We start from the raw sequence: 69,323 nt of genomic DNA, 5'->3' as shown, positions 1-69,323 counted from the left end.
GAACGATCTGGAAAACTGGACTTACAATGAAAGGCTGAAAGAACTGGAATATTTAGTCTGTAGAAGAGGGGCTTGTGGGAGGGGTTTGCTAATAGCCTTCAAATACCTGAAGGACGATTATAAGGAGTGCAGTGTTAGACTATGTGTGTAACACTTAACGCTTTAAATGCAGTTAAACATGAAGTGGACAGACGGATAAGCCTGTTACACCAGTTTAAAGTTGCCTGAAAGAGTTCAAAAGTGTTCTTAGAAAATCAAGTAGTACTGTGAACCAGGTCACTGCGAACCCATTGGGTGAGACCTGTGAACACCAAGAGTTTCATGACATGGGTCTGGTCAGTCCTCCAGATATCCCATGCTACATCATCCCTTTCCCCCTTACTCTTGCTATAACGGGCCACTCTAGCGCACTGCCAGAATTCTTCTGCTCTCCCGTTTCCCCTTGTGCTGGCACTTTGTACCACACAGCTCCCTTGCCCTGCCTGTTCAGCAGAGCCCATCTTTCTAGCAGCCAGCTGTGTCCTCACTCCCTACTTGACTGTGGCCCCACATCATGCCGCTCCAGCCCTTGACACCTCCCTAAAAATGAGTCCAAGCACTCCTGGGCGCTCCAAGTCAGGCAAGCATGCTGCAGATTTCAATCAAGTGCAGGCTACTGAATGGTACCAAGCTCATGTTTAGGAAAGAAGGGAAAGCAGAAAAGTCAAAATATCTCCAGTCATAGGTCGTCCACCCCCAGGACCCCCAAAATATGGGCACAAGGCCTCCCTTCAGCTTGCCCCCTGCAAGGCACACTGGGTTGGGTGCTTATTCATACCCCCTGGGTACCTCAATGCCTAAAAGGTACCTGCTCTACCTGGAACATTACAGCGCCGTATGTGTGGAAACCTGTGACCCACAACAATTGTGAACCAGTTCCTAATCAGTGGAAAGAGGCTGAGGCTGAGGCTGGCTTGCTAGCTGGCTTGCTGTGAGAAGTGGCAGGCAGCACAGCAGGGATGAGTGGGGGATAGCAGCAGTGTTGGGGGGTACATGGGGGTGGAGGTGTCCCCCCACCTCCAGGCAGGAACAGGCAGGGGAAAAAAAGTTTGGGGTCTGGGTGGATGCGGCTGAGGCGGATAAGGACAGCCAGAAGCAAGGTGTGTACAAAAAGGCGGAACATGTTTTTTTTGGAAATCTCATTTTTCATTAATCTAATATAAGCAATAACTCAGAAAAAAAAAATTGCAAGATTAGTACCTGGCATCCAGTTGAATCAGTGCAGGAGAAATTAGATGAACTTCCATGGATTTCTGTGGATTTACAAGTGAACGCAGGCAGTACCTGGTGGTGCCATAGTTGCAGAGCAGGGAAAATCACGTTTTCGGGCATAAGTCAGATCCATGTTACAAATGTAAAACGATAAGAATAACCCTCATGAAAGAAATTTAAGAGCTAAAAATAAAACATGTCTGAGGGGTTTTAAATTATTGCGAAGGAAAAAACCCAAAGCTGATAACGTGGATACACAGATGCGATTTAGGTAGCGTAATGGTGATTTTTCTCACGTGGATACAAGAAAAGTGTAACGTGGTAACAGGAGAGGTGTAACGTGGACAAATGCCCTTTGGGACAGTTCGATTGTTGCATGCGTTCACCCGCTCTTTGAGGCCACGAGGGCAGGACAAGAAATACCAGTTTTAAATTGCAGCCTGGGAAATTTCGGCTGGATATTAGGAAAGGCTGGATATTAGGAAGAACTTTCTCATCTGACAGTGGTTCAGCAGTGGGACAGATTCCCAGGGATTGGAGAATCTCCATCCTTGAAGTTTTTAAGAGCAGATTAGACATGCACTTGGTTAAGTCAGGGACAGTGGCAATGTGTAGGGGATGCATAGGGGTGCATGTGCACTCCCTGAAAGCGCTGGTGCACCCCCTTGACTGGCCGCACTCACCGCTTAGGCAATGAGCTGGGAGGGCAGGCAGGACTGCCGGTGCCCCACTGCCCTGCAAGCACTGGCCGATCGCTCTGATCGCTGCAGCTGCTGCAGTGATCAGCCGCAGGATTGCCCGTGGGGGACCCCCGTCCCCCCCGGTTGGTGGGTGCCCCCCTGACCAAGGCAGCATCAGTCGCCCATGGTCAGGGATAATCCTGCCTCCATCAGGGGGTTGGACTAGATGTGACCTCTGGAAGACCCCCTAATTCTTTGATGCTAAAAGAAACCGCAAACAAAGGAAAACTATACGCTGACCTAGCAAGATCAAGATCTAGATACCTACACCCCACATGAAGCTAGTCTAACTTTTACTTTTTTTTTTTAACTCTTTTGCAAAAAAAAGTACAGAAACCACCCCCAGAAACTCTGGGCAGCTAAGCGTGGGCCCAAGAAGGGAACAAGTGTGATAAACACTATCCTAGGGCCCTAGGTTTGCATGTGGGTAATACCCAGACTGTGACCTGATGGTTTGAGCCCAGTGCTAGGAAACAGCAGATGCAGGTTCAAGCCCGCTCTGGTTGAGGGGAGCTAAAAGACAGATGTCCTGCTCTAATGGGATAAAACAGGGGAGGACTCTCTCCCTCCACCATTTCACCCCCAGGAGGTAGGAGTGCTGAGGTTTTCTGCATCACTGCAGGGGAAAGCAGACTCTGAGGCTTTGCATAAGGGCTGGAAACTTGCTAACCAACCTCTTTCTTTCCAGTTTTAGACCATGGGCTGGCAGGTGGGCAGATGCTCTCTCTTCCTGTTTCTTTTTAACATGCCTAACTAGAGCCAGCCCCTCCTCAGCAAGGGTTCTGCAAAGGCTACTTTGCTGTGCTTTGCCATCCGCTCACTTCCTAAAACTTCAGCAGGAAGGGTTGATTTTAGATCAGGGGCTCAGCTGCCTTGACCACCAAGCTCAGCTGCTGGTCAGACCTCACCTGTGGGGCCTTCTGAACGGTTTCCAGGTACAGAGGACCCGATGCCTGAGCTTGTTCTGGGGTTGAATGGTTTTGGTGCTGGCCGCCTCTGCAGGTGCAACTATTTCCTTGTTCCCAGCCCCAGTTCATGCAGGACACCATGGGTTGTTTTTTTTTTCTGAGGGCCAAGAGATCCAGCTGGCTGTCATCCTCCTCAGGGTTGTCCTGCCAGGGGCCATCCCCAGGATCACAGTAAGGGACACAGATTCCCTTCTTCATCATGGGGTAGGGTGGGAAATATTCCCCTGGCCATGGAAGCAATTTGACCTTGCTGGGCCTAGACCTGGGCTTGCCATTTCACTGCAGTCCCTGTACTGCACCCATGGGAGGCCGGCCTTTTCTAGCCCAGTTTTTTTTGCATTATTGCCTGAAGGGCAACTCAGGGACCCTCCCACTCCTCTCCTCCTGCACCCAGGGTTTTCCCTGTTCTGACACGGTGCAAAAAGCGCTTCCTCCTTGCTGGATGCTGTTCCAGTGCCCTGAGGAGGAAAGTTGGCAGCGGGTGCTGTCAGCAGGCCCTGTTCCATCACTCCTCAAGGACTGCAGACAAAAGTGATCATTTTTGCCCGATCTAGCCACAGAAAGCAGTTTATAGCTGTGACCAAACGCAAGTGCACAACTGCAGACAGCTGCAAAAACGGCCAATTGGCTGAAAATCTGACTTCTACTTGCAAGAGGTATGAGATGAAGATGTTTCAAAATGTAGCATCTTCTGTAACCTGTGTCTGGGGAGCTCCCAGCCTGTCCCTATTATCAGAATGGGAGCGGGGAAAGGAAGGGGGGAGTTCAATCTGGGGGTTTTCCAGCCCTGTCTGAAGCGTGGGGGTGCGCATTGGAGAGCCCCAAAGGTAAGAGAACTCCAATTCACCACCACACCCTTCCCCAGCTGGGGAGCCCCAAAAACAAGCTCCCTCTGCTGCCTTTCCTGCGTCCCATTCTGGAAGCAGAGAGCGCTGGCACAGGGACGACTTGCGGGGGGAACCTACCTACAGGCTCCCAGCCCGCAGGTAGATTCCCCTGCCCCCGGGAGCCAGCAGTGAATGTCTGTGTGGTTGGGGTAACGCTGTAACTCAGAGCACTTTGCAGAAAACGTTACAGCCGGGAGCTGCACTTGTGTCTGCACCCAGGGTTGCTGCTAGCCTTATGTTTGCCCTTGGGCTGCCTGGGCTGCTTGGAGCCCGTCACTTCCCAGCAGCCAGGGAGCAATGCCCTTTCAAAGGCAGCCTCCCCACTTTGGTGGCCACGTTCATGGATTACATGGGCCCAAGGACTGATGAAACCCTCTGCAAGGGGAGATGTTGTCTTGCACTCGTACTCATCCCCCTCCCGATCTCTCTGTAGGGCACTGACTCCATGAGCAGCCTTCCTCACAGAGGAAAAGGAAAAGCTTTTTGCCTCCTCAAGTTCAAGGCATAGCCTAGACTCAGAGCATTGTATTCCCTCAAAATGGCAAATATCCCCAGCCTTCATGTGGGGGATACAATTGATACAACCCTCACCACCTCTGGCAAAGGTTGGGAAATTGAGGAGACCTCAACAGGTCACTTGATCGGTTATTATTAGAAAGTAGGCCCGTGCAAGTCGGCAGCAATCTGATCCGGCTTCAGATCCGGCCGCTTCGGATGGCTGTGATCCAATCCGGACCGGGTTTCCTCCTGTTTCAAGAATTTGAGGTACAGTTGCCCCCAAACCCCTGCACCGATCTTCTTGAAACGTGGCAGGATTTGTGGCCTCTGTAAGAGCTACCACCCCTGTGGGTTTCACCCCACTGTGTTGTAACACCTAGACGTGACGTGAGTTTTGCTTTCAAGAATTTGAGGTGCTGTTCCCCCCTAACTCCTATGCCGATCTTGAAACTTGGCAGACTTTATCCTCTCTGCAGACTCTACCACTCCTGAAAATGTCATCCAAATCAGAGAAAAAATAACAAAGTTATAGATATTTTATTGTTTCCCCATGATACCCCATGGCCGGATCTCCAAGGAGGCTCCACACCACTTCAGGAAGCTGAACAAGGCAGCGCTGCCACCCAGACGTGCCGCTTTGGATCCTGAAGCGTCCAAAGCTTCTCCGGATCTGAAGCTCTGTCCGAAGCCTCTCACAGCCCTATTAGAAAGCACAATGATTCATGCAGTTAAACAATAAATCACCAGGCTACTGAGGGCAATAAGAGAAGTGACCGACCTTACCATCTGCTTAGAGGCCTCTGAGGGTACTGCTCAGATGTCTATCGATCCTTTAGTCCACTGGTGCTGACGTCTCCCAGAACCACTGTAAAATTCCATTTTCAACTCTATTCATACCTGTGCATGGATTAACCAACCATAGATCTCATCGATTTCATAGACATCAGGGCTGGAAGGGACCTCGGGAGATCATCGAGTCCAGCCCCCTGCCCAAAGGGCAGGAAGTCAGCTGGGGTCATAGGATCCCGGCAAGATAAGCATCCAATTTACTCTTGAAGGTGTTCAATGTAGGTGCTTGAACCACCTCCGCTGGCAGACTGTTCCAGACCTTGGGAGCTCGGACAGTAAAGAAATTCTTCCTTATGTCCAGCCTGAAACGGTCTTGCAGGAGTTTGTGACCATTCGACCTCGTCATCCCTTGGGGCGCTCTGGTGAACAGACGTTCCCCCAGATCCTGGTGGTCACCCCTGATAAACTTATAGGTGGCCATCAGATCACCCCTGAGCCTGCGCTTTTCCAGGCTAAAGAGTCCCATGGCTCTCAGCCTGTCGTCGTAAGATCTGTTTTCCTGACCTCTGATCATGCACGTGCCTCTCCTCTGGACTCTCGCAAGCTTCTCCACATCCTTTTTGAATTGTGGAGCCCAAAACTGGACACAGTACTCCAGCTGCGGCCTCACCAAGGCCGAGTACAAGGGGAGAATGACGTCCCGGGATTCGCTCGAGAAGCGTCTATGGATGCAAGCCAGCGTTTTGGTCGCTTTACTATCTGCAGCATCACATTGCAGGCTCATGTTCATCTTGTGGTCAATGATGACCCCCAAGTCCCTTTCTTCTGTAGCGCTAAGCCAGCGTAGCGCTGCCGAGCGTATAAGGATGCTGCAGGTTTTTCCTCCCAAGATGGAGAACTTTGCATTTTTCAGTGTTAAACACCATCAGGTTCTCGTCCGTCCATTTGCTGAACTTGTCCAGGTCAGCCTGGATCACCCTCCTGTCTTCAGGCGTGGACACTTTACCCCAAAGTTTGGAGTCATTGGCAAACTTGGCCAGTCCACTCCTGACTCCAATGACCACATCATTAATGAAGACGTTGAACAATATGGGTCCAAGGACAGAGCCTTGGGGGGCCCCACTGGTCACAGCCATGATGCACATTTCCATCTTACTGTATTTCACTAACAAAAACAGATTATTATTCCAATGAGATTGCACAGTTAGATTTTTTCCTATCAAAAGAAATAGTTGCTGCAACTCTTGCTTCTAAGTGTGCCTGGTGCTTCCCAAAGCACTGATCAACCCTTGCCCCAGCTCAACTCCAGAAACCTTGAGCAGCACTGCTGTAATGCTGAAATGGCAAAAGTGGCTTTTGTGGGAACTCTTATCAAATGTAGCTGGAACAGGGGCTTCAGACTCCTCACCTCATCAAAATGCTGCAGACCTCAGTGACAGATGGCCCTCCCAGGAGGAAGCAGACCTGATAAGGAACAGCCAGAAGGCTTGTCAGCAGGGCATGCTAAGAGCTGACACAAGTCAAGCTAGGACAGGTCTTTCAAAGGAAATGACACCAAAGAGCAGAAAACACTTCAGCCACACAAGCAACAGAAGTGGGGCTGTGATGCAGTGAGGATGGGTAGAAATGAGAGGATCTAGGGAAGACCCAAGAGCTGAGTAAGCACTTTCATAGTTTCATAGTTTCATAGTAGCTAGAGTCGGAAGGGACCTAGGTAGATCATCTAGTCCGACCCCCTGCCTTAGCAGGAAAGAGCACCGGGGTCAGATGACCCCGGCAAGGTGCTCATCTAACTTCCTTTTAAAAATCCCCAGGCTCGGAGCCTGCACCACTTCCCCTGGAAGCTGGTTCCAGGCCCTAGCCACCCTGACTGTGAAGTAGCGCCTCCTAATATCTAATCTAAACTTACCCTCCGCCAGTTTGTGACCGTTATTCCTGGTCACTCCTGGCAGCGCACGGGGGAACAGGGACTCCCCCAATACCTGCTGATCCCCCCTGACCAGTTTGTAGCAGGCCACAAGGTCCCCCCTTAGCCTTCTCTTGTGGAGGCTAAACAGGTTCAGGTCCCGTAGCCTATCCTCATAAGGCCTGCCCTGCTGACCCCTGATCATACGAGTGGCCCTCCTCTGAACTCTTTCCATATTGTCCACGTCCCTCTTGAAGTGTGGCGCCCAGAACTGGACGCAGTACTCCAGCTGCGGCCTGACCAGTGCCGCATAGAGGGGGAGGATCACCTCCCTGGACCTGCTCGAGATGCATCTGTGGATGCATGATAGGGTACGATTGGCCTTCTTGACTGCCTCCCCACACTGCCGGCCCATGTTCATCGTGGAGTCAATGACGACTCCAAGATCCTTTTCCGTCTCCGTGCTGGCAAGAGGAGAGTTCCCCAACCTGTAAGTGTGGTGCCGGTTCTTCCTCCCCATGTGCAACACCTTGCACTTATCAGTGTTAAACCCCATCCTATTCTCATCCGCCCACCGTTGCAACCTGTCAAGGTCAGCTTGTAGCCTATTGCACCCTTCTAGTGCACCCACATCCCCCCACATCTTAGTGTCATCAGCAAACTTGAACAGGGTGCTTTCTACCCCCTCATCCAAGTCACTGATGAAGATGTTGAACAGTGCAGGCCCGAGGACCGAGCCCTGCGGAACCCCACTGCCCACATCCTTCCAGGTCGAGAAGAACCCATCCACTACCACCCTCTGGGTGCGGCCCTCCAACCAGTTGGCGACCCATTTGACCGTGTGGGCATCGACACCACAGTCTCTCAGCTTTTTGATGAGGACAGGGTGAGAGACAGTGTCGAAAGCCTTCCGGAAGTCCAAAAAGACTACATCCACAGCAACCCCTACGTCTAATGATTTGGTGACCTGATCGTAAAAGGCCACCAGGTTGGTCTGACAAGACCTGCCACTGATAAACCCATGTTGGTTGCCCCTGAGCATGCATTCCCCCGCAAGGCCCTCCTGGATGTGTGCCAGGATAATTTTTTCAAAGAGCTTACCCGGGATTGAGGTCAGACTAACTGGCCTGTAATTTCCCGGGTCCTCTTTTTTTCCCTTTTTGAAGATAGGGACCACATTGGCCCTCTTCCAGTCCTCCGGCACCTCGCCAGAGCACCACGAGTGCTCATAGAGCCGTGCCAGGGGTCCCGCAATGACCTCAGCCAGTTCCTGTAGAACCCTAGGGTGAAGATCGTCCGGACCAGCGGACTTGAACACGTCCAGCTTCTCCAGAAGTACCCTAACTAACTCCTCGCTAACCCTTGGCCCAGGCGTGTCTCTCTCGGGGCCCGAGGGGGGCCCAGCAGGGAGGTGGCTGAACTGGTCCCTACTTAGGAAGACAGAGGCAAAGAAATCGTTAAATATGTTAGCTTTGTCATCTGGCGTGATGACTAAGTTGCCCATCGTGTCCTGCAGGGGCCCCACATTACCCGGGACCCTCTTTTTACCCCCTATGTATTTGAAGAAGGACTTCTTATTGTCCTTAATCCGGGAAGCTAGTCCTATCTCCAACTCTGCCTTGGCCCTCCTGACTGCCCCCCTACATCCTCGGGCGACTATAACATAGTCCTTCTTGGCGATGACCCCATCTCTCCATTGGGTATATGCCTCCCTTTTAGCAAGGAGACATTCCCGGATGCTCTTAGTGAGCCATGGGGGTTTATGTGCCCTCCTGCTCCCTTTGACCCTTGTTGGGATTACCTCCCTTTGGGCATGGAGGATCGTCTCCTTAAGGAGCAACCACTCACCTTCGACATCTGATTCCCTTCCCCTCTGGGTCCTCAGCGCTTCCCCAACTATCCTCCTTAGCTTGTTGAAGTCAGCCCTCCTAAAGTCTAGGGCTGTTGCCTTGCTGCAGCCCTTTGCCACCTTACGCTGGATGGTGAATTCCAGCAAGCGATGATCACTGTCTCCCAGGTGGCCCATCACCCGCAGCCCCCTCACCAGGTCATCACCCGTGGCCAGCACTAGGTCCAACAAGGCGTCTCCCCTGGTGGGGCTGTGCACCTCCTGGGTTAGATGGAGGTCCTGCAGTCTGGCTAAGAACCGACGTGAGCGATCAGACTTGGCTGACTGCTCCTCCCAGCAGATGTCTGGGAAGTTTAGGTCCCCCATGATGACCACATCCTTAGCCCTCACTGCCTCTGTAAGCTGACCTAAGAATTCCAGGTCGAGCTCTTCTCCCTGGTTGGGAGGTCTATAGTAGACTCCCACCGTTAAGTCTCTCTCCCCTGGACTGCCTTTTACTCTAACCCAGAGCACCTCAGAGTGCCCCCCCTCTACCCCCATGCTAATTAACGAGGAAGTATATTCCTCCTTGATGTAGAGTGCTACTCCTCCACCTTTCCTTCCTATCCTGTCCTTCCTGTATAGCCTATAGCCCTTGACACTCACCGCCCAGTCATGCGATGAGTCCCACCACGTTTCTGTGATCCCTACTATGTCAGGGCTGGTGACAGCTAGGAGGAGGGCGAGTTCCTCCTGCTTCTTCCCCATACTTCGAGCATTCGTGTAGAGGCATTTGAGGCCTTCAGCGGTTGTGCCCACTGACCCCCTAGTCTCAGCAATGCCCCGTCCCCTATCGCTTACTTTGCCTCTGTGTACAATGGTAATCCTGATGTGGATGCTGGAGGCAAATGTAGGATGGGCAACAAGGATGAGGGCTCGGATGTGAAAACAGCCAGAACCAAAAAGAGACAAAATTCACAGCACTTGATGCTGCCCTGTTGGAGGATTGATGATCTCCATCTCCAGGCCTGCTGCAGCCCAGAAATGTAAAAGAGCTGGCACAGGCCTCGCAGGCTCTGGGGTGCCCGTCTGGCCCCTGGGATGTGCCCAGCAGTGGGGGGCAGGATGGCAGTAGTGATATACCTGACAGGGATGCTCAGATAGTAGAGAGGTGCTGCAGGCTGGTGTCCAACAGCTGTGACATACATGGAGCTGACCCTGCAGCACTGGGGGTCCTTGTGTGCTAGGTCAGCCTAGGAGGTGCAGAGGGGAGGGCAGCTCCTGTAGGCAAGAGCTCTGTCCTGAGCCCAGCAGGGGCTCTGGGGAAGTCCTACCCTGCGTGTGCTGGGCTGACAGCTCTAACCCTCTCTTGGCAGGTCGTGGGGCCAGAGTCTGCTCCTAGAGCGCAAGGCCAGAAGAGACCCCCTGTGGGCAGCCACTCTGACCTCCTGGAGGGAACAGACCTGTGGGGTTACTTGGGCAGCCTCAGGGTGCTGTCAGCACTGAAGGAGAAACGGGGTTCACCTGCACCCATGTTGTGTCTTGTTATCTTTGCAGCTCACGCCTTTGGCCTAGCTGGTGAGTCCTCTCATCTTTGATCTTCCTGGCATAAATTTCAAGTTCCCGAGCTCCTGGAGCTTGGCAGTCCCTGGGCACTGGGGGAGGGGGTGTACTGGGTGATGCTGAGAGACAGTTGTACTGCCCCTGGTGCTGGACAGGACTCGTTCCCTGGAAGGGGTACTGCTGTTATACATCCCCAGCGTTGCCTGCAGCAGGACAGTACCCAGGCCCCAGGGGTACTGCTATGGCCTTGCCCCACTGTGCCCCTGCACAAGGCAATAGATGACACTTGGCTGGACCCCAACTTCTCTGAGCTCTTTTGAAATCCCAGCCTAGATGTGTAACCCCAGGCAGTACCCTGGATCTGACTCCTGCATGTAGCACTCAGGCTCATCTCCTCCCAGTCACCTGTGCACTGAATTCTCCTTTTCCTCCTCCCTCCCTCCCAATCTGCCTGGCCCCAGGAGCTGTACAGACGGCCATGCTAACCCTGGACCCTCCCTGGAGCACCGTGTTTGTGGGGGACAACGTCACTCTGATGTGCAAGGGGCCCCGCTCTTCTGGAAGCACCCGCACCTCTTGGTATTTGGAGGGACATTCCTTGAACTCAACAAAAACAAACATCCTGCATATTAAAGCTGCAGAAGTGAAAGACACAGGCAAATACCAGTGCCAGACCACTGGCTTCACACTCAGTGACCCCGTCCAGCTGACTGTCTCTGAAGGTGAGTGCTTTCAGGTGGGCTCCATCCTGCTCCGCACTAGCTGCTGGGACCTACAGGCTCTGGGGCAGTCAGTGGGGCAGATGAGGCCTCCTGCAGTGGCACTCAGATGACAAGACTGTGGTTTTCCTCCCAGCTGACAGTTTCCAATGGCAAGTCCAGGGCCCCCAGGTGGGCTCTATTCTGCCCTGCTCAGACCATGGAACTCATGGGCTCTGGGGCAGGACACCAAGGCAAATGCAATGTCCAGCTGTGACAATCAGAGGGTCATTCTGTGGTTTCCCTCCCACAGCTCCCTAAGGACTCTGCAAGCTCTAGCAGAAAGGTTCAGGGATGCCTGTCACATCTTGCTAGAGCTGGAGCAGGAATGGGGCAGGTGCCTCCTTGTCCTGCAGAGTCAGATGGGGCTGGGTGAGGAGGAGGGGAGAGCTGAACTGTGTAGGGGACCAGTTCCTAGGACCTTAAGCAGTGTCTCAAACCCTGGAGCTAGACAACCCCTAAGAACATGAGGAAAGCTCTCACTTTTTTCTGATACAAGAGAAGTCTCTGGGTCACTGACAGGTAGGTCCCAGGCACCTTTCTGAGTGCCTGCCCCTCTCCCACCTCACTGTCTTGTACACTGGTCTCCAGCGCTACTGTTCTGCATATCTCTCTTTCAGACCCGCTGATTCTCCAGATTCCTTATGCAGTGTTTGAAGGGGACCAGCTAGTTCTGAGATGCCGTGGGAGGAAAGATACTACAGTGTCTAATGTCAGATACTACAGAAACGGAACTGACATTGTGCCAATTCGTACATCTTTTAATTATATTATTCAACAAGCAAAGACCAGTGACAGTGGCAGATATCACTGCACAGGATCAGTGGTAATTTCTTGGTCTACAATAACGTCTCCTGTGGTGCCAATTTCTGTCCAAGGTAAGGAGCTGCCTTGAGCATTGGGCTGGAGAAATGGGACAGTCACAGCACACGGGACAGGAGGCCACTGATTCCCTTTGAAGGGAAAAGTTCCCTTAGGCTGACAGCATCAAGGGGGTGTAATTCACTCAAGTGTCTCTAGTCTGCTTCCAGTTTGCCCCTGGTTTCATGGTGGTGCAAGTTCACTGGCTGAAGTGGAGCTAGAATTCATGTCAGTGGAGGGGGAGAGACCAGAATTGGGACTTTTATCTTTAGCTGTCAGACCATGAACCTCACAGTGCTGGAGGCAGGGATGGGCAAAGCGAAAGAAATGGATAATAGCAGGAGATGCATAATGCAGATAAGAGCAGGAACGATTGTCCAGTGCCACCATCTGCTCACAGAGCAAAACAGGCAGTTAAATGCCAATAAGATTCATTATACGGTGCATAAATAGCAGAGCAAGCCCTGGAGCACTGCCTTCCCCAGACAAAACCAACCAGTCCCACACATCACATACAGCCTTCCAGGAACCCAGAGCCCTGGCCCTGCCTCCTTTTGTCCCAGCTGGGAAACCATCCTGTAGCAGGACATGGCCCTAATGGTGGCCATGCCACCTCTTGGTGCCAAGCTACTCCTGCCCCACTCCAGCAACTCAGGATTGCCTTCCTTTTCCACCTTTCCTGCCATGCCTGGATGAGTAGTACAGTGTTAGGGAGGCTGCCCCTAGCTCCTACTGTATGCCTCAGTTCACTCCACACAGCTTCTTGTCCCCATCTGGCACCAATCCTGCCCCTCAGGCACTAAATCATGGTCCTTCTGGCTCTGTCTGTGCCTTATGACATAAGTTGCCGTAGGAGTGATAATCGTGAACTCCTGCTGCCACCACAGCCATGCCCTGAGGCCTGGAAGATTTTATTCAGTACCAATTTGGAGGGGGATCCCTGGCCCTGACCCCCACACTTGGCTCCACAGGCCTCAGCCTCAGTCTGGGCTTCAGTCTTCCTGGCTTTGGCCCTTTTTCTATGGCTGTTCCCCTCAGCCCAGGTCCACTGCCTCCTGGGCTTCAGCCCTGTCTCTCTCTCATGCTCCAGGGCCCCGGCCCTGTCTCCTCTATTCCAGACTGCTGGCTTCCCAACCTACACAAGGCTGCTACCTGTCTATGCTGAGGTACCCTCAGGCACGTCTCTGGCCTCCTTACCACTCCCATAGCCACAAACTCCACTAAAACTTAAACATAACATAAATAGAAGCAACCACTTCCTAACTAAAATTCACCTCCACTCTGGGTCACTGTCACACCACAAGCTATCTGTCCCCCATTAGCACTCGCAGGTGGCACTCTCGGGTATGCCTGTATCCTGCAGCCCCTCTCCCCCAGGAGTTCCTCTCCCTGCAGCATGCCAGGCCAAACTGTCTACTTTGCTTCAGGCACTGGGCTTATATGCCCCAAAGCACCATTCTTCAGGCCATGTGGCTTTTCAGCCACACACAGGGATTACCCCTTTGCTTAAGGGCCAGCCTGCCCTCCTCTGCTGCTGCCTGACCCAGCTGCCTGCCCATGCAGCAAGCCCAGCCTACTGCAGATTCCTTCATGAATGACACATGTCCCCAGTGGCTGGGGGGGGCACGGCGGCGCTGGCAGTGGTGGGAGTGCGGCAGTGGCGGCGGGAGCATGGTGGCAGTGAGTAGGGAACTGGAGAGTGGGGTGGTGAGTGCCGACCTTTGAAGGGGGTGCACTGCCATGCTCAGGGGGTGCATGTGCACCCGTGTGCACCCCGTACATCTCTTCACTGGATTCCTTGTTACACAGGAGGGACATGTTTCACCTCATGGGTACAAAAGCTCACTGTGCTGCAAGGGGCTTTTGCAAAAGAGATTTGGGATGGAGAGAACAGAAGTCTGTGACTCTCCTGAGCCTGTCCATGAGCTCTGAGCCTGAACACTGTGGGGTGACCCAATCTGATGTCTTTTTAGAGCTGTTTTCAACACCAGAGCTGAGGGTGGCCAGTTCAGCTGAAACCAGTGAAGGAAGCCCACTGACCCTGCAGTGTGTCACACAGCTTAACCCCCAGAAATCAGACCTATGGCTTCAATATACCTTCTACAAGAATGGAAGGATGTTGAAAACACCAACGAGCAACCCTGTGTACCAGATCACCAAAGCTGGGCTGACAAACTCAGGATTGTACTCTTGTGCGGTGCGGAGGATGACCTCGAGCTTACGGAAACAGAGCCCTAAGCTAAACGTCAAAGTTAAACGTGAGTGCCCGTGGCATGGATTGTGGGGCAGGCTCTGAGGACTCCCAGAGGTGTGAGGTAGACAGAAAGCCACAGAGGGCTGTGAAGAGCCTCTACTGGGCTCTGAATCTGCCAGGGCTTGTTTGTCCCTGGCACAGCCCACCTGCACTTGCTGGCTGGAGTGAAGAGGAATGGGGAAGTCTGATAAATTACAAGTGATGCAAACTAGGGGTCCAGAACTTGGGGAGGTATGTGTGGCTTCTGTGATTGAACCAGTTCTGCTTACATAAGGCCTGTTTCACAAACTAGCTGAGCAAGTCAGGGGCATGATGCCCTGCTGAGCTGATGGGGAATCTGGCTATATGGGTCACAATCAGAGTGACTGGAGGCTGGGCACATTTGAGAATCTGGCCCCTGTGGGCACTGGATTTATGACCCAGATGCCTTGTTCCAGGGGGACCCAAAACCCTCAGACTGGCCACAACTTTTCTATCTGTAGGCAAATTTATTGCTATACCAGGATAACAACAATGAATAATACAACCAGTTCTATAGCTAGCAATCCCAGTGCGGCCATCAGAGTCAAGATACGCCTGGCCAGGATGCAAGCTTCACTCTGACATTCTCTCTTGAATGTCAGCAGCCTGGAGGTCAGAGGTCGGAGGTCAATCCCCGCCCCCCCGGCCCGTGGGGTAAATGAGATGGGCTAGTGGTATGCCCTCTATCCATGTGCCTCGGGTTCCCCTCTTAGGGATCACTCTCAGGGCACAGGGACACTTCGTTGCTCTAAAGTCCTTTCTTTTGTATTTTTGTCCCCTCCTGACAATGCTTCATCCATGAGCATCACTGATTGGTCTTTCTGTGGTAGTCATGCTGTCCATGTTCTGTCCTGTCAGCATAGTCCTTTGTTTCACAAGCCCATCACATGCACCCAACCTAATTTGAGCTTTCCCTGTCTTTTCCTAATTTAGTCTGACCCCCCAAAACCATCTCTCAGGCCCCACCCGTGGGCCTTGTGAGCTGGTGCCACCTTATCTCATGCTATGGAATAGTGTGGTATAAACCCACAATTTCACAGGCTGTGTGTCTGTCTGTTGGCCTTTTGTGTTAGATACCCCATCTGCCTGGAAGGCTACGAAGTTGTGTGAGAACCAGGCCTTTAGAAATCAGTTAACTCTCATATTGTCCTGGACTATTATTCTAATACATGTATATATTTACCTACAAATCAGTTCCCAAAAGCAAACCTCTAAATACTATTGTCTAGCCACCTGCCCCAACTGGCTGCAATGAAACCCTGGCAGGGAATGTGCTGCTAAAGCAGAGGCCCAGAGCCTCAGGCACAGGGGTCAGCTGAGGCCCTGCCTGATCTGAATTTTGTTTGAGAACATGTCATGAAAGAGTCAAATGGGGAAAAAGGATCATTTTCTTTTGACTTGTATATTAAAACTAAATATATTGACCAGAAAGCAGGTGTGCTCAGGAGAAGCCGCTAGTCTTACTCCAGCACGAGAGGAGTCTGTGGCTTGTTTTCAGCCAGGGCTCATGGCACCTTTCAAGGTGGACAATACCATGACAATGACAACAGCAGAATGAGTGATTGTCCAGAGGCTTCACACAGCAGAGCACACAGTAAAATGCCAGTAAGGTTCCTGATGGGATAGCTTGGGCTCATACATAGTCATCCCTGAAACACTGCCCTCTCCACACAAAACCAACCTGGCCCCAGCTCCACACATCATACACACAGCTGATAAGCAGGCAGAACTGCCTGGCCAGCTCTGGGAAGCTCTGCCCGTCCAGCCATGCGGAGTCCTGGCCCTGCCTCCCCTTGTCCCCGCTTTGTTGGACCATCTACAGGGGAAACATTTCACTTTGAGCACAGAGGCTCGCTGGGCTGAGAGGGGCTTTTGGAGCAAAGGTCTGGAGTGAGAGGGCAGGCTCTTCTTAGAGAACTGTGAGTCTCCCGAGCCTGCCCATGGTTTTTGGGGCTTTCTGATGTGGGGTGACCCAGTCTGATGTCTTTCTAGAGCTGTTTTCAACACCCGAGCTGAAGGTGGCTGGCTTAGCTAAAGCCATAGAAGGAAACCCATTGACCCTGCAGTGTGTCATGCAGTTCAACCCTTGGACATCAGACCAGTGGCTTCAGTACTCCTTCTACAAGAACAGCACAATCATCAGAGGACCAGCGAGCTCCCCCGAGTACCAGATCCCAGTGGCAGGGCTGGCCGACTCAGGACCCTACTCTTGTGCGGTGCAGACGGCGACCTCAAGTGTCCAGAAACGGAGCCCCGAGATAGTCATCGAGGTTAAACGTGAGTGTCTGATGGGGATTGTGGGGCAGGGTCGGAGGATTCCCCCTCCTCTCTTCCCCCCCACCAATCCCCGCTCCCATAACTCAATTAATTTTCTGTTGGTCACCATCCACTTCCCATAACAATAAACAGCAATACAGCAATAACTATGATCCACCACTAGCTGCAGGAGGTGAGGCTTCTTCTGCTCCAGGAAAAATGGACTCCTTTAATCCATCCGGGCAACACAGCAAAACAGGCTCTGAAGAGCAGCTGCAAGCAATAGGCTCCTTTTTGTTGCCCTCTGGAAATGTACTTCCTGCAAATATTAGTGGTTAGAGGTCCCCTCTCAAACCCATGCTGGTTTGTGTTCTCTCAACCCACTCCCCTTCTGGGCTGTATCCCCCTCCCAGTACATCCACTCCCAGGCAGAGGTTTCACTCTGCAGGTCTCTGCCCCTGCAGCTCGAGCCTTCCCAGCTCACACAGGGGTTTCCCTCTGCAGGTCCTTGACCCTGCAGCTTCTCCCAGCTCCAGCAAGCCGACCAACTTTGCTTCCCAACCCCTCCCCACTCTTCCCCTGGCACCTGTGTCCCCGGTTGCACAGCGCCAAACCCCATGGGGAATCATAGATTTCACAGATTTCATAAACATTAGGGCTGAAAGGGACTTTGTGAGATCATCAGGTCCAGCCCCCTGCCCAAAGGGCAGGAACTCAGCTAGGGTCGAAGGATCCCAGCAAGATAAACATCCCAATGTTTCTTAAAAATGCCCAGAGTAGGTGCTTGCACCATCTCTGGTGGAAGTCTATTCCAGGCCTTTGGGGTTTGGACAGTAAAGAAGTATTTCCTTATGTCCAGCCTAAAATGGTCTTGCAGGATATTGTGACCATTAGACCTTGTCATCCCTTGAGGTGCTCTGGTGAACAGGCAGATGCACATCCTTGTGTAATTATAGGCTGCCACCAAGTCACTCCTTGCAAGCCTATCAAGGTCAGCCTGGATCACCAGCCTATCCTCATGTGTGGCTACTCTTCCCCAAAGTCCGCTTCTGATACCAGAGTTCAGATCGTTTATAAAGATATTGGAGAGTACAGGTCTGAGAACAGAGCCTTGGGGGACACCACTGGTCAGTGAGTGCCATGTTGATTTGGTTCCATCAACTACCACTCTCTGGTTCTGACCTCGGATCCAGTTCCCCGGCCATCAGCTTCTCATGGGATGACACAGGCTCTCCCCTGACCTGATGCCTGCTCCCTGCTCCCTGCTCCCTGGGTAAGTTTGCTCAGTTTTCCCTGCTCCAGGGGAGTCTCTATCCCCTCTCTCCAGGCCTGGATTTGGCTTCTCCCCAGCTTCTTTATGGCTCAGTAGCAACCAATTAGCACCCCCAGTTTGCAATGTGGGCTCTGGACACAATTCAAATGCCCCAATAAAAAGCATGCACTGCGTGCACTGCATACTCTCTTGTTGGGTAAAGCTTATGCACCCTTTGAAAAGTTGGTGCCATTTTCTTGCAGAGCTCTTAAGCATTGCTCACCTACTCAGCTTGGAGCCAGGTGAGCTTTGCAGCTGTTACGTCATAAAAACAGTCAAATGGAGAAAAATAATCATTTTCTGTTGAGTTATATATTACAGCTAAATATATTGACCAGAAAGCAGGTGTGCTCAGAAGCCATGGGCCTTACTCCAACACGAAAGGAGTCTGTGCCTTGTCCCCCAGGGCACCTTTCAAGGTGGACAATAACGTGACAACAACAACAGCAGCAGAATGAGTGATCATTCAGAGGCTTCACAGGGCAGAGCACACAGTAAAATGCCAGCAAGGTTCCTAATGGGATGGCTTGGGCTCATACATAAATATCACCGTCAGCCCTAGAACAGTGCCCTCCCCATACAAAACCAACTTGGCCCCAGCCCCACACATCACACACAGCTGATAAGCATTCAGAGCTACCTGGGAAGCTCTGCCCGTCCAGCCATGCAGAGTCCTGGCCCTGCCTCCCCTTGTCCCCGCTTTGTTGGACCATCTACAGGGGAAACAAATTTCACTTTGAGCACAGAAGCTCGCTGGGCTGAGAGGGGCTTTTGGAGCAAAGGTCTGGAGTGAGAGGGCAGGCTCTTCTTAGAGAACTGTGAGTCTCCTGAGTCTGCCCATGGCTTTTGAGGCTAAACATTGTGGGGTGACCCAGTCTATTGTCTTTTTAGAGCTGTTTTCAACACCGGAGCTGAGGATGACTGACTCAGCTGAAGTGAGGGAAGGAAACCCATTGACCCTGCAGTGTGTCACACTGCCCAACCCTTGGAAATCAGACCTACAGCTTCAGTACTTCTTCTACAAGACTGGAAGGACTGTGAAAGGGCCAATGAGTTCCCCTGTGTACCAGATCGCCAAGGTGGGGCTGACAGACTCAGGACTGTACTCTTGCATGGTGCAGGCGGTGACCTCAAGTATATGGAAACAGAGCCCCGAGCTAAACATCGAGGTTAAACGTGAGTACTCATGCCAGGGACTGTGGGGCAGGCTCTGAGGACTCCCAGAGGTGTGAGGTAGACAGAAAGTCACAGGGAACTGTGAAGAGCCTCTACTAGGCTCTGAGTCTGCAGGGGCTAGTTTGTCCCTGGCACAGCCCACCTGCACTTGTTGGCTGGAATGAGAGGGGTGGGGAAGCCAGGTGATGCAAAATAGGGCTCCAGAGATTGGGGAGGTATATGTGGATGAACCAGCTCTGCTCATTAAGGCCTCTGTCACAAAAGAGCTGAGCAAGTCAGGGGAATAAAGCCAATGGGGAACCTCTCCATATGGGTCACAACTGGAGTGACTGAAGGCTGGGCACATTTGAGAATCTGGCCCCAACTGGTTATAGTGAAACCCCGATAGAGGATGTGCTGCTAAAGCAAAGACCCAGTACATCAGGCATAGGGGTTAGTTGAGAGCCTGATCTGAATTTGGTTTGAGATCATGTCACTGTAACCTGTGCTGGCACACTAGGACCATGTGATGCACTGGATTTTGGGTCCTTAGGGTGCCAGTAGCCCTGGGAGCCCCTCAGGCAGATCTACTGACTAAGGTGTCCCATGGAGAGGTGTGTCCCTCCCCCTCACTGCCCAGGAATTCACTCCGAACCCAATGAACACATTAGTCTTTATTATACAAAACCAATTCATATACAGGAAAAATAAATAAACAAAAATGTAATAACAATGGCTAATAACAAAATTAAAAATTTAGATAAAATTAACAACTACAACATTAGATGGATAATTCCAGCACGTGGGTGGTCCCATGTGTGTTAAACAACCTCAATAACTAAATTCACCTTGTTAACCATTTAAAACAGCCCTCCTCCCCTCTTCCCCACCCCCGCATCCCCGCTCCCATAACTCAATTAATTTTCTGTTGGTCACCATCCACTTCCCATAACAATAAACAGCAATACAGCAATAACTATGATCCACCACTAGCTGCAGGAGGTGAGGCTTCTTCTGCTCCAGGAAAAATGGACTCCTTTAATCCATCCGGGCAACACAGCAAAACAGGCTCTGAAGAGCAGCTGCAAGCAATAGGCTCCTTTTTGTTGCCCTCTGGAAATGTACTTCCTGCAAATATTAGTGGTTAGAGGTCCCCTCACAAACCCATGCTGGTTTGTGTTCTCTCAACCCACTCCCCTTCTGGGCTGTATCCCCCTCCCAGTACATCCACTCCCAGGCAGAGGTTTCACTCTGCAGGTCTCTGCCCCTGCAGCTCGAGCCTTCCCAGCTCACACAGGGGTTTCCCTCTGCAGGTCCTTGACCCTGCAGCTTCTCCCAGCTCCAGCAAGCCGACCAACTTTGCTTCCCAACCCCTCCCCACTCTTCCCCTGGCACCTGTGTCCCCGGTTGCACAGCGCCAAACCCCATGGGGAATCATAGATTTCACAGATTTCATAAACATTAGGGCTGAAAGGGACTTTGTGAGATCATCAGGTCCAGCCCCCTGCCCAAAGGGCAGGAACTCAGCTAGGGTCGAAGGATCCCAGCAAGATAAACATCCCAATGTTTCTTAAAAATGCCCAGAGTAGGTGCTTGCACCATCTCTGGTGGAAGTCTATTCCAGGCCTTTGGGGTTTGGACAGTAAAGAAGTACTTCCTTATGTCCAGCCTAAAATGGTCTTGCAGGATATTGTGACCATTAGACCTTGTCATCCCTTGAGGTGCTCTGGTGAACAGGCAGATGCACATCCTTGTGTAATTACAGGCTGCCACCAAGTCACTCCTTGCAAGCCTATCAAGGTCAGCCTGGATCACCAGCCTATCCTCATGTGTGGCTACTCTTCCCCAAAGTCCGCTTCTGATACCAGAGTTCAGATCGTTTATAAAGATATTGGAGAGTACAGGTCTGAGAACAGAGCCTTGGGGGACACCACTGGTCAGTGAGTGCCATGTTGATTTGGTTCCATCAACTACCACTCTCTGGTTCTGACCTCGGATCCAGTTCCCCGGCCTTCACAGGGCAGAGCACACAGTAAAATGCCAGCAAGGTTCCTAATGGGATGGCTTGGGCTCATACATAAATATCACCGTCAGCCCTAGAACAGTGCCCTCCCCATACAAAACCAACTTGGCCTCAGCCCCACACATCACACACAGCTGACAAGCATGCAGAGCTACCTGGGAAGCTCTGCCCATCCAGCCATGCGGAGTCCTGGCCCTGCCTCCCCTTGTCCCCGCTTTGTTGGACCATCTACAGGGGAAACAAATTTCACTTTGAGCACAGAGGCTCGCTGGGCTGAGAGGGGCTTTTGGAGCAGAGGTCTGGAGTGAGAGGGCAGGCTCTTCTTAGAGAACTGTGAGTCTCCCGAGCCTGCCCATGGTTTTTGGGGCTTTCTGATGTGGGGTGACCCAGTCTGATGTCTTTCTAGAGCTGTTTTCAACACCCGAGCTGAAGGTGGCTGGCTTAGCTAAAGCCATAGAAGGAAACCCATTGACCCTGCAGTGTGTCATGCAATTCAACCCTTGGACATCAGACCAGTGGCTTCAGTACTCCTTCTACAAGAACAGCATGATCATGAGAGGACCAGCGAGCTCCCCCGAGTACCAGATCCCAGCGGCAGGGCTGGCAGACTCGGGACCCTACTCTTGTGTGGTGCAGACGGTGACCTCAAGTATCCAGAAACGGAGCCCCGAGATAGTCATCGAGGTTAAACGTGAGTGTCTGACGGGGTTTGTGGGGCAGGGTCTGAGGATTCCCCCAATACCTGATGTGGAAAGAAAGGCCCAAGCGATCTGTGCTGAGCTCTAAGCCCATGAGACCCTGCTGAGCTGGTGTAGACAGGCTGTGTGTCATAATGGTGACTGTAGGTTGGGTATGTTTGTGAATCTGGCCAATGGTGCTTACAGTGAAACCCTGGCAGGGAAGGGTGTCCAGCCAAGGCTTGGAGGTCCTGCAATGAAGAGCCAGGTCCCAGGAAATTGTGTTTCATGAACTTGGCAGTGGCAGGAGGGGAATAGGTAGGGCCTGAAACAAACAGAACAAGATGGGCAGAAACATGTCCCAGTGTTGCCTCCATTGTGCTTTGTTTTGTAAAATCCCATTTTGAATGTTTAGTCTTTAAATTATCGCAACAACTTTTAAACCAGAAAGAAAATATTTGCTTTTTCTATTGCATTATTATTAAAATGGCACACGGATTGGTATCTCAGCCAGTACCAGCAAGGCCTCAGCTTAGGGGAACTGTGTGTGCAGGAGGAAGATAGCGGGGAGGGACGGGACAAGGCTGAAGAGGTGCACAGCACTGTGAGTCCAGCAGGTGTGACCTTGTCCTTCTGTGAGGTGTGCACTCACGCCTGCTCTGAGCCTCCTGCTGGGCACAGCCAGGCCCCAATGCCCAGCACAGCCCCTGGCTTCATCCTGGGATGTGCCTAGCATGATGCGCTGCCTGCTGGGTAGTGCCGGGCTTTCTGCCCCATAGTGTGGGGCCGAGCCAGTCCCATGCCCTGTAGGCAGACACAGACCCATCTCCTGTTGTGTCCCCTGCCCCCAACCGCACTGCCTGCTGTGCTGGGGGCATTTGGGCCTCTGCCCCATGGTGCTGTGGGCCAGACCCTGCATCTTGTGGTGTCTCCAGGAGACCCTCCACCTCCCCTAAATGACCTGTGGTGTGGCCCCGTGGTGCTGTGTGTCAGGCCATGCGTTCTATGGTGTCCCTCTGACCTGCACATAGGACGCGTGGTCCTGACTGGGGCAGAGGCTGAGCCCCCCGGACGTCCCTGCACCCGGGGCTGGGTCAGTGCAGCGGGTCCCACTCCTCTCTTGGTCTCCCTGTAGGAGTCCCCGTCTCCGGAGTCACCCTGGGGGTGCAGCCCCCCAATGGGCAGGTGGTGGCAGGGGAGCAGCTGGTGCTGAGCTGCTCCGTGGCTGCGGGCACAGGGCCTCTCGCCTACTCCTGGCACCGGGAGGGCTCTCGCCTGGCTCTGAGAAGAGAGCCTCCACACACATGGAGGGTGGACTACAAGATCCCTGCTGCCAGGGAGAGCGATGCCGGGGAGTATCACTGTGCTGCCTCGAATGGCCACAACCTGGTCCTGAGCCCACGGGTGATGGTCACAGTGTTAGGTGAGTGGGTCCCAGCTGATGAGGATGAGCCGTGTCCCTGCCTTGGCAGGGTGGGGAGGGGGGGTGAGGAGCTCCCAGCAGCCCCAGGCCCCGTGGGGCGGGTGCTGGTGGATAAGGTGCTGGGGCCCAGGCTGCTGGGAGGGGAGGCGGGAGGCTGCTCCACGCAGGCAGCGCCACGAAGAAGGCAGCCATGGCAGCAGGAGGCCGTGGGCATTGGGGCATCCCTGCAGGGTGCGGGGAGGCAGCACCCACTTGTCACTGCTCTGCTACCATGGGGGCTCCTGGCAGCCAGTTCTGGGGCCATGTTTCATTTCCCTTGAATCCCTACATTTTTTTTAGGACAAATGTTTTAACAAATTGAGAAATATTTTTGGAAAAAATCCACATTCGGCTTTTTTTGCCCTCAGCTTCTACCCTTCTCCTCTTTTTGCTTCTGCAGAAATAAGGAAAAGTAATAAGCAAGTCCAAGTAACAGCATCGTAGTATTTTGGTTTACAGTTGGGAGACATTAGACAAGCTTTGGAGAACAAAACTTCCCCTCCTCAGGTATCAAAAGGGCCTCAGATAAATAACATTTTGAACAAATGCTGTGGACAAGGCTGTACCAGCCTGCATGCCCTGTCCACGTGGGCCTGGCACCGAATGGGAGGCACCATGGCTAGGTGCGGGTACCATGCAGGTCCCATGAGATGTTCAGTAGTTATGATGCTGCCTGCTCCTAGCTGTGCCCAGGGCATCTTCTTGCCTCAGTGACAGGACATGGAGCAAAGGGGATGAAGCTCTCCTTTGTGGAGGTGCCCACCGCAGGCCTGGCTCCCAGTGCAGTGAGGACTCTGCGAGCACACGTGAACAAGCTGGCACCTGCTCCCCAAAGCTCACAACTGTAGAGACTCAAAACACCTCCTACCCTTCCCCTCCCCAGCTCCCTGGGGCAGACAGAGCTGTGACATGCCCTGGTCTCTCTCTCAGTCCCAGTGTCCTCGCCTGTCCTGACCCTCAGTGCAGCTGGCTCCTGGGCCGCTATCGGGGATGCAGTGGAGATCCAGTGTGAGTCGCACCACGGCTCGGTTCCTGTGCTCTATCGGTTTTATCATGAGGGAGCCCTGCTGGGGACCAGGACAGTCAGTGCCCATGGCCCAGGGTCCATCACCATCAACCTGGCATCGGAGAGCGACTCTGGAGCCTACTCCTGTGAGGCTGACAATGGTGTGGGCAGTGGCCCCCAGTGCAGCGCCCTGTCCCACCTCACCGTGCTAGGTAGGTCAGGGGCTGATCGTGTAACCCAGGGGAGGTATCCTGGGGTGGCAGAAAACAAATAGCACCTGTTGATTTGTAAAGTAAGATGCTGTCTGCCAGGACCTGCACAGTCAATCACATCCATGGGAGCAATTTCCACATGCTGACACAAGTCACTAAGCAATCCCTGTTCAGTCCAGACAGCTGTTCCCTTCTTCTCTGAGGTCCAGGTCTCCTCTGTCATGCAGCTGGTCTCTTCCAAGGGCTGAGCTCAAACCCTTTCCTCTCAGCTAATGGACCAAGTAGAACATCACGTGGATAGTCCTACCCCAAGGTGACTGCGTGGGTAGCAGCCTGGTTGTGTAAAACATCCAGTCCCAACCCTCTCTTTGGTTCAAGGTGCATTGCTCACATCCACTCTGATCTCAGGAAACAGTCAGAGAGCACAGGGGTTATTCTGCTTTAAACCAGCTCATCACGAATGGCCGTGGAGGGGCTCCCATGCTGAGACTGAGCCATCAGTTTGGAGCCCTCCAGACTCTGTCAGGTAGGAAGGCTCCAGGGCAGCTCACTATATTGGATGTGAAGGACTTCTCCTCCCTTGCCATCCCCACGACCCCTCACATTAAGGACCCCACCCCTGAGATAGAAGATTTGGGCACTGCCGCCTCTGGAGCCCACAAAGCTGCTTTGCAAGCAGCATGGCAGGGGGTGCTGGTTAGCAGCACAAAGGCCCCCTCCACAGCACTCCTTTGCCCACCCTGCTAGCCCCCCTGGGTTCAATTGCTTTGTCAGGTAGGTCCCCAGGACAGGCCTGCTCCCTACAGCAGTGGTTTTCAACCTTTTTATCCTCAATGCCCTTTCCATAATGTTTCTCAATTTTGCAACACCCCAGCTGAGAAGCACAGAGCTAAAATCTTGCTGGGATCCTATGACCCCTACTGACTTCCTGCCCCTGGGGCAGGGGGCTGGACTCGATGATCTTCCGAGGTCGCTTCCAGCCCAAATGTCTATGAAATCTATGAACATATAAATTCAGAAGAGACAGAGAGGGAGCCTTGAGGCTAAGGACCACTGATCTAGCTGGTAAAAGCAGCGGGAGCAGGACCTAACCCTGCCATGTCCTGCTCTTGCCGCTGTCTGCTCCCTCTCCCAGTCAGTACCTGAGGGGGCAAGGGCAGCCCCTGCTCTGGCACTGATCCTACAAGGTCTCATACACCAGCAACCACACTCGTGCCACTTCCTGCCAGCCCCGGGAGCACGGGAGGAGTGGAGGGGACGAGCCAGGCTGCAAAGCATAGCTCTGGCCACACACCTGCCTGCCCATCTGACCACAGCTGAGCACATGGTTTAGAAGCATAAGTGCAGCTGGTACAATGGGGGCTGGGGAGAGCAATGGCAGCAGCAATCATCAGAGGAGCCATGGGTGCCACTGTGCTCATTTGGGCAGGTGCAGGGCCCTAGATGAGAAGAGGAGAGTGCTTTGCTCTTCATGTAGGGGTGGGGGGTGCCATACCCTTAGAGACTTCCTGCTATAGTTCTTGTGGCACCCCAGGATGCTACACGACTCTGGTTGAGAATCTGCCCTATGGCCTGTTCTCTGTTGTCGGCTTTGCAGAATCATAAGGCATTTTTACATGTGCTCCAGGAATGGGGCGGAGGGGGCAGCACTTGAATTAAAGCAGCTCCGAGAGCCCCTCTAATTAAAGCTCCCCAGTGTCTCATGTATCCGTATCCCTGCACTCAAAATGGAGCCCGGGGTGCTTGATCTAAAGCTTGTTTGACAAGCTGTAGTTCAAGCACCCCCGCCACCATTTTGAAGCATGGGAACACTGATACACGAGATGCAGGAAGCTGCTGGAGTGTGGTGATTACCATGCTCCAGCAGACTCAATTAATTGTAATTGAGCACTGTAATTACAGTGGGTCAGAACAGCCTCCACGCTTGTGTACAGGCGCCCATCAAGCAGTGGGCCTGGAAGGGACCTCCAGAGGTCACATCTGGTCCAACCCCCGCCCGGGGCAGGATCAGTCCTGCCTAAACCAGCCCATCAAAACTCTACAAAAGACTACCATCAACCCTGACCCAACACAGACCTAACCCCCTAACCTGCCATGGCAGCCAGCGTGCTACTTCTATAACACGATGTCAGTATACGCTCAGGAATCATAGGCAAAGGCCACGCACCTGCACTACTGAGGAAAGCAACCCCTCCAGCCTGTACCAAACTGACCATGGGGTAGAGTTCCTCTCTAACCCCAAATATGGCATCAGTCTGATCCTGAGCAGAGGGGCAGGACCCTCTAGCCAGGAACCTCCAGCTTTGGTCCCAGCAGGACCATTGGCACAGCCGAGTCCAAGTCCCCAGTCACGACTGCAGCCAACACCCAGTGCCTCTGGGCAGGCTTAAAAACACCCTGACGTGTAGCAGAAAAGGATGGGGGGAGGGTGGCAGGAAGGGGGACAGGAGCAGCCAGCAAAGCCCAGAACCTGGGAAATCCGCGCAGTAGAACAAAGGCATCGTTGCACCTGGATCATCCTGCGCCAGTGGCTGTCCAGCCTCTTGTCTCCAGAACAAGCCTCTTCTTGTGAACCGGAGCTGTGGACAGGATCCCTCCTCACTGGGCTCCTGCTCCCTCTCGCCTCTGCTCTGCACTCATGCCCTCTCCCTTGTGCTTGCAGTGCCCGTGGCTGGGGCCGCCATCACCACCGATCGGGCAGAGCCAGTGCTTACGGTGGGAGAAAGCCTGAATCTCAGCTGCTCGGTGCAGGCGGGGACAGACCCAGTGTTCAGGTGGCTTCACAATGCCCAAGAGTTGGATGCAGCTTCGGGGCTGGGCCTGCTGAGTCCTGTGGGGCACGTCCTGTATGTGGAGTCAGTGCAGCTGGGCCACGCGGGGAATTACCAGTGCATCGCCACCAACCGGCTCAGCCTGGAGAGAGCCTTCCAGGCCCCCAGCAAGATTCTGGCCGTCACCGTGAGAGGTAAGGCCTGGGGCTGGCTGAGGGACAGGCCAGGGTGGAGCTGGGGCAGGACCTAGACCTGGGTCAGGTTTATCTCCAAATGCAGAATCAGATTCAAGACCCCATCAAGGCTTTCCACCCAGCCTGGATTTCATGGTAAGATCCATGGGCTCATGGGTGCTACATGTTCCCATCCCTTCGTGATTAGAGGGGGTGAGTCTTTCATCACCTCTCCCCTTCCACCACTGTCCCCAGAAGCCTGAATGCAGGCTGTCAGCACTCTTGCCCTCAGCTTGGGACATTTCTCATCTAATCCCTACTGTTTTGCCCAAGATAGCTGCTGTCATGGCCCCACAACTGTTCACTATGTGCACTTCTGGTCACGGGGAGGTAGAGGTGTCACCAGATCAGCTGTTCCCATGAGAGGTTCACCAGCTGGGGACCAAGCCAAGAGAAGAGGCTATTCTGGGTTTGAACTTGAACCACAGCCAAAGCCACAGAAACATTTTGGAGACGCAGAATGAACAGCTAGCCCTGCTAATAGGATAAAAAAATCCCCAGTCCCTGCTGAGTGCATGGTTAACCCAATCCAGTCTGTAGATGTTTTATTGTCCTGCTGTTTCATCTTCTAGATGTTTTTTCAAGTTTCTTGCTTAAGGACAGCTGCTTTGGGGGCAGTGGTAGACTGTCCAGGGAAATTAAAGTGTTCTGCTACAGGCCTGTGTGTATTTCTAGAACAGATGGTGAGCTGGTGGCCATTCATTCTTCTACATAGGGATTGCTCCATCTGCCCAGTGTAGGCAGCAGAGGGGCACTGTAAGCAAGTGATGGCAAATGTGGCATTGGGGAAGGAGCAGGGGAATAAACCTGGATGCTATAATTTGCACTGCAGTGATGATGTGGTCTGTGTTGAATTCATGGGCATTGATTCAACATTAGTTCCTGGGTCTGAAGGGCAGTGGGGATGGGCCTGGCGGGGATGGTGCTGCTGGGACAGCTGGGATGTGATGCCTGCAAATGGCAGCAGGGACCAGGACCTGCAGGATTTCAAGTCCTTGGGGAAGCTGAGGCAGCCTGGCCATGTCCATGGCACAACTGCAGTGCCCCAACCGCCTAGTGTTGAACACAGTCTAGCATCAGGGGAAGCTGCACCTCACAGTCCCTAGTACTCAGGCTGTATGTAACCCCATCGCAACCCAGGGACAGGTGTTACAGGTATAAAGGTATAAAGAGCATCCAGAGGGGCAGCGACAGTGGGTTGTTTTACAGGGAAGCATGAGGCTGGAGGAAGGTTGCCAGAGGAGTTTCCCTAGGACTGACATTAAGGTTTCTCCGAATGTCCTTAGCGCAGGAGGAGGATGGTGCCAGTAATACAGCACAGGGGCACTGTCGAGAGAGGAGGGTCAGGGCATTATACAGCAGGGCCCCATGGGGACGGGACAAGATTCAGTCACATAGAGTGAAGGGTCATGCACTTGGGGGAGCTCCCAGACAGGAGCTATTTGAATGGGAAAGACTGAGGAGGAGGATCCCAGGGTGCATCAGTCTTTCACAGAATGGCCGAGCCACCAGTGCAGGCAGCTGTGGAGAGTCAGAGCGATGTACCAGGATGTCTTGGGTGGGCGCTGCCACTGGAGACAGGGAAGGATTAATGCCGTGGCCCCAGGCCCTGGTGGCCCCTTGCCTAGGGATGTGTGCACAGCCCTGGTCACTGTGGGGGGGCAGAATGCAGACTGGGAGCACAGGGGAGGGCTGGCGCAGCACCCAGGGAGAGGAGCGCCTGTCGGGAACAGCTTGGCTGGGTCGGGTAGGGAAGAATGTGCTGAGCATGGGCCTCACGCTCCCTGTGCTCTTCTCCAGACAAACACCAGGGAGGGACAAGATCTGCTGAAGGGAAAAGCCAGTGCTGGCACAAGGCCAGATGGGAATAAAGCAGCAGGAGTTGCGGTGGCTATGTATCAAATGGCAGCTCCTGGTCCTCAGAGGTGTGGGGCTCTGGAGCTGCCACCCAGTGCCGTGGGGCAGGAGACTCTGCCTCCAGGTCCACTCCTGGAAGATCGTGGGACCAGATGCAGCAGCAGAGACCAGACGCACAAAACAATCCCATGCACTGGTGCAGGCTGGGGACCAACTGGCTGGGCAGCAGCTCTGCAGAAAAGGACCCAGGGGTGACTGGACAATAAGCTGAATATGAGCCAGCAGTGTGCCCTTGTTGCCAAGAAGGCGAACGGCATCCTGGGCTGCGTTGGTAGGCGTCCTGGGCTGCATTGCCAGCAGATCAAGGGAAGTGATTCTTTCCCTCTATTCAGCACTGGTGAGGCCACATCTGGTGTCCTGTGTTCAGTTTTGGGCCCCCCACTACAGAAAGGACATGGACAAATTGGAGAGAGTTCAGTGAAGGGCAGTGAAGATGATTCAAGGGCTGGGGCACTTGACTTGTGAGAAGAGGCTGAGAGAACTGGTCTTATTTAGGCTGGAGAAGAGATGACTGAGGGGGATTTAATAGCAGCCTTCAGCTCCCTGCAGGGTGTTTCCAAAGAGGATGGAGCTGGGCTGTTCTCAGTGGGGGCAGATGACAGAACAAGGAGCGAGAGGCGTTTTTACACATGCTCTGGGAGTTGTGGGGGTCTCACTTTAATTAGAGCGGCTCTGAGAGCGTCTCATGTATCATTGTCCCTGCACTTCAAAACAGCTTTAAATAAAGTGCCCCCACCCCCATTTTGAAGTGCAGGGATGCTGATACATGAGATGTGGAGGCTAGCTAAAGCACAGTAATTATATCTCTCCAGCAGACTCAGTTAATCATCGGAGCAGCCTCCGTGCTCATGTAAAGGCAGCCAATGGTCTCAAGTTGCAACACAGGAAGTTGAGGTTAGATACTAGGAAAAACTTTCTCGCAAGAAGGGTAGTAAAGCACTGGAAGAGGTTACCCAGAGAGGTGGTGGAGTCTCCATCCTTGGAGGTTGTTAAGACCTGGCTAGACAAAGCTTTGGCTGGGCTGAGATAGTTGGGGCTGATCCTGCTTTGAGCAGGGGATTGGACTAGATGTGACCTCCTGAGGTCTCTTTCCACCCCATTTTCTGTGATTCTGTGATTCAGCAGTCAGCTGCTTGTTGCTCCTGAGTGTGTTTCCTTTGTCTCCCCAGGGGACATGAGGGCCCGGGTGGCTGTGGGTGTGACTGTCCCCATCCTGTTCCTGGTTGCTGCCGCTGTAGCTGCCGTGTTCTGCATCAGGCACTGGCAGAAAGCAGGTAGGTGTCTCCCTTTGTCCCCACTCCTGCAGTGCAGGTTTCACCATGCAGGATGCTCCCTGAAATGTGCAGGGATTGCTGGTCACGTGTGAGGACCGTGCCCCTCCAAGCGCTCCCCGAGAAAGCAAGTGGGATAGCACGGAAGTGAGGCCCACAGTGCTGCTCTGGGTGCTGACAGCCAGTTCCTGATGTCTGCTGCGGTCTCAGACTGTCTCCTGCCACCACAGAAGAGGAGGCAGGCACAGGAGGACCCTGGATTCTCACTGCTCCTTGCCCATGAGCCGCTCCGGGAGCTGGTGCTGGAAGGAGGAGGAGTTCAGATTAGTGGTTGGGAGCCTGGGGTGGGAGCAGCTCTTCCTCTTTTAAGTCTGGGCAGCTGCCCTGTTCTCAGCCCTCCAGGCTTTGCAGTGTGGGGCTGACCCCCCTGCCAGTGCCGGGTCCTTGTCTTCAACAAACCCCCTACCCAGCCCCTCTACCTCATGCTTTTGCCCAGGGGAGGGGACCCAGTGCTGAGAACCATGGCCAGGGTGTTGGGGCTGGCAAATTTAACTCTGATTTTCTCTCTTGCTTTGCAGAAGAGACATTTTTCTCTGCCCGGAGGAGGTGAGTGCAGCTTGGGTAGCAAGCAGGCTCTTGGTGGCACGGGAGAGGGCAGGGGCAAGTCCAGCGCCATCTGGTTTAGAGGACACTAGGTTACTCCATGCTTGGTGCCAGGGTCAGTGGACCTCTCAGCTCTGGCTGCTGCCCCTTCCCCTGGGATGGATTGGAGCCAGCTGTCATTGCTGCAGCCACCTAAGGCTCTGGGGCCTGACTCCCTGTCACCCTGCACCTTATGCTGCTGTTTCTCTGAGGGCAAGATGAGGACAAGACATGGCCCTGTCAGAGTAGGAGCATTTGACAGCCCCTCAGCAGTGATGGAAGTAGAGGCATATTGTGTCTCAGAGGGAAGCAGGGAGCTAGCTCCTCCATCCTTTTCCTCCCCTCCATCATCAGTCTCCACCTTGGCTGAGGCCAGGGCAGGGCAGGGGGGTCCCTAGGAAAGTTTCTTCAGGCTGATCCCTGCAAACAGGCACCAGGACAGCCTGTCACCGTGCAGCAGCTGCCACTGCCTTGGGGCAGGCACGAGAGGAGCATCCCTGATGCTCAGGGGTCAGCAGGCCTGGTACCACATGGGCAGCAGGGTGCTCAGGACAAGTAGGCAGATGGAGTCAGACTGTACTCCAGCCCAGCCCAGGCTCTGGCCTTTCTTATGACATGGCCAAAGGCAGCACAGCTTTTGGGACACTTGGTCGTAGTGCCCAGCTTGAGCCGGCTAAAGGCCAAAGGGAGAAACTGGTGTCAGGCACTGGTGGTAACATCCAGGCTGCCTATTTGGAAACAGTCAGTGCTCACTTGCCCTGCTGGGTCACCAGGTGAAACGGGCCTGGGGATTATCTGGGCTCTCCCTTGCTCTCAGCTGGCCTGCAGCAGCCCCTTTTGGGTGGGGGAAGAGCACCCCATGGGCAGAGAGGTTACACAGGGGACTTGAGCAGTGGGCCCCATGTGGGTGACAGCTGACCTGCACCCCCATGCTGCCCCTGTGACCTGCTTGTCTAGCTGAGCAGCGGCTGCTGCCAGTGAGTTATGACTGCCTCTGTCCATCCCAGCAGCCCCTGGAGCCCAAAGGAGTCCTGTCCCTGAGGAGGGAACAGGGGAGTCCCAGGCAGGTCCGGGGGCAGAGACTGCAGCAGGACTTTACTGAGGATGGTGTTGGGCAGAGGGGAGGTGGCTCGAAGGGCTGGAGCAGGTCCAGAAAAACCAAATGCAGAGACAGTCGTGTTGTTAGAGCAGGGGCAGGACTGAGAACCACAACCCTCCAGCGCAGGGATGGCTGGGGCTCGATTCTCCCTGACACCAAGGCCCATTCCCTTCAGGCCACAAAGGGGCCCTTGACATGAATGTTAACCTGGCCCTCAGCATGTAGGTGCCTTCTCCAGCTGTCCGTCCTTTTGTCCGTCTCCCCATGCCATGCTCTGCGAGTGTCCATGCCATTCCCTTGCTCTCACTTCATCTTCTCCACAGGAGCATGCTGGACCCAGAGCAGCAGAAGCCCCCGCCCCAGGGGCTGCCTCCTCCGGCTGCTATGGGCTCCTCCAAGCTGGATTCAACATACGAAAATGGTAAGTCCCCTCCTGCATGGAGGAGGGACATGGGGCCCTCTGTCCTGACTCCCTGCTCACGGTGCTCGGTCCACACAATGCTTGGTGCAGAGGGGGCAGTTGCTGACCAGACCGGGCTGGGCTGAGCTCAGGTGCTGGTGACCAGGATGGGAGGAGCTGCCCCAGGCCAGAGCTGTCATGGGGATGTTCTGCTCTGGTCCTGCAGAGCTCACATGGCACAGCTAAGCTCTGCTCAGACCCAGAGGCTCTGACCCTGCCTGTCATTCGGGAGGTGATGAATGTCAGCACGAGGCAGGGTCTTCCCAGTCTTGTCTACAGGGGAGTGCGGCTCTTCCAGCTCTCAGTGCCCCATGGCACCGTGGTAAAGCACTGCTGGACTATTTCAGCTCATCAGTTTCCACGTCGACCCTGAGCTTTTGGGGCTGGAAGGATCTGACTTGATCAGAGCTCAGCCCAGATGGCCTTGGCCAGCCTGCCGCTGCCTGGGGGCTGTGTGTGGGCTGCCTGGGTGGGACTTCAGCACCAGGGAGCAGGGGATGCACAGCACAGTCATTGCCTCTAAAGTCAACAAGGCCTAAGTGAAACCTGGCTTTTCCTTCCAGTGTATCCCCAGGAGCAAGGGAGTGGAGATGTGGTCTATTCTGTTGTCAGCATCAAGAAAGGAGGAAGGGGTGAGTGGCACAGAGTTGTGTCTCGTTGGAGAGGGAAGCGGGGTTTAGCACAGCGGTGGGTGAGGCCATGCACAGGCACAGCTGGGTTTCCAGAGCAGGCGTTTGGTTCCAATGCTTTGTGACTTTCTCACCCAATTAAGTGCCGAGAGCCTGCAGAGGTAGCAGGGAGGCACCAGGCTGCTGGGGAGACGCGTCCTTTTGCAAGGAGCTGCCTCAGCACATGGTCCTCGTACTGCACGAGCTCCACCAAGAGACGCAGGGTGCATCTCGCCCCCACAGTCACTTCCTCACCAGCACCCAGATGCAACCACTGCTGGGTGAGCCAGCTGTGGGGCAGGACAGACAGGAAACAGGGATGCCCTATGTGCAGGTCCCCCCACCCACTGTCAGCTTGAATGCTTCAGAGTTCCTATTATAAACGCTCTGTTCTGGGGAAAATCTCACATCAGGGTAATTCAGTTTAAATCACAAATGTCCAGCTTCTTAGCAGTCAGGGGCTGCATGCCATGTGGGCCACAGACCACGGGGACACACAATGCTTAGGCCACTTGCCCTTCAGGTAACCTCCCCTCTGCCATGCAAGCAGCCCAGCTTCCCCCGCCACAGATTCATAGATTCATAGATTCATAGATGCTAGGGTTGGAGCGGACCTCAACAGATCATCGAGACTGACCCCCTGCTTGGGCAGCAAAGAGTGCTGGGGTCAGATGACCCCAGCCAGATGCCTGTCCAGCCTTCTCTTAAAGACCTCCAAGGTAGGGGACAGCACCACCTCCCTTGGGAGCCCATTCCAAATTTTGGCCACCCTTACCGTGAAGAAGTTTTTCCCTGATATCTAGCCTAAATCTGCTCTCTGTTGGTTTGTGACCATTGTTCTTTGTTACCACAAGAGGCACCCTGGTGAACAGAGCATCTCCGACCCCTTGCTGCATCCCCCTAATGAATTTGTAGGTGGCCAAAAGATCACCTCGCAGCCTTCTCTTGCAGAGGCTGAAGAGGTCCAGGTCCCTCAGTCTCTCCTCGTAGGGCTTGTCCCGTAAGCCTCTAACCATACAAGTGACCTCCTCTGGACCCTCTCGAGTCTATCAACATCCTTCTTGACTCCCAGTCTCACCCTGCTCCCAGCCACGTCACATGGTCAGCTCCCCCTGCCACATGCACAGCACACACAGCCTTAATGGCAGAAGCCAGGGTGGGAGTGAGAGACCAGAGCTCCCACCTGCCACTCCTTCAAAAGCAACGAGGGGAGCCGTGGCCAGGCAAGTGTCCATGGGCCACATGTTAGCATGGGCGACTGGTGCTACCTTATTCGGGGGGGGAGGGGGCATGTACCCCACCCCCAGCAAACAGTCAGCAACTGGGGAGGGGGTCAATCTCGGCCAATCTCGCTGACCGGGGGGGCAGTCCCCCCCCAGCCACCTCCCCCCCAGCCACAGCCATTTCCAGCGCTCCCTGGCCGGCACTCGCAGGGGGGACACCAGTGCTCCTGCCTGCCCCCCCACCCATTGCCTAAGCAGCAAGCGTGGCCAGTCAGGGGATGCACCAGCACTCTCAGGGGGTGCACCCCCGTATACCCTCTACGTGTCACCACTGCAGGTTAGCCCAGGGGAGGGCAATTATTTTGGGCCAAGGACTGCTTACCAAATTTTGGCACGTCATCAAGGGCCACATGGGTAGCCCCACCCCTTAACAGGTGCCCTGCCCCCGGTTACCATCTTGGGACTAAAGGTCCTGCCCCTAACCCCTGACCTTTGCCACCAGAAGTCCCTCCCATTGCCCCCTTGAAATACTCCTTTCAGTAAGGGGTTTTGCCAGCTCTGAACCATAAAAATACCAAACTATATTCTAAAAATCAGACATGTACTACAACATTCATTCATTTCAAAAAATATTTTTGTCCTGATTTACATGTGTTTGTGTAGTATACACAGAGGGGATTGCACAATAACTTAAAATGAGTTCTTAATCTGGTATATTGTGGGGGGGGTGTGGGAGGGTGGGTATAGGTTTGTAGGGTGTGGGGTGTGGGGTGTGGGGGAGGGTGTGTGTGTATGCATGGGATTGGTGGGGGGTGGATAGGTATGGGGAGTTGGGTGTGTATGGGTGGGTATGAGTTTTGTTGGGGGCTGTGAGTATGTGGGGGGAGGAAAGCTGGGGTGGGTCATGGCTTGTGAAGGGGGAGGGCTTGCCCACAGCCTGCATTCTCCCACCTCCCACAGCAGGTAGAGCCTCTGCAATGCTTCTGCAAGCCTGGGCTCTGCACTCCTCGCCCCAAGACATGGGCACAGCCCTGTGCTGCTGCTCAGTACCACTTACCCCCCGTCTGCCACTGCTGCCCTTCTCCTACTGCTTCCTTGACCCCCTCCCCCCTGCTGCTCCAGCACCAGTTCCAGCTGTTCCTGCAGTCCCAGCAGTGCAGCTGGGAACCACATGGTGGTGGCCAGGCAGGCGGAGAAATGGCTGCAGCAGGTTGGGGGAAAGGGGCAGCGAAGGGGTGTGTGGGGCACAGCAATAGCCAGGAGGGCGTGCGGGGCCTGCGCCAGTGCCCTGGGACCGGGGCCGTGGCTGGGGCCAGCACCAGTGGGGCCCAGAGCAGGACAGCAGGAGCACAGGGCCAGGCTGCCAGGCGATCTACGGAGCCAGACTGCACTGCTCAAACAGGGAGAAGAGGGAGCCAGCCCAGCTCCATAGAGCCCCTGCCAGCCCAGGCCCCACGCTCCTGCCACCCTGCTCTGGGCCCCACCGGTGCTGGCCCCGGTGCACTGGCGCAGGCCCTGCACTGCTGCCTGGCTGTCACTGTGCCGCATGCACCCTCTCACTGCCTCTCCCCCACACCTGCTACAGCCATTTCCCTGCTCCCATCCCTCACCCACCAGCCCCCAGCACCGCATGGTTCCTGGCTGCAGCGCCAGGACTGCAGATCTGGCCAGCCAGCCCTGAGGACTGGGGCAATTGCCCACAGTCCTCCCCTGCTTCCCCACCTCCTTATCTGTATTTTCCTTGGTGCGGGGACGCAGGAACAGCCCCAGGACAAAAGCCTCCAAAAGCCCCTGCTAGGCAGAGGCTTCCCACTGGGGCTGGGGTTGGGGCTGGATTTGCTGTTCCTGCTGCTTAATCCTGCTGGCGGCTCCCCCTGGGTCCTACTGTGCCTGGGTCTTGTCATCTTTGACAGGCAGCCGGGGCAGATAAATATTAATTTTCTAAATTTTTTAGGGACCCCACAGGCCAGATAGAATGGCAGGGTGGGCTGGATCCAGCCTGAGGGCTGTATTTTGCCCACCCCTGTGTTAGCCCCTTGCAGGCTGCACACATCCCACAGGCCACCAGTTGGACAGCCCAGGTTTCAATTAACATTGCTTTCCTGCTCCCCAGCTGCCATTAATGCAGGGTCTCCTCTGCTAGGGATTTTCATCCCTGCTCAAGAAAGCTGTGAACCTGATCGTGCACAAAGTGCTGCCAGTGCCCAGACCTGATCCCTTTGTGTTTCTCTTACAGACAGGCCCATGGGAACCCCACTGAGGAAGAAGGTAAGTGTAACCTGCTGCAGCCATGCTGCTCCCTGCTTGATGCTGTCACAGAGCTCTGTCCATCTCCACCCACCCCACTCACAGCCCCTGTGCTCTCTCCAGCAGGAATACCTTGTCACCTATGCTGTGCTCCCCTTCTCCAAGCTCCCCCGGGATTCACCCACCAGAACAAGGGCGTCAGAAGAGAGAGAACAGCCCACGAGTGACATTTATGAGAACATTTTCCTCCCGTACCTGCACTGACCCCAGCATGGCCCCTTGAAGCCTGGGACGGCCTGGGATGCTCATTAATACTCCACTGCTCATTTGGCCTGCAGCACAGGGCGTGAGGCCTGGGACCACAGGAGCCAGTGTCCAGCCTGGTGCCTTCTGAGCTGTGACTGAGGACAGGGCACTGAGTGAGACTGAAGCTCTGTTTGGGGCCAGGTGACTGCAGCTGACTTGCTGAGCCAGGCAGCTGGCTGAGTTGGGGCTCCCTGACCAGGGTGGAGATGTAAAGGCAGAAGCCTTGATCTTGCATAATCCCTATAATGGGGCCTGTAACTCTCCGGACATGGGCAGACAAAGCATTTGTAGTGCTCCAAGTGCCATGAAAGCACTCCAGAAAATGAAAGGAGAGACATGACTTGCCAATGAAGTGCTAATATTTGGACTGTTCTGCCTCAGGATGGAACAGAAGTACTTGAATGTGCTTCACTGCTATATTTGCATATCAGAGCAGAGTTTGGCAGGCTGTAATCAACCCACCAGCTTCCCAGAGTGCTCCTCAGGCTTTGTTTGAGGTGTTTCTGTTGTGACTTTGAACTCCACTGCTTGGGGTTATAATACAATGGCATGCTGCACCCATCACTTGATGACGGGCCCCCACGGGCACCAGTGTGGTGCAGTCTCACAGACCCCCTCAGCACCTCACCAGAGGCCAATACCCAGAATATCCAAGTGGTCCATGAACTGGGGGTTAATGGAGGTCATGAACCTCCTTGCCATCACAGCCAGGCCACTTACGAATGGGTGGCAGCTGAGATACTGGCTTATGAGCACAACCATGACTAGCATTGCACACTACAACAGTGGTACTCACAGTTTCATAATCGGTAGGGTTGGAAGGGACCTGAGCAGATCATCAAGTCTGACCCCCTGCCATGGCAGGAAGAAAGTTGGTGTCAGACGACCCCAGCTAGGTGTCTATCTAGCCTCATTTTGAAGACCCCCAGGATAGGGGTGAGCACCACCTCCTTTGGAAGTTGGTTCCAGCTCCTGGCCACCCTGACTGTGAAGTAGTGCTTCCTGATGTCTAGCTTGAATTTATTGTCCATCAACTTGTGGCCGTTATTCCTTGTTACTCCTGGTAGTGCTCGGGGGAACAGGGACTCTCCTATTGCCTGCTGATCCTCCTTGGCCAGTTTATAGATGGCCACCAGACCCCCCTCAGCCTTCTCTTGTCGATGCTGAACAGGTTTAGGTCCCGCAGCCTCTCCTTGTAGGCCTCCACTGCTGCCCCTGATCATGCAAGTGGCCCTCCTCCAGACCCTCTCAATGTTGTCCACATCCCTTCTGAAGTGCAGCTCCCAGAACTGGACGCAGTACTCCAGCTGCAGCCTGACCAATGTTGCATAGTGCCATTCTCATGGTACTATGCCTTGGGAGCCCAGACGGTGACATGCCCATCTCATGAGGAGTTTGCGCATACGTAGCCAGTGATGAGTCCACAGCAGCTAGCTTCATGGCTGACTCCAGGGGGAACCTGGAGCCCCAACAATAGCAGTGAGGTAGAGGCCAAGGACTGCAAGGAGCCATCAGACCCAGGATGGAGGACAGAAGGATACCATGGAGTCCCTCCAGTTTGGGATCCTGGAGCAGGAAATACACCAGCCACTGAAACACAACAGCTTGGACTCCACCAACATCGAGGTGCTGGAGTCACCTGCCGGCCCATCCTACAATCATCCCAACTCACCCTCCCATTGCCTGAAGGTGATGTCTACAGGGCTGGCCACTGGACTGGCTGGTGAGCAGCAACACCCCCTCAGGCTGTCAGCTCCCTGCCTCCAGCATCAACATCTGGGCAGTGACCAGCCACATACCAGGCCTGGGGCACAGATGCTCCCATATATGATCCCTTGTGGGTTGTTGGTGATGGGCTAGCGAGAGCTGGAGGGGAACCCAAAGTCACTCACAGGTGGGGCCTGTGTTAGATCCGGGGAGGTGGGGGAGGGCTAGAGACAGCCAGAGGGTCCATTGAGTACTGGTGAAGTTTCAGTTGTCCCACGACAGCAGGGGAGGGGATTGCTAACGACCCCATGAGTTCTGTGTGTGGGGTAGGACTGTCCTTGGGCTGGTTGCCAAGGGGGTGCAGCTCCCCCTTTCATGCCTGGCTTGGACTGAGGAAGGGTCTCATTGGGTCCTTGTGGGGGGACAGCTCCCTAGTATAGCACAGTGGTGCTCAACCTTTTCTTCCTGCAGGCCAGATGAGCAGTGCCAGTCTGCCCATGGGCCAGATCCGGCCTGTGGGCCCGATCCTGCTGCGTGGGGAGGGGAGGGTGGTTTAGCTCTGATTCTGCCACATGGAGGGAGAGGGAGGTAGGGAAGCAGCCCAGCTCCAACTCTACTGCAGAAGGGCGCAGTGGCAGGGAGTAGCCTGAGCCCAATCTGCCCGTGTGGGGCTTGGTAATTTAGCAGTTGGGGAGGGGTGGTGATATTAATTGCCACTTTTCCTCTACTGCCAAATTTCCTGATCTGTGGGGAGCCCCGCAGGCCGAGTCCCATGGGTCCATGGGCCAGGTATTGAGCACCCCATGTATACAAGTTTTGGGTGGGACATTAGAGGCTTCTCTTTGGGGCTTTCACTCATAGTGGCCAGTGCATTCCCTTAAGGACAGTTTGGCACTCCAGTGCCTGTCTGTGCAGGGATAGACATGTTTCTTCCCCCTCCCCATTTCCCAGGTGCCCTACCCATTCCCCACCCACAGTAGGTGGCAGTGGCTGACTGGGATTGACTGAGATGCAGAGGAGGGGGCCTGTGTGACCATCACAGGTCACATCTTACTCTCCACTCCATCCCCCTCCTGGGCTACTGTAACTAATGCCTGGGCTGGTGGTCACCCTGGGGTGCTCCAGGCCCAGTCCCAACCCTCCGACTGCCTGTCCTCAGCTACAGACTGATCTTATTCCCCAGACTCCTCTGCTGGACAAAATCCCAGTCCAAGCCAGCACCCTGGCCAGATCTTACAATTTAGATCAAGTTGCAGCAAGGAAAGTTTCGGTTGGATATTAGGAAAAACTTTCTCACTAGGAGGATGGTGAAGCACTGGAACAGGTTACCTAGAGAGGTGGTGAAATTTCCATCCGCAGAGGTTTTTAAGACCCAGGTAGACAAAGCCTTGGCTGGGATGATGTAGTTATGGCTGGTCCTGCTTTGAGCAGGGGGTTGGACTAGTGTGACTTTCTGAGGTCCCTTCCAGCCCTCATTTTCTATGAACCCCACCAGTCATTCCAGTGAGTGTTCCTATTGGAGGGTTTGCAGAAAATATGAAATATAAGGTCTGTCATTTCCTCATCCTGACCCCTCCCTTCTCCATGTACTTGTTATTACCTGTCTGGTTCTAGCAAACCCTGGCTATTTAGCAGTGGACCTACAGTTTCCATGGTCTTTCTTTTCTGATCTGTGTATTTATAGAACTTCTTCTCATTGTCCTTAGCCTCTCTTGCCCAGTTTAACTCATTCTCTTAGCTTTGCTTCCCTGATTTTGTTCCTGCAGTTCTTACTATTTCTTGGTATGTTTCCTTAATACCTGCCAGCCCTTCCATTGCCTGCATGCTTTCCTAGAAGCAACTTGTGCAGCCACTGTGATTCTTGTTGAGTTTCCAATACCATGCCAATCCTTCTGGACCCTTTTATCCCATCCCATAGAAACTGCCAATCCTTCTGGACCCTTTTATCCCATGGCACTTTGCCTATTTCCTGGAGTCAGTTAAAATCCATCCGTTTGAAACCCAAGGCCTTAGTTCTGCTGACCTCCTGCATTCCCTGTCTCGGACCATAATTCTATCCTGCCGTGATCACTTCCTCCCCTGTCTCCCATCACCTTCATGTCCTCAGTCCAATTCTTCTCTACTGGTCGGGACAAGACCCGAGACTGATGATGCCCCAGTCACATCCTCAACTTCCTGGAATAAAAAGTTGTTCTCTACACAAGGCACGATCATCTGCCTGTTGTTGAGGAATCCACTGGCACCACTTTCTCAGCCACCTGTTTACCTCCGTGACATAATGGTCCCTGCCTGGGCACTGACCTTCAACCAGGACCAATGGGGAAATCACCTGCACCCCAAGCCCTTCAATCCTCCTGCCTCTTCCTGCCACACATGAGAATCTATATTGCACAAACACAGGTAGCCAGGGAAACACCAGGGCAAGTGCATGTTCTTCTGTTTTGTAGGGGTTAACAGTGCAAGGTGGGGCTGTTGATCTGTCCCTTGCCTCTTTTACCAATACCTTGCAGTACCTTGCCAGCCTACCTTGCAATGCAGGGAACACAGTCAAAATGATGTGTGACAAGGAATATTACATACTTTGTTTCTAGCACACTTCCCTCCCCTGCCACCACCTCCTGTGTCTAGACATACTAGTGGGTGGATGCTTATTGTAAGTGAAATGGGCAGAACAAGATGTGCAGTTTATGCACATGAATCATGAGGCTGATGGCGCAGCACCGTGGCTGCTGATGTCATATAAGAAGACTTATTCAGCCAATCAGGATATGACTGTAAGATGTGGTCACAGCTCCATAGTATCCCCTTGTGATGCAGGAGACACCCCCAGGTATAAGAAGCTGAATGACCCAGGGGAGAGCTGAGTCCAGAGGCCAACTTGACTTGAATGTGAGTAGCCTGGCCCTGGGGTTCATGCTGGAGCTTCTGCTATGGGCTTGAGATCCATAGTTGTACAGACACATCTAAATGCAGAGCTTGGGAGGTGGGTGAAAGGGAACAGAAGAATGGAGTCAGGACTTCCAGGGTCTGGCCCTGGCCCTAGTGGAGTAGTAGACTCCAGTATTTAGACCAGGGAGGCTTGGAGTCAGGACTTCCAGATTCTGGAAGGGGATTGGCATCGAGTCATTAGAGCAAAGTGACTCCTGCTCTAACGACTAAAGAATCTTCCCTCCTTCTCACCCTTGGCTTCCATCATCTATCAGCCTTACTGAGATCTATCCTGGGGGCCTTGAGCCCTCAGCAGCTCCACAGTCTGTAGAATTCATACAAATAATCAGCTTTTCCTCATGCAAAGCAGGGACTACAGCATCTGGCAGGAGCTGCCATGGCTACCCAAAGCAGAGAGGATGGCATCACACTGTCAAGGGAGGAAATGGAAACCCTGAATGCTGCCTTTGAGCAGGGCACCCTTGCTGGAGCAGCATCCAGGCTGCAGGAGATCCTGGAGTCACTAGAGACTGTCCACCTGGACATGGTTATCATGGGTGAAACAGGTTCTGGGAAGTCATCCTTTGTAAACGCGCTCCGGGGGCTGAGGGATGAGGATGCAGGAGCTGCCCGTACTGGGGTGGTGGAGACCACACAGGAGCCGACCCCATACCAGCACCCCCGGTACCCCAATGTGACCATCTGGGACCTTCCAGGAATCAGCACATTTGGGATCTACCCAGAGGCCTACCTAGATCAGCTCGGCTTCTCATCTTGCAATATCTTCATCATCATCGCCTCGCAGCACTTCACAGCCCAACATGCCATGCTGGCCCACCATATCCAGAGCATGGGCAAGAGCCTTTATTTTGTCCGCTCCAAAGTAGATGTGGACCTGCACTCCTCTCTCCAGCGCCGACCGTCCAGCTACAGTGAGTCAGGGGTGCTCCAGGAGATCCAGGAGGACTGTGAGGAGGGCCTGCGGGCCCAAGAGCTTGAGTTTTCCAGGGTCTTCCTGCTCTCTGCCTTTGAGCTGGACAAGTACGACTTCCACCTCCTGAAAGAGACCTTGGAGAAGGAGCTGAGACACCACAAATGGGACACCTTCCTGCTGGCCCTGCCAGGCATCTCCCTGCAAATCCTGGAGAAGAAGAAAGCATCCATGCTGCAGCACATGTGGCTGGTCTCTACTGTGGCCAGTGGTGTCCACGCTGTGCCCATCCCTGGGCTCTCCATCTCCTGTGATGTGGACCTCTTGGTCAGGACATTACAAGGCTACTGCAAGGCCTTTGGCCTGGATGACAACTCTTTAGAGAAACTGGCAGCACAAATGGATCAGCCTATGGGACAGCTGAGGGCTTTGGTCAAGTCACCTCTGGCCGAAGAGGTCTCCAAGACGCTGGTGGTGCAGCTGCTGACTCAAGCAACCAGCATGGTGCCAAAGTTATCCAAGCAGGTGGTCAGCACTGCCCCTGTGCTGGCCTCCATGGCCTCTGGCGCACTGTCTTTTGCCACTACGTACAAGATGATAAGGAGCTTTGTGGACAAGGTCACTGAAGTTGCCCAGAGGGTGCTGATCAAAGTGTTTGAGGTGGAAGCTGAGAAGTGATCCAGAAGAGAGAAAAAGAAACATCAAGGCACATTCTTTAGAGGGAGGGAGAACCAAATCCAGTCCCGGGGGGAAAGGGAGCCCAGACTTTTCAGGAAACCCACAAAGCTTCCTACAGCACAGCAAAATTTCATTGCTGAGCTGAATATAAAATATAGAAGTGAATGCTAGCTTTCCTATTGCCTTTGTTTCATTCCTGTTTACACTCCAAATGGCAGATTTGGTTCTGCGCAAACCAAGTATAACCAAGGGTATGTCGGTTGCATACCAACATAGGCAGATCTAGGATTTTGAAAAGGTGGCTGCAGATAGTGATATCCTCACATATTTTTTTCCAGTTAAAAATAAACTAGAAGCTTTCCTGATGTGCTAGGGGCCTGGGGCTGAATTCTTCAGTTTAAGATTGAAGCAAAAGCAAGAATAACTTTATTGGAACAAGCTAAAAATAGTCTGCAGGGCTGTGAAATAGGAGCTTCATGACCAGGAGCAGGCAGCAGGCAGCAGAATTGCAGAACAAAGCATGGCTTGACTGGTGGAACATCAAGACCATTAAAAAGGAGAGAGGATTTTGAACCCATGTGGCATGAAGAGTATAGAAGGGATCGGGTAGGTGACAAAAAGCCATGAAGTCAAGTGTCCCCCTCAGCACTGTGCCTAGAAATGCAGCTGCCCCAGCCAAGCAGTTGATTTTAAACTTTGAATGGAGCAGGAATCAAAAGGGGGTGCCTGCGCACCAGTGCTCTCCCCCTGCCCCCCGACCCCTACCCCCCACCAGATCCACCGCTTCATACCAGGAATAACTCTGGGAAAATACTCAGTGCCAACCACAAGTAAATCTGTTGTGTGAGGAGGACCATTGGTGCAGCCAATGTACATGGTTCCACCATTGTACATAACCGGCTGTAACCCATTTTGAACAAACAATTTATTGACTGTAAACTAATGTAAACTTTGCTCAAGTCACCACAAACCAGGAAGAAACCAGCAGGAAATTGCTGGCCCCAGTATTCTTCTTTTTTCCTGCTTTGCAAGCAATGACCAGGACTTTGAGCTGGGGTCAAGCTCCTTGGAAATCAGTAGAGCTCTCAGTTACCCCACATGGGGCTCTGGCTGACTGTTGTAAACCTGGGGTAACTCCAGAGGCTGGGGGTAACTTCACTGACATTGTGTTACACCAGAATAAGCCAGAGTGAAGTCAGGCAGAGTTTACCCTGCCATTTCTAGAGAGCCAGGGGTAAGGAGGAAAATGAAGGAAACTTCTGAGATGCCATGATTACTAAGGGGGAGCATAACCACATCCTCTGGGATGAACTACACAGTCAGAGCCCAGTGGGCACTATTGTGGCCAGGGAAGGTCTAACCATTAGGACCCACAATAAGGGCTTGCGTTCTAGCCTCAACATGGGGAGGTAAGTGGTTAAAGCAAAAACGCTGTATGACTGCCTGATCTTGGGACAGTTTCATCGAGTTCTTGATGAAGATGGGGAGGCTCTCTATGTACCCCACATGGTACACGCTCTGAGATCAGTGAAAGTGCCCTCTTCAGTGCTGGTAGTATGCAACATGTTGTGCAGGCTCCGCTGCCTACTTCCTGTCTGCAGCTTTGGCATAGCTGTCCTGGCGGGGAGGGGTCCCCATGTATTTAACCCCAAAGATTTGCTAGGGATTTGTCCATCATTAGTGTCTGTCCCATGGGAATCATTTATTTGGTCTGGTAATGCAAGGTGATGCAAACCATTACCCTGGGGAAACCCACTGCGGCTTGGGTAAGGCCAACAGGGAGTCATGCACAATATACAAAGGACTACAAATTGTTGGGATCCAGGAACCAGACAGCATGGGGCCCAACAAGGATTGCCCCCTGCCCCCTCCCTGCCAATAGAAAATTGCCAGTGCCGACTGTAACCAACCACGAAAGGCACAAGAAGAACACACCGCATTTACCATATTTCAAATAACTGGCTTCTTACTGTTTCTTGAGAAAGATGAATCTCATAGCTAGGAGCATGGGAGCCCAGGACAATCGTACCCTTGAGATCCCCTCTTCTAGGCCCACTTGCAGCCCCTCTCTTCTCCCCCAACCAGTAATGCTGGCAGTGGCATCGGTCCACCCTACCCCCAGCACCAGCAGCTGCGGGAAGAGCAGAGCCATGCAGGCCACCTGCCCCTGCTGCTCCTTTCCCTCTAGCTGTGGTGCTCCCAGCGCTTTCGGGCTTGCCCGGCCCTTCCTCAGAGTCACTCCCTGAAGGGGCTGCCATGCCAGGAGGAGGAGGCTGATCAGGCACCAAGGCTATTGCTGTAGGACTGGGCCAGCAGTGCACCCCCTCTCTATGGCGATGGTGGCACAGGTCTTCCAGCAGCCCACAGGGTGCTGCCAGCACTGCCTACACTGACTGAGCTGCAGCTGCCCAAAAACTGCAGCAATGGGAGCTTTCCAAAGTGGTGGGGCCCTGTGTGTCATTGGGTCTGTGGCCCATGCAGTAATCCGCCCTGAGCATAGGGACAGGTACACGGGACACATGGGGACACAAAGCCACTAGCCGTTACCTGCCCAAAGGCGATCTCTGAGACCTCAGTGACACCAGCAGCTTTCCAGAATCCCTGCGGGCGCTTTCCCAACCGCTGCAGGGGGCAAAGGCAGGCTGCGACCAGAGTGGGGTGAAAATCCAAATTTCTATCAGAGGGAAACTCCAGCATCTCAATACTGGTCTGTTCAAATCCAGACAGAAAGTCCAAATATCTATATTTAGAGAGAAACAAGATGTTTCAAAGTTCTTGGGTCAAAATCCCTTTTTGTTGTTGTTGTTGAAATCATCCAAAATCTTTCTTCTCAAAACAGTCTGACTCCAAACATCACCTGTGGTGCTATGGTGGGTTACGGAAGCCGAATTTTCACGTTCTCCACCCCCTCCTTTCCCCTGATGGCAAGTCCTACCCCACAGACATGTGGTTCCCTCAGTGCACAGTGCAGCTGGGGCAGCGAAGGGAATGCAAAGCAAGCAGGAGGATGCAGTGCTCTGAAGCAGCCAGGCTCACAGGGGAGAATGGGACATGAGACCCCCTGGACAGCAACTGAAGCCAGCCTAACATGAAGCTTATCCAGCCGTTGGCCTAGCAAGATTTGGGCAAATGAAAGTTTTCCTGTAGAAAATTTCAGTCTTGCAGAAAAGTAATTTTTTGCTGAAAAAACCTTCTGACAGGAAATTGCCAACAACCTCTAGCTGCAGCTTTGCCCTCTGTGGCAAAAAGGGGTTAAGCAGGCTGAGTTCTAGCCTGAGTTATTGTGGGGAACACTTTGGGGGCCTCAGTGTGAGCATACTTCACTGTAAACTGTTGCTGTCAAGAAGGACCTGCATATCTTAAGCCAGAGCATGGCACCCCATGACTGTCCACAGCCTGTTAACTAGGGTCTGACCAAAGATGTTGCACAGAAGGGCATGTGACCGGGGTATGAAGCCAGCAAGGGACATGGAATCCAGAAGGCTTTTGTACAGATTAACCTCCTCCATGTGCACTTTATTTCTAAGAAAAGGAAAGGACTGTTTCCTTGAAGCTGCTATTCACCAAGTAAAGAAGTGCACATCTCAGCCCTCATTGAAGGAGCTAAACCCAACTCTGGCTGTTGGATTCGCACAGCAAAATCTTATAAGCGTGACCTGAGTACCGTAATGGCTCAAGAACAAGAAGGCTAATATTGCAATGATTTATTGAAAGACAAGTGTCTTCTGACGTGGGTTTGTGGGGACAGCAGCTACTGCTCGGGGCTGGTGATACTGCACATGATTGAAAGTGTAAGCTCCCAGTCAAGAAATTTTTTGTGCCTCCAGAGCTCCAGCACATGCCGGTAACGGTCTGTACTCCCCTTCACCCCATCCGTCATGCTGTTCCCAGGGTGTCCATGCCCTGCACTTGACCAAGAACATGGATAAGTGGTAGAGCTGCCAGGATCACTGGACTGCTTCCAGGACATACCAAAGGGGCAAAACATTATGCCCATGTTGATGAAGTCTATACTGAGTGTGAGGAGGAGGAGAAGCTGCTAGTGTGCCTGAGGTTGCTGACTTCTGGGAAGTGCACACGGCAAGGTAAAAAACCAGTGCCCAAAGTGCAAGGAAGTAAAAAATACAATTCTGTAAGCTGTAGAAGGGGGACAGCTGGCTCCACACCATAAGTCTTTCTATACTTATTGGTTTGATTTATATGCTGCCTTCCCAACAAAGGCCCAGGGCAGCTTGCAACAGGACAACAGAGTAACTTATAGAACAGGAGAATGACAAGAGGACAAAACGTTCATGTATCACCGCTGCTGTGTCCATCTAGGGTGGTAATGTGGAACTGCGTTCTCCAATGATCAGTTATTACTGGAATCAATAAACTTACCCAGCTGGTCCCTCCAAGATTAAGCCTCCTTAGGAAAACAGTCCAAAGGGCTAAGATTGGTCTGTGAAACTTGCATTGTACAGTTCCTTCTTTAAACTGCTGCTTTGTTACAGCAGTGAGAACACCAGTGTCCTTCTTAGGGTCGGAGCCATTCATCTCTGCCACCTAGACAGCATGCAGTGAGTGGGTGACAGCATCAGGCCTGCCATATGCTATTGAACAAACACGGCCGGGCTCGCAGCTGTGTCACTGGCACACAATGAATTGCTCTATCGGGAGGATTAAATAGATTTATGCTTCATATTAGTAGCCTTCGCTTTGATCCTGGTGGGTGGGAACAGCTTTGGCATTTGGGCACTGTGTTTGCCTTGCTCTGGTCCCTTTTCTTCAAAAAGTCACCCATAGCCTACTTAAGACAGAGGGGCAGAAGCACCACAGGGATCGCCCTTCTCCCTGTTAGGAGCCTGTGCAGCTGGACCCACAGAGACACAGGACCTGCAGAGCTGGTGAGTGCTGAGCATCCCCTTGGGGTCTGTCCCCCCAGGAATGGGAGGCATCCATCCCTGTGCGAAGCCTCTCAGTCAGCTCTAAACAGGGTCTAATTTCTGGGCGGTGATTTCCTGCTTCTGACCGCTCACAATCCTGTGCAAAGGAGGCAGGAGTGCATCAACTGACATGAAATGCAGATAGGGCTGAAACATGGCAGCCTGAGAACGGCCACTTCACTCTTTGCTCCTCTCCAAAGCACCGGCTACAACCTGGCTCCCAGCACATCCATGTCTGCAGGCACCAAGCCTCAGTGGGCCTAGCCCCAAAGGCAGATCTAGCACCAGGGCCGCTGTGCAGTGAATGGGGAGAGCAAAGGGATCCACAACAGCCCACGGGCTGAGGTAACAACAGGAAACGCTGGGCTATGTCCTGCCCTGCTCTAGTGCATTATCATCACAGCCGGAAGGAGATGCTTCTGTCCCTTCAGGACCCACCACCGAAGCCCACTCCTAGCATTGAGCATTGAACCAGGGGCCCTCTGGGTCTGGCTGACAACCAGGAGGCTGCAGCCCTCACCAGGTGGCTACAACCTGGGGGAAAGGTCTGGAGACCACCTCAGGCCCCCACACTCCACCTCCTGACTTGGGAGGCAAGCCCTGCACTCCTGCATAAAACCCCCATTAGGCAGGAAATGAAGGCACAAAGTAGAGTGACTTACCTGGACGTCTGTGCCCCAGCGCCGCAGCATGCTGTCAGGTAGCTGGAGCCACCTGGTCCCCATCACTGGGTGCAGCTGGGGCTGAACTGTGGGGGTCTCTGATGCTGCAGGATGAACAGACTTCTCCTACACAGGGCTTGAGAGTGGCCTGAGACACCAGGCCATTCATCGCGCCCTCTGCACCTGCTCCTAGCCTTCGCTGGGCACCGCAAGTGCTCCTGCTGGCTTCAGTTCATGAGTGAACACGGGGGCTGGCTGGGTCAGGGCTCGCATGCCTGTGCTCCTCCCAGTGCCCAGCTGGCACGGGGCTCCCTGGAGTTTCCCATGGCCAAGCACACCCCTGAGCCAGGTGAGGCCTGGGTGGGCTTCCAGGATGACCCAGTGCCGAGGAAGCTGTTCCAGGCCCATCCTCACAGCCCGCGGGTTTCAGCACAGTTTCCAGAGCACCAGGCGGGTTCTGCAGAGAGGCTGGCATGCAGCAACCCGGCTGAGTTTGGATGGTGCCCCCAACCATCACCCCCACCCCCGGCCTTCCTGCGTGCTGCCGTGCTGCTTACTAGCCCCTGCTCTCCTCTTTTCTCAGCTGTGAAGTCCACCATGAAGCAACTTGCTCTCCTGCTGCTGCTCCTCTCCACAACAGCCAGCTGCCTGTGCAGTAAGCGGAGGGTTTTTCCCAAGGATTGACTCTTACTGCTTCCCACTCGCACCAATGAGCTGCTCAGTCGGTCCTTCCCCAGAGTGCTCTGCAGGGCTCCTCCGTTGCCCCACTGCCCACTTGCTGGAGGGCCAGCGGCCCTGTGTCCTGGCCCACCTGCTCGCTGTTGCTGTCCCGCTTTGACTCCAGGGCTCCTGCTGGAGCCTCCCCACTGTCTGCAGGTCTTGCTCCTTAGAAAGACAGCTTTCCCCTGGCCACAGGTCTTCCCCAGGCTCCGTATTCACAGGACTGTGGGGTCTGCGTCCTTCCACCCCCATCCCTGTCACAAAGAGACCTGCGAACCCTTGTGACCCCCATACAGATGGCAACCAGGGCACCATGGGGCTGAAGCTTGCCATCCTCAACCTGCTGAACAAGTGGAAGGACACGTCCTCCTGCCCGAAAAACCAATGTGACCCACATGGCTGCAGTCTGGCCCTCAGCTGCGGGGAAATCAAAGCCACCCGGCCTGTCACTGAAGGTGAGTACGCAGGAGGCATCCTCACCATGCCAGCACCTCCTCGGTTCTGCGCTGTGCCTGTCCCAGGCACAGGGAAAGATAGACAGACCTTATGATGACAGGCTGAGAGCCATGGGACTCTTCAGCCTGGAAAAGCACAGGCTCAGGGTGGATCTCATGGCTGCCTATAAGTTTATCGGGGTGCTCGCCAAGATCTGGGGGAACATCTGTCGCCCCTAGGGATGACGAGTTCGAACGGTCACATAGTCCTTCAGGACCATTTCAGGCTGGACATAAGGAAGAATGTCTTTACTGTCGGAGCCCCAAGGTTTGGAACAGACTGCTGCTGGAGGTGGTTCAAGCACCTACTTTGAATGCCTTCAAGAGACATTTGTTTATCTTGCTGGGATCCAAAGACCCCTGCTGACTTCCTGCCCCTGGGGCGGGGCCTGGACTCAGTGATCTCCCAAGGTCCCTTCCAGCCCGAATGTCTATGAAATCTGTAGAGCTAGGTGCAGTCCGTTCACATGTAGCAGTGCATTGGGTACCAGGGGCTCCTGCCCACTTGGGACCAGGCAGGTGATCTGGCCGCACACACAAACCCCGGGCAGAGCCAGCTCATTCCCAACTGGACCCAGGAGCATATTTTACTAGGAAGCAGCTCTAAGACAATACAGCGCACCTCCTGCCAGGGGGTCCAAGACTCCCATGCTTTGCCCTGTTCCCTGCCGCAAAGGGCCCTGCAGAGTGAGGTGCCCAGCAGTGCGCAGGAGAGATGCAAAATGGCTCCCACCTGCGCTCACAGCGGGGGTTTCCAGTGGTACAAGTGGCCCGTAGGTGCCTGACCCCACTGTCTGCTGTGGACCCCTGCGTGGGGCTCCTCATGTGAGCCACAGCAAGGGACAAAGTGCAGGACACAGCCAGGGCTCGAGCACACAGAAAACCACTGATCAGGGGCCCCCTGCTCTAGAGGCCCTGGCACAAGGAGTGTGTGCTGGGCAAGTTGCCCTGCTCCATCTGCCCTTTCCAGAGCCATTTCGTACCACATGGGCTGAGCAGGCATTGCAGAGTTACGCACCACCAGGTAGACACGCCGCTCTCAATGCCTATACACAAGCGTGCCTGCTGCGGGGAGCTGGACCCTCCCGTGTTCTCGGGCACACACCCAAGAAGCAGGAGACCCATTTCCCAGGAGTCTCCCTTCGCCTAGATGTGCTTTGGACATGCCGCACTTTGACTTCCTAGCATAGGGCTCCAGCCACCAGCCAGCAGCCGAGGCATCATGAGGGTGCTGGATAAAAAACAGTCTGCCACACTGCAGTGGCTCAAGGCTGGAGCTTAGGGCTGACTCCCCTTTTGATCAGGGGTCCGTCTCAGTGAGCCACACATGCCCTGTTTCAGATTTCTACTCCCCGGGAAGCAGACTCCAAGGAGCACCGCAGAGGCTCTGAGCTGATGCCCGCTCGGTGCCACGCTGGCCAGAGCCCCCTGCCAGGAACGGGGAGAGATCCAGGCTCCAATCCCCGCTGAGCAAGGGAGCCAAGCACCCGGGCTCAGGCTTTCTGGGCGAGGGCCCCAACCACACAGCTGAAATGCAGGAGGCTCCTGTGCCTAACACCTGTCAGCCGTGGGGGTATGTGTAGGGCGGGTGCCTGAACACAGCCTCACATACCAGGCCTCCTGCCCTCACACACCTACATATCCCTGCAGCTGGGGTACCAGAATCACTCCCTGTGGTGACATGGCTTTTCTGGCCCTCTCATGGCTGAAACATGCCATCGATGCCCCAGAGGGATACAGAAATCAGCCGTGGGGATGCCAACCCAGGTCCTGTGGGCAGGCGATTCCACCAGTGCAACAGTGCCAGATGGAGGACAGCATCTCCACACCGCCTGGCATCAGGGCCCTCTGCCCTCACTCCCCTAGCTGCACACCCTCCCCAGGGACATAGCTCGGCCGCCCATGCTACTTTCCCCAGGCTCGCCTTCCCACAGCCCAGCTGCCCTAGATCATGCCTCCTCCCACCACAGACGGGCTGTACACCCTGAGTACTGAGGATGGCGAGATCTACCAGACCTTCTGCGACATGAGCACACGCGGCGGCGGCTGGACTCTGGTGGCCAGTGTGCACGAGAACAACGCCCATGGGAAGTGCACCGTGGGCGACCGCTGGTCCAGCCAACAGGGGAGCAGCCCCCTCTACCCGGAGGGGGACGGGAACTGGGCCAACAACAGCACCTTCGGCTCCGCCGTGGGCTCCACCAGCGACGACTACAAGGTGGGAGCAATGGTCTGGGCCATCGGTCACCTACTCCTTGCTCTCCTGCTGCCCGCTCCCTCGGGGGCCCTGGCAATCAGTGTGCCGTGCCCTCCTCTCCAGCTGGCCCCTCTCCCTCTCCTCACGCTTCTCATTGTTCAGCCTCTTCAATCCGTGGGTCACAGCTGGGGGCAGAGGTGACACCCATGTTGGGCTTCTTTGCCAACATTGAGATTTTCACAAACTCTTTTAAGCAGACGCATCCCATTTTGCAAATTTTCCAATGAACATACCCCAAATGAGCCCTATTTGCTGGTCACTTGCCTAAAGAAGCAGGTTTTGCAGCACTTGCAGATGTTGGGCTCTTGCAGGCCTCAGGACAGGGAGCTCCAGGGCTGAGGGACGACTGCCAAGAGCGACCTCCTACGTGTTGTGGCCAAGTGAACCTAATGTGTTTGGGACCACGTTAATACCTCCGAGAGAGTGGCTTGGCTGAGAAATGCCAGCTCAGCCCTTGCTTTCCAGAACCCCGGCTATTACGATCTCCAAGCTCGGGACCTGTCTGTGTGGCACGTCCCCAACAAGAGGCCGCTGAGAAAGTGGAGGGACTCGGCCATCCTGAGGTACCACACTGAGACCGGCTTCCTGTCATCTGAAGGTGGAAACCTGCTCCGGCTCTACGAGGTAAACGGCAGCGTTGGGTTGGGGGCTATGGAGGCAGCGTGTGCCAGAGGGGCGGGGAGGCTAGCAGCATCCCCGGGGGGAGCTGGGGCTGTCAAACACATGAATGTGCTGCTTCCTGGGGGCTTAGGGACTGGGAGCCTTTGGCCTCAACACGGCTTGTTTGAATCTGGCTGTGGCACTCGTGGGATGAGCAGGCAGTTGTCTCTTCAATACCACGTCACAGAGCAAGTGTGTTTCCTTGGCACTGCCATGCCAAGAGGGCCCAGGACTGAGCCACACTAGGAAGACCAAACTGCTCTCGTGCTCTGTTTGCACCGGGTGTCAGATTTTAGCACAAGGCCAAATCTATGGGACATCCCCAAGTCCTGCTCTTGGTTCGACTGTCCCCTGCAGGGTGTCTCCCCAGGCCAGGAGGCGGTGATGCCAGACACCTGGTGACTCTCACCTGTTGTTATACTGCCTCAGATTTGCATTGGCATGGCAGCTAGGAGCCCCAGCATGGGTCTGAGCTTCACTGTGCTCCCCACGGTGCAGATGCAGGCCGGAAAGGTAGTCCTTACCCGAAAGAGCTTCCACCCAAATGCGCCAGCGCGTCACCGTCCAGTGCGCACTGCCCAACGCAGGGTTACACTGGGCACCAGGAGAAACGTCTTCACTGTCAGAGTAAGGAGGGAATAGGGCAACCACGGCACCGGTGTTCTGCTTCTATGAAATGTTGTCAATATAGTCTTGAGAGATCCCAGGTAGAGGCCACAGCCCCACTCCAGAGGAAGGCCGCCTCCCCACCTCTCCTCCCCACCCCCCAGTCCATACCAGTCTGACCATCGCGTAAACTTCTGACTTTGCTGCAACTTCAAGCCATTGGTCCACGCCCTCCTCTCTAAAGCAAGAGGTCCCCTCCAGCCCAAGTTTTCTATGATTTTACACTACCCAGAAACGTGTGTGCATGAGAAGTGATACACACTGCACAGTTGTTCAGCATATGCGTTATAACCATGCCGTCTCCACATCACACCTAGGGCCTGCTTGCTGCCTACTACAAGGACAGATGCTGTTGCTGGATTCCTGTAATGTTTGTGTCTTCCAGAAATACCCAGTGAAATACGGCGCTGGTGTCTGCCCTATGAATAATGGCCCAGCCGTGCCTGTTGTCTATGACTTTGGCAGCCCTGGGCAAACCGCTGCCTACTACTCCCCGAATGGCCGAGGTGAGCTTGGGTTAGCAGCAGGAGCGTGTGCTGCACAGGGCGGTTCTGCCCCCCAGCAAGAATGACCCTTATTTTGGACTGAAGGAAAACAACAACACAAGAACAAGTGGAAAATCCCCAGCGAACAGCAGGTTGCATGTGTGTGCACCTGCGTGTGTGTGTGCACACACGTGTATTCTCCACATTAACATTTGTACATAGCAGTTGAACTCAGTACAGATCCAAGCACTTAAAAAGTGCCACGCAGGAAGTACACAGCTGTGACAGAGCAGTGAACAGCCCAGCTGTGACTGTGGCATCTCCTGGTCACTTCTGCGGGTTGCAGTTCAGCTTCATGAGCCCCCGCCAGCTCCTGGGCCTTCCCAAGGGTAGAGGTTGAGCTCTGCCCTCTCTCCTGGCTCCATCTGTCCATTGCATACAAGTCTCCAGACTCCCCTTTTTTTTCACCAGCTGAATTCATCGCTGGCTTTGTCCAGTTCCGTGTGTTCAATAATGAGAAGGCGGCCATGGCCCTGTGTTCAGGGCTGAAAGTCACCGGCTGTAACACCGAGCACGTGAGTAGCCCTTGATCAGGCCCAAGAAGCTGCCGCGGGCTGTTAGCTGCACTGGTTGGGTCATCGTTGTGCCTGCTGTGCTAGTGGTAACATTCACCCCAGGCCAGGCCAAGCGTGTCCGTGTCACCCCTCCCCAGAAAGTCCCAATGCGACATGAACAATGACGGGTCACTACAGGGGCACGACCCTAACTGAAGTTTCAGCAATCATGGGCAGCCCCTGAGCCCTTCATACAGGGGCTCAGTATCTTTGTCCTCAGCTCATCGATGCAGGAGATTGGACAAGGGGACACAGCATGGAGCACAAAGCAGAGCAGGAAACCACCCCATGTCTAGACCAGCCTTCTGCAGAGCACAGACCAGGGCCTTCCCCAGTGCTACCTGCCTCACACCAGGCCTTGGATCCTGCCCTCCCAGCAGCTGTAGCCCTGGAGGGGCCTGGTGGGCATTGGCAACATGTCCAGCATGTTGGGAACCTGCTTTTCCCCCAGTTGTCCCATTACTGTAGTGAAGGGAGCCCAGCCCCGTGGGAGCCCCGCCCTGGACCCCAGACCATGTGTGGCTCGAGAGAAGGGTCTTTCTGACAGCACCGCCTGCCCCTCCATCACTTCTTCTCCCCCCTCAGTGGGATTTGAAACAGGACAACTCTGCGGTGTGCCCACATTCGCTGGTGGGGGCTAAGCGTGAGCTCTGTGAGGCCGGGGGTGTCCAGCTCTGGGACTGGGGCTCCAGCAGGAGCAGGCAGTCGGGAGCTCTGGCCAGATCTGCAGCCACAAGCTCCTGTCTGCCCAGCTGGGTCAGGCCAGGGTGAGAGGCATGACCGATCCTTGACAGAGGCCCTTACTCCTGGTGCAGACATGTAGAGATGACTGAGCTCCTCCCTACTATTGTCCCAGGTCCTCCTGGGTGGGGCTGGTGGCCTGGTGCCTTCCCAGTCACCAGGGTGACCATGCATGGTACGTGCTTCTGGGCATACAGGTGCCAACAGCCTGCCACAAGTTTACGCTGTCCTGCTGCCGGACAGTACAACCATGATTGCTCCGAGGGCTGGAGCAGGGTCTCTTGCACCTTGGTCTGAGGCAGCTGGCACAGCCCGGAGTCAGGACAGCAGGTACGATGGGGGCCTGCTCTGCCCCGTTCTGCTCCTGTGTGGCACTGCCTCCGTTCTCTGCTCCTCCCAGCACTGCATAGGCGGCGGAGGTTTCTTCCCAGAAGGCAACCCGAGGCAGTGCGGCGACTTCCCCGCCTTCGACTGGAATGGCTATGGCACCCATCAGCACTGGAGCACATCCCGGGAGATGATCGGGTCCGCTGTGCTGCTGTTCTACCGCTAAGTCCAGGCAGGCCGGCATTCCCGGTGAAACACCACCACTGCCGGCCCAAGTTGCTCACCAGAAAGAAAATGTGCCCTTTTCTCAGCTCTTGGGGATGCAAATATAATGCTGATTGCCACTCTGCAGGTTTGGGGTTTCCATGTGATCACTACCTTCCAGATCTGGAGAGGCTGGGGGGAGGTTTTCAGCACAACCCATGTGAGGCGTCGTTCTTGGCATCGTTCTCAGTGGTCATCATCACACACAGCATCTTGCATCTCCTGCTCTCAGTGGGTGCAGAGAGGATCTGCACTGCTGTTCATGATGCAAAGTGCAGAGAGGGTTGATGTGCCTTGCTCCACCTCACTCTGGCATCCACTCCCATGGCCACTGGTGACACCCAGCTCCTAATATCCTTAGGCCTCACGCTCCAGCACGAGGCTCTGCTGCTTTCCTCTCCTAGAAATAAGAAGACCAGACCAGGAACTGTGAAAGCTGAGATCAAAGGAGGTGCCAAAGCAACCCCCTCCTCACATGAACACAAGAAGGACTGCTGTACAAGATAACCACAGACCCTGCACTTGCCAGCACTAAGCCTTTATCACACTCATTGAACACATCTGAGTAATATGGCTCAACACCCCCTCTCCCCCTGCCTTGGACACCTCTCTTCTTTCAATGCATGTGTTAAGCATGCATTGCTGCCCCAGCACAGAGCGCTCTACAATCCAGTGCCAGCGTGGTACCCGCTGGACATGTGATACACCATGGCCAATGCGTGCCCACTTCTCCCAGGCTCCGTGTCTCCAGGGAAGTGGCTCCTTGCACCCGCATCATCCCAAGCTCGGGGCATTTCCACACCAAGGCACTCTCCCAGACTGACCCCAGCTCTCATTTTCTAAAGCCATCTCTAGGTGACATCATCTAAACCCTGTAGCATGCGCCATACAGCATTTACCAAAAACAAAGTTGTTCCAAGCCAAAGCCTTTCACAATTGCTGAGCTGGGCACATAGGCAGATTAATGCCCGGGCATCCTGGGCACTGGCCAAGGCCCCTTCAGGAAATGGGGGCCCCAGAGCAATGCATACGTGCATATGCAGAGCTGGCAGCTGCAGGCATGCAGGTGACTGACACAGAGCAGCTGCACAGCTCCACAGAGAGCAACTCTGTGCACAGTGCATGGAGGGGAGAAAGGGGCATGGGAGTGGGCAAATCAAAGCCCCCATGGTGAGAGAGAGGGCAAGGGCTGGAGCTAGTGCTCAGGGCACGGCACTGCCCAGCCCCAGCCAGGACAGCGAGGTGCTGCACGGTGAGCAGGAGGGGCACGGGCCCAGCAGGAGAGGCGCAGCCCCACTGCCAGGAGATCTGAGTGCTGCTCTGGCCTCCCTTGCTGACCAGCAATCAGTAATTACGTGGCAGCTTCCCCTTCCCTTTGGGCCTCATTTCTTCCCCGTGAGTCCAGATCAGGACACTTCTGTCAAGTGCCGGGAGAGAAAGAAGTGCCACGCAGCACTTCAAAGCCTTTGAAGAAAAAGATTTTTCTGCCCCACTGACTGTCCTGAATGGCTGGAAGCTTCCCTGAATCCCAGAGGCTGAAAACCTATTTCAGTGAAAGGGAAACGTCAAGTTTCCCACTTTAAACCGCCTTTGTGACAGACAGGAAGGACTGCAGGTTTCTTGGCTCAGAACCATTCAGCTCTGCCCCCTGGTCAATGCAGCAGTCGCACTAATGACAGGTCTGCCCCTGCTCTTGCATAAGCTGGGAGGTCCCTGGCAGGATGGCACCTGCTGCATCAGTAAATTCAACCTCAGGAAAGAGCTGGCCTGGCTGAGCTGGTTCCTGGAAACCGCACTGACCCTTTGCCTGGGGGCAGTTCCACCGCACGGAGCCTGTGTTTGCTTTTCTCAGCTCCTCTCCCTTTACCATGTTGCCCGTAGCCTATTTAAAGTCATTGCAGGAATCTCGTTGGAAAGGCCCATTCCAGGTACTCCTGACCACCAACACTGCAAGAAAGTGTCAAGGACTCCAGACATGGATCCATGCTTCACACAGTAAGAAAACACAGCTCCATTAGACCCAGAGTCTCCTCCATATCAATCTTGTAATCAGCCTCCACAGACTGGTAGTGAGCCTAGCGTGTGCCAGCAGGCGAGATCAAGACCAGTAGTGAGCCAAGCGCCCACTGGCGAAGAGGATTTGCCACTACAGAGCGAAAACGATGTGCCCCAATGACACCACTGTGCCCTTCAGGACAGGAAAAAGGCCTCTACCTAGTTCCTGGTTCCCAAGGTGGAGTTGGTTAGTCATGATTTGGGTAGTTCTCAGTATTTCCTTTTGGACTATCTTATGTGAACTTGACTCATCAGTTATAAGAAACTCTGTAAACCAAACTACATTTCCGCACCAACAAAGAAGATCATTTCATGAAAATATGTTCTTGAATTTAGTTAATCAAATTGGGATAGATTTAAATGTCTCTCGTTGTTGGATATGTAGTCATGTCCTTATCTATTCTACCGGAGGAATACTCATGATACCAGTATCCTTGAATGCAACTCATGTTAGCCCCTTACTATTCAGATTTTCATGGAAATGAAACTTTGCAGAATGTAAATTGCAACCGGTCTGACTATGTACAATTAGCATATGCCACCCCTGGAAAGTTTTGTTGGACCTGTAATGGATCTCGTGTTGGAGTACAAACCAGTAAGTGCAAGGTAGAATTTAAGATAAATGGTGTTTGGTTTTCTAATGATTCCTGGATATCTAATTACTCCCCTGCAGGTCAATTTTCAGGCTATTATTCACAATGGATGATGTCCCCACGCTGTAATACAGGTGGATATACTGCACTAGCTGGTCACTATTTTGTGTGTGGAGATAAGGCCTATAAAAATCTTCCCTCCAGTTGGAGAGGAACGTGCTATGTCTCCACAGTGTATCCTGCCTTTACTATTAAATGTCAATTACCTAAAGGAAGAATTTGCAATGTTCGCAAAATTACAGAAAATCAAAGCTTTTGGGGTATAATGTTCCCCAGCTATGGAGCAGGCTTAGCTATGTCCAAGATAAAGAAAGTTGCAGCATCTCTAGAAAAGATTGCTAATGCTACTGATGATAGTTTTGATAAAATAAATACAGAAATAAAAGAAATAAGGCAAATGACATTGCAAAACCAACTTGTGTTAGATTATATACTAGCTAGCAACGGAGGAGTCTGTGCTTTAATAGGTAAAAAATGTTGTACTTGTTACGGATTACGCTTGTAAGCCATGTGCAGTTTTCTCTAGGCTGGGGCAATGATCACGCAGACCAAGTACCCAGAGTCAGATACAGAATCTTTATTCGCTGCAGCGAGGTGCCTCCGGGGAGGAACCCCACCTATTAGATACAATTTTCTTTTATACCTTTGTTAGTACATTAGCATTGGCTTGTGCTTGCAAAAATACCCAATCATTTACTAACTAAACTTCTACTCTATCCAATCTGCTTACTTTGTTCATGTGAATACCGAGGTTTTAACCCTCATGACTGCATGCTCTGTATACTCTTGCCAAATAGTCTGCCTCTTCTGAAAAACAGTCCTTGTACTTCTTTCAAGGTTCCTTGTTGACCGCATTCAGCTAGTTTCATATCTTATCAGTAGCCCTTACACAGCAGTTCTCTTTTCAACCTTCTAGTATGTGCTGTATCTGCTCCTATGTAATGAGGTTAAAGGTAAAAGAAATGGCCGCACTTGTAAATTGGAAAATCCACATACAACATACTTATATTCCTAATAATTCAGAAGAAATCCAAGATTTAAGTAAACATATTCGAAAAGAAGCAGCTAAATTGCATAAGTCAGTGTCCTGGGGCGCGGCGAAGATATGAACCCCGAAGGGTCCAAGGGGGGCTCTGGGGGGCAGCACCCCACAGGGAAACGAAAGAAGAAGAGAAATCAAACAAAAACAACTTACTGGAGGCAGGAAGCGTGGCGGGGATCACAGCGGAGCGAAAAGCAGCGGCGGGTCCCGCGCGGCTCGTTAGCTGCGGTTTACTTAAAGGGGCAACAGCTGGGGAAACGCAGGAGGAGAACCAGCGGGAGAGAATAAGAAGGGAGAGTGAGTGGGCAGGAAGGGAGGAAGAGGTGGCAGGAAAGCGTGGGGAGAAGATCCCCAGAGGCCACCTGGAAGGTGGAGGAGCCGGAGAACAGTGCTGCAGCCGCACGGGGAGAATCTGAATCCTGCCCAGGGGAAGATGCTGTCGTCGGGCTCAACAAGACCCAGGTGTCTCGACTGCATATAACTTTGGGGTGTGAGGAGAGCCAAAGTTGAAAGCTTCATTAGCCCGGAGGACGACGGACATTGAAGTTAAGAAAGAATCCCCAAAGGAGAGAGGGACAGAGACACGACGGCGGGGATGTAGGACCTCGACCAAAATTCGTGAGCCAAATGATCCCTTGAGAGGGAGCGTAGCTTATTTCTGGGGAAGGTAGCCCCTTTAGCCTTGTGATTAAATTAACAGTATTTTCCTTTCACGACTGGTGTGGCTTGTTTGTGTTGGCCAGGATCTTTGTATTAGTGTTCAGGGCTATTGACTTAAGGGGAATCTAGAATCCCACAGGGTTGATTGACTGAGAGGAACCAGGACTTCCGGGGCCCCTGCGTGAGCCTAGCTGGCACCCAGTAGGGTCCCTCATCGAGCGGAGGGCCAACCGGCAGCAACACCTATAGCACACGGCTGAGGCGGGGTCTAGGGTGAAGTGCAGGGGAGGTGGAGCCTCGCGAAGAACATCATGCTTCGTCCTTGGGGAGGGTAGCCGGTGTCAGGTGGCCATCCCCTCCACCACTGAAATTTCATCGAAGTCGTGGCAGGCGGGGTACGGAGGGGGAGTATGCTTGAAGCATAAGACCGAGGACTACTCCCCTAAGAGACGGAGCGGAGGTTACCACCAGGCCCCTGGGCAGGGCAGCAAGGGACCGAGTAATCGAGGCCCGGCGGGTGCAGTCAGATAGTTGGAATTTGAGTTCTTGGTTTAGCTCTATTTTCAGTTCCTTAGGCTCTACCGTCATTCATAGTTTGTTGATATTGTTTGTGGTTTTTATTGGAGTATGCCTAGTGTGGCAGAAAGCCACCTTGGTTTCTCCCCAAAATCTCTGCCCTGTGACAATGTGATAAAATCTCGGTGCTGTGACCATTTGAGGAGGGTGGGCTCAGCAGAGGAGACCACACCCTTACCCTGTCTCTTTAGGTAACTTGAGCTGGCTGCATTCCTGAGGGAGGGGGGAAACCTGCTCCCTCTGCCTACGGGACTGGTACCTGGGTGAGGGGCATCTCTCTGGTGGGCTGGCATCTGCCCGTTAACAGGTGAGGTATTGCAAATTGGTTGGCTGACAGCCAACCGGTGCTGGCCTCCACTGGACCAGGTGAATGAGGTCACAGGGACTATATAAGTTACGATGGGCAAGGAGGCCATGAGGTGAGGCTGGAGCCATGAGGGGGGGACTCAGAGGAGCATAAACATCTGAAAGGGCCCTCTCCCCCAAAAATTCATGAACCAGGAACAGCCGGACGCTAGAAAGGATCTCACCAGCCTCTGGATGAAGTGTGTGAGTAAGCGCCTCGAGATCTGACAGATATCTAGCTGGCAGTAACCCAGATGCGTGATCAAAAGGCTACCACAGCCAGACTGTTTGCTCTTTAGGATTTCTAGGATATTGCTCAATCTTGTTCCCTATTTTCACCCTAACCCTGTAACCAATGAAGTCTTCCTTTGTGACTGGTGTGGGAGACTTATTGAGGGGTGGGTCTAAATTATGCCTAAGAGACCCCTTAGGTCTGCGGACTAAGGGAGACTTCACTTATTGCCCCCTGACTTGGGGAAGTGCCCCAAGTGCCTGTACTGGGTCGAGTACCCGTAAGACATTAGGCCTGTGTTACCCCGAGGACACAGGGCCGGGAGTGAATCCATTCTTGGGGTGGTGGCGGCGACGTTACCCCCAGGCTACCGTATGTACTCCAGGAAGGTGCCCCTAGGGAGGCATTGGGAGCCTGGCAGATGGTCGGGCGCAGGGAGGTGGGCGGCTCAACGCAGGAGTGCCCCCTACTGGCCCGCCACACCTAGTGTTTATGAATATACAATGTTGCTTAAACTGTGCTGTTAAGCAAATGAGGACTAGCCCTTCAACCATAAACAAAGTGTATAATTCTTATGTTGAAATAGCAGAAAGTAAAGAAAAAAGAAAAACTAAAAGTTGACAGGCTAATTGCTATAAGTATCTAACCTGCTGGAAAAAAAAATTAGGGAGTGTTAAAGTGAATTTAGTCAGAGAAGCCAAAAGTGCTAATATTGCTTATTTCAGTGATATGTTTTGAGATTAAAAAAAAAAATCCTGCATTATTACTCTGGGCACAGATGTCCAATTAAGTAAGTTTGTTTTAGTTTCTTCAAGGTCGTATTTTTTTCTCTTTATCTGTCTTAAGTATAAAAATGCTTAGAAACTGAGGGAGGGAGAGGATTCCTTGGAAATAGACAAGTGGGTGATCCCGCTTGCTGTGTGGAGTCCTCCCTGTGATCACAGTACAGCCCTCAATACAGAAAAGCTGGCTCTGTCAGTTCTGATTGAACCACAACGCAAAGTTTGATTTCTTCCAAATCTGGCCTCCGTTGCTGACCAGCAATCAGTAATAACGTGGCAGCTTCCCCTTCTCTTTGGGCCTCATTTCTTCCCCGTGAGTCCAGATCAGGACACTTCTGTCAAGTGCCGGGAGAGAAAGAAGTGCCACGCAGCACTTCAAAGCCTTTGAAGAAAAAGATTTTTCTGCCCCACTGACTGTCCTGCATGGCTGGAAGCTTCCCCGAATCCCAGAGGCTGAAAACCTATTTCAGTGAAAGGGAAACATCAAGTTTCCCACTTTAAACCGCCTTTGTGACAGACGGGAAGGACTGCAGGTTTCTTGGCTCAGAACCATTCAGCTCTGCCCCCTGGTCAATGCAGCAGTCGGACCTAATGACAGGTCTGCCCCTGCTCTTGCATAAGCTGGGAGGTCCCTGGCAGGATGGCACCTGCTGCATCAGTAAATTCAACCTCAGGAAAGAGCTGTCCTGCCTGAGCTGGTTCCTGGAAACCGCACTGACCCTTTGGCTGGGGGCAGTTCCACCGCACGGAGCCTGTGTTTGCTTTTCTCAGCTCCGCTCCCTTCACCAGGTTGCCCGTAGCCTATTTAAAGCAGGGCAGCAGGAGCACCACAGACTCATCCTTCTCCCTGGCTTAGGAACCTGCTGGCTAGAGACGCGGGACCTACAGAGCCGGTGAGTGCCAAGCATCCCCCTGCGGCACTGGCACATCCCCCTGGGGCTGCCCATTGGGGCATCCCCAGGAACGTGAGGCATTGATCCCCCTGTGGAGCCTCTCATGCGGGCATTAAATGGCCTTAGATCCATCCTTCTCAACCTTTTTAGACACCCGCAGCTCTCAGTTTTCCCTCTGTTGTTGACTGCAGAGAAATAATAGAGCAAAAGAGCTGAGAAAGACCACATCAGCGCAGTATGCTTCAAATGCTGTGCAGTCCTATCTGAAATCTGGGTTTATCCTGTGAATCGTGTCTGCACACCTAACAGTGCTAACACTGTGTGGCCTCTGGCAGCACCCTTGAAAGGACCTAGGGCACCAAGGTGGTGCAGTAAACTCACGCAGGAGCAGGTCTGAGCTGTGCATTATCCAATGACTCACTGAAGATACGAGATCAGCCTTGGAGTGGGGCAGGAAGCCAGGATCCGGTCCTGCCCAGGCGGTCACAAACTCCATCCTGCAAAGCAGAGCAGTGTCATCGGGGGGCAGCCCCTGCCCAGCCAGTCTAGCCTGGCCCTGGGGCGCTGCCCTTGTATAGAGGCGGGAGGTTTCTGCGTGGTCCCCCCCGGCGGGCGGAGGGGATTGAGCCCGGCACTCGGGCATTGTCTCTCAACCGCCAGTTGTGCCACTGGGGTGCTGCATGTGGGGCCAGAGCCAGCTCCTACAGCCAGGTGCTGGATGTGTCCAAGAGGGATGGAGGCTGGAGAACAGCTTAGATCCGCGGTTTTCAACCTTTCTTCACTTCTGGACCCCTGTGGAAATTCTGAATGGAGGCGCGACCCCTCTGAATTGTAAGCGTGGGGATTCACTCACTTTGATTGATCCTGGCCATGTTTCACAGACCTCTTAGAGAGAGTCAGGGAACCCCTGGAGCCCCTCAGACCGCCGGCTGAAAACCACTGGCTTAGCTTGTAATAAACCGAGGCGCCAAACCTCTGCGCTCGGACAGGACTGACACACTTCTGGGCGCGTGCGCTAAGACGTCCGGCGTCGGGGGAGCTGCACTGACCGTACCCGTGTGTCTCGGCCCCTGCGAGGAAGCCTGAAACCGGGGCTTGCACCCCGGCCGCTCCGCTCTGCCCGCGCTCCCACACGGAGCTGGCCCAGACGCCGGCAGGCATTTAATCCCGTTTGAAGCAGGAGCTGGGATATGAGACCGGACGGGGGACGGGATGTGCCAAAGGGTCCGTGAAAGGGCAGAGTTCAGGGCTCTGTCCATGCACCCGTTATGTGGCAGCAGGGCAGCCGCAGGCCCCATTTCCCATGGAGAACCCAATGCCATCCTGCCCACGTGTGAAATCCTGCAGCGCAGCCCTGTGCGGAGACAGGCCCAAGCAGAAGCCCCTGGCTTCCCTGCACTGACCATAATCCTGGCGATAAAGGAGGTGTCAGAAGAGCTGCACTTCCAGAGCACGGGCGGGTGCTGCGGGATGCAGCAACCCCGCTCAGATGGAGGGGCCCCAGCCCACGCTCTCCCCTTCTCCCCCGCTCCTGCCCACCCCCTGCCAGCCCGCCTCCTGACCCCCTGCTCTCCTCTTTTCCCAGCTGTGAAGTCCATCATGAAGCAACTCACCCTCCTGCTGCTGCTCCTCTCCATGGCCTCCCCCGCCCACCTGTGCAGTAAGTGCGGGGGCGTTTCTTCTTCCCCGAAATGCTCTGAGCGCGGCCTCGGGGGTCCCCAGCAGGGAGGCTGGGATGGGGGTTGCATGAAGGAAGTGGGGAGAGACAACTGCCTTGGCAAGGCTGACTGCGGGCTGCGCTCTGACACCCACGGCCGGCCCTGCCATCCTGCCCACGGCTCAGGACGCGGCTGCGGGGACGTTCCCCCGCCCGTGTCCCAGGCCAGGACCAGCAGAGACAGCTGTCGCCGGAGGGCGCCTTCACTGCTGCAATGGCTCAAAGGAGCCCAGGGCAGACGTGGGCCCAGGGTGCTGGGTTAAACGATCCCTGCCCCAAAGAGCTTCCAGTGTTAGCGCCTGGCCAATTTGGGAGCCCGCGCTGAGACTCCTAAAAGGGCCGGAAGGCATCTCCAGGCAGGCCCCCCAAATCAGCCTGAACCAGGACTCCCAATCCTGCTCCTGCCTCGAAAAAAGTGACTTGATTTCCAAATCTCTAAGCAGCCAGTAGCTCCCTCTCGCTCAGCCCAGGTTTCCTGGTTTGCTCCAGTCTTATAAACACATCCTAACCCTCGTGACCCCCGTGCAGATGGCAACCAGGGCAGCACGGGGCTGAAGCCTGCCATCCTTCAACCTGCTGAACAAGTGGAAGGACACGTCCTCCTGCCCGAAAAACCAGAGTCACTCATATGGCTGGAGCCCGGTCCGCAGCTGCAAGGAAATCAAAGCCACCCGGCCTGTCGCTGAAGGTGAGCACACAGGAGGCATCCTCACCATGCCGGCACCTCCTCGGTTCTGTGCTGTGCCTGTCCCAGGCACAGGGAAAGATAGACAGACCTTATGATGACAGGCTGAGAGCCATGGGACTCTTCAGCCTGGAAAAGCACAGGCTCAGGAGTGATCTGGTGAGCACGCCTATGAGTCACCAGGATCTCGGGGAACATCTGTTCACCAGAGCGCCCCAAGGGATGACGAGTCCGAACGGTCACATAGACCTTCAGGACCATTTCAGGCTGGACATAAGGAAGAATGTCTTTACTGTCGGAGCCCCAAGGTTTGGAACAGACTGCTGCTGGAGCTGGTTCAAGCACCTACTTTGAATGCCTTCAAGAGACATTTGTTTATCTTGCTGGGATCCAAAGACCCCTGCTGACTTCCTGCCCCTGGGGCGGGGCCTGGACTCAGTGATCTCCCAAGGTCCCTTCCAGCCCGAATGTCTATGAAATCTGTAGAGCTAGGTGCAGTCCGTTCACATGTAGCAGTGCATTGGGTACCAGGGGCTCCTGCCCACTTGGGACCAGGCAGGTGATCTGGCCGCACACACAAACCCCGAGCAGAGCCAGCTCATTCCCAACTGGACCCAGGAGCATATTTTACTGGGAGCAGCTCAAAGATGAAGTGGCCTCAGACAATACAGCGCACTTCCTGCCGGGGGGTCCAAGACTCCCATGCTTTGCCCTGTTCCCTGCCGCAAAGGGCCCTGCAGAGTGAGGTGCCCAGCAGTGCCCGGGAGAGATGCAACATGGCTCCTACCTGCACTCACAGCGGGGGTTTCCAGTGGTGCAAGTTGTCCATAGGTGCCTGACCCCACTGTCTGCTGTGGACCCCTGCGTGGGGCTCCTCATGTGAGCCACAGCAAGGGACAAAGTGCAGGACACAGCCAGGGCTCGAGCACACAGAAAACCACTGATCAGGGGCCCCCTGCTCTAGAGGCCCTGGCACAAGGAGTGTGTGCTGGGCAAGTTGCCCTGCTCCATCTGCCCTTTCCAGAGCCATTTCGTAGCACATGAGCTGAGCAGGCATTGCAGAGTTACGCACCACCAGGTAGACACGCCGCTCTCAATGCCTATACACAAGCGTGCCTGCTGCGGGGAGCTGGCCCTTCCCGTGTTCTTGGGCACACACCCAAGAAGCAGGAGACCCATTTCCCAGGAGTCTCCCCTTGCTTAGATGTGCTTTGGACATGCTGCACTTTGACTTCCTAGCATAGGGCTCCAGCCACCAGCCAGCAGCCGAGGCATCATGAGGGTGCTGGATAAAAAACAGTCTGCCACACTGCAGTGGCTCAAGGCTGGAGCTTAGGGCTGACTCCCCTTTTGATCAGGGGTCATGTCTCAGTGAGCCACACATGCCCTGTTTCAGATTTCTTCTCCCCGGGAAGCAGACTCCAAGGAGCATCGCAGAGGCTCTGAGCTGATGCCCGCTCGGTGCCACGGTGGCCAGAGGCCCCTGCCAGGAACAGGGAGAGATCCAGGCTCCAATCCCCGCTGGGCAAGGGAGCCAAGCACCCGGGCTCAGGCTTTCTGGGCGAGGGCCCCAACCACACAGCTGAAATGCAGGAGGCTCCTGTGCCTAACACCTGTCAGCCGTGGGGGTATGTGTAGGGCGGGTGCCTGAACACAGCTCCACATACCAGGCCTCCTGCCCCCGCACACCTACATGTCCCTGCAGCTGGGGTACCAGAATCACTCCTTGTGGTGACATGGCCTTTCTGGCCCTGTCATGGCTGAAACATGCCATCGATGCCCCAGAGGGATACAGAAATCAGCCGTGGGGATGCCAACCCAGGTCCTGTGGGCAGGCGATTCCACCAGTGCAACAGTGCCAGATGGAGGACAGCATCTCCACACCGCCTGGCATCAGGGCCCTCTGCCCTCACTCTCCCAGCTGCACACCCTCCCCAGGGACATAGCTCGGCCGCCCATGCTACTTTCCCCAGGCTCGCCTTCCCACAGCCCAGCTGCCCTAGACCATGCCTCCTCCCACCACAGACGGGCTGTACACCCTGAGTACTGAGGATGGCGAGATCTACCAGACCTTCTGCGACATGACCACACACGGCGGCGGCTGGACTCTGGTGGCCAGCGTGCACGAGAACAACGCCCACGGGAAGTGCACCGTGGGCGACCGCTGGTCCAGCCAACAGGGGAGCAGCCCCCTCTACCCGGAGGGGGACGGGAACTGGGCCAACGCCAACACCTTCGGCTCCGCCGTGGGCTCCACCAGCGACGACTACAAGGTGGGAGCAATGGTCTGGGCCATCGGTCACCTACTCCTTGCTCTCCTGCTGCCCGCTCCCTCGGGGGCCCTGGCAATCAGTGTGCCGTGCCCTCCTCTCCAGCTGGCCCCTCTCCCTCTCCATCGCACGCTTCATCATTGCTCAGCCTCTTCAATCCGTGGGTCACAGCTGGGGGCAGAGGTGGCACCCATGTTGGGCTTCTTTGCCAACACTGAGATTTCACAAACTCTTTTAAGCAGACGCATCCCATTTTGCAAATTTTCCACTGAACATACCCCAAATTAGCCCGACTTGCTGGTCACTTGCCTAAACAAGCAGGTTTTGCAGCACTTGCAGATGTTGGGCTCTTGCAGGCCTCAGGACAGGGAGCTCCAGGGCTGAGGGGCAACTGGCAAGAGCGACCTCCTACGTGTTGTGGCCAAGTGAACCTAATGTGTTTGGGACCACGTTAATACCTCCGAGAGAGTGGCTTGGCTGAGAAATGCCAGCTCAGCCCTTGCTTTCCAGAACCCCGGCTATTACGATCTCCAAGCTCAGGACCTGTCTGTGTGGCACGTCCCCAACAAGACGCCGCTGAGAAAGTGGAGGGACATGGCCATCCTGAGGTACCACACTGAGACCGGCTTCCTGTCATCTGAAGGTGGAAACCTGCTCCGGCTCTACGAGGTAACGGCAGCGTTGGGTTGGGGGCTATGGAGGCAGCGTGTGCCAGAGGGGCGGGGTGGCTAGCAGCATCCCCGGGGGGAGCTGGGGTTGTCAAACACATGAATGTGCTGCTTCCTGGGGGCTTAGGGACTGGGAGCCTTTGGCCTCAACACGGCTTGTTTGAATCTGGCTGTGGCACTCGTGGGATGAGCAGGCAGTTGTCTCTTCAATACCATGTCACAGAGCAAGTGTGTTTCCTTGGAGAAACTGCCATGTCAGAGTAAGGCCCAGGTAACTGAGCCACACTAGGAAAGAGGGGAACTGCGGCATCGGTACTCTGTTTGCACCGGGTGTCAGATTTTAGCACAAGGCCAAATCTACAGGGACATCCCCAAGTCCTGCTCTTGGTTGGACTGTCCCCTGCAGGGTGTCTCCCAGGCCA

At 54.1% G+C, this 69,323-nt stretch overlaps 4 protein-coding genes across 4 annotated transcripts in view; all 4 read left to right on the top strand.

Annotated features, from left to right (window-relative positions):
* Window positions 1-10,908: 10,908 nt before the first annotated feature.
* LOC149861344 (Fc receptor-like protein 3) lies at window positions 10,909-38,997 on the top strand. Its single transcript, XM_090053747.1, has 15 exons — window positions 10,909-11,152; window positions 11,809-12,066; window positions 14,023-14,307; window positions 16,317-16,601; window positions 18,784-19,068; window positions 21,477-21,761; window positions 22,883-23,170; window positions 24,140-24,427; window positions 27,090-27,392; window positions 30,518-30,622; window positions 31,198-31,225; window positions 32,684-32,781; window positions 33,384-33,452; window positions 36,948-36,979; window positions 37,082-38,997. The coding sequence occupies exons 1-15, from the start codon at window positions 10,909-10,911 to the stop codon at window positions 37,220-37,222; spliced, it is 2,994 nt and encodes a 997-aa protein (XP_089909873.1). The 3' UTR covers window positions 37,223-38,997.
* A 2,693-nt stretch (window positions 38,998-41,690) lies between these two features.
* LOC149861343 (interferon-inducible GTPase 5-like) lies at window positions 41,691-43,535 on the top strand. The gene has a single exon (XM_090051882.1). It carries the CDS (start codon window positions 42,297-42,299, stop codon window positions 43,506-43,508), a length of 1,212 nt encoding a protein of 403 aa, XP_089908008.1. The 5' UTR covers window positions 41,691-42,296; the 3' UTR covers window positions 43,509-43,535.
* A 1,374-nt stretch (window positions 43,536-44,909) lies between these two features.
* Window positions 44,910-56,370, top strand: LOC149861342 (intelectin-like protein). Its single transcript, XM_090053746.1, has 9 exons — window positions 44,910-44,917; window positions 49,386-49,444; window positions 49,679-49,750; window positions 50,112-50,270; window positions 52,280-52,527; window positions 53,032-53,190; window positions 54,278-54,398; window positions 54,849-54,952; window positions 56,133-56,370. The coding sequence occupies exons 1-9, from the start codon at window positions 44,910-44,912 to the stop codon at window positions 56,283-56,285; spliced, it is 1,083 nt and encodes a 360-aa protein (XP_089909872.1). The 3' UTR covers window positions 56,286-56,370.
* Window positions 56,371-64,279: 7,909 nt separating this feature from the next.
* Window positions 64,280-69,323, top strand: part of LOC149861341 (intelectin-like protein) — a 12,365-nt gene continuing 7,321 nt past the window's right edge. Inside the window, 6 exon segments of the mRNA XM_090051981.1 lie at window positions 64,280-64,392; window positions 65,147-65,221; window positions 65,807-65,928; window positions 65,930-65,966; window positions 67,989-68,236; window positions 68,744-68,902. Of these exon segments, the coding sequence (XP_089908107.1) occupies window positions 65,161-65,221; window positions 65,807-65,928; window positions 65,930-65,966; window positions 67,989-68,236; window positions 68,744-68,902 (627 nt within the window). The 5' untranslated portion in view covers window positions 64,280-64,392; window positions 65,147-65,160.

Source organism: Crocodylus siamensis, chromosome 6 (genome assembly GCF_052110815.1).
Source record: "Crocodylus siamensis isolate JL-2025a chromosome 6, ASM5211081v1, whole genome shotgun sequence".
In the NCBI taxonomy this organism is placed as follows: domain Eukaryota; kingdom Metazoa; phylum Chordata; order Crocodylia; family Crocodylidae; genus Crocodylus; species Crocodylus siamensis.
Note: the sequence above shows the minus strand (reverse complement) of the source record. Positions and strands in the feature narration are given on the sequence as shown.

What these genes read in the sequence shown, in the direction of transcription:
- LOC149861343 (XM_090051882.1), top strand. Translation starts at nt 42,297, where the DNA reads ATGGCTACCCAAAGCAGAGAGGATGGCATCACACTGTCAAGGGAGGAA.
- LOC149861342 (XM_090053746.1), top strand. An exon ending in CCACCAGCGACGACTACAAG is followed by an intron (nt 52,528 to 53,031) that starts GTGGGAGCAATG and finishes CTTGCTTTCCAG; the next exon opens with AACCCCGGCTATTACGATCT. An exon ending in ACCTGCTCCGGCTCTACGAG is followed by an intron (nt 53,191 to 54,277) that starts GTAAACGGCAGC and finishes TGTGTCTTCCAG; the next exon opens with AAATACCCAGTGAAATACGG.
- LOC149861344 (XM_090053747.1), top strand. Translation starts at nt 10,909, where the DNA reads ATGCTAACCCTGGACCCTCCCTGGAGCACCGTGTTTGTGGGGGACAAC. An exon ending in GGTGCCAATTTCTGTCCAAG is followed by an intron (nt 12,067 to 14,022) that starts GTAAGGAGCTGC and finishes ATGTCTTTTTAG; the next exon opens with AGCTGTTTTCAACACCAGAG. An exon ending in CAGGCACTGGCAGAAAGCAG is followed by an intron (nt 30,623 to 31,197) that starts GTAGGTGTCTCC and finishes CTTGCTTTGCAG; the next exon opens with AAGAGACATTTTTCTCTGCC.